This window comes from Phasianus colchicus, chromosome 1 (genome assembly GCF_987193195.1).
Source record: "Phasianus colchicus chromosome 1, bPhaCol1.hap1.1, whole genome shotgun sequence".
NCBI classification, from domain to species: Eukaryota; Metazoa; Chordata; class Aves; order Galliformes; family Phasianidae; genus Phasianus; species Phasianus colchicus.
This window is the reverse complement of record NC_143436.1, coordinates 115868555-115940643: the sequence shown is the minus strand read 5'-3', so window position 1 is coordinate 115940643 and position 72089 is coordinate 115868555. Positions and strand designations below refer to the sequence as shown.

At 39.9% G+C, this 72089-nt stretch overlaps 1 protein-coding gene and 1 long non-coding RNA gene across 4 annotated transcripts; one reads left to right on the top strand and one right to left on the bottom strand.

Moving 5' to 3' along the window:
• The first annotated feature begins 29806 nt into the window (after positions 1–29806).
• Positions 29807–40509, top strand: LOC116232767 (maestro heat-like repeat-containing protein family member 2B). Of its 3 annotated transcripts, none has more exons than XM_090123991.1 (31): positions 29808–29956; positions 30189–30310; positions 30462–30584; positions 30724–30889; positions 31043–31141; positions 31292–31425; positions 31771–31812; positions 31858–31914; positions 32442–32534; positions 32813–32882; positions 32998–33111; positions 33197–33270; positions 33603–33722; positions 33866–33973; positions 34163–34322; positions 34450–34490; positions 34667–34808; positions 35208–35260; positions 35582–35689; positions 35962–36081; positions 36277–36399; positions 36529–36684; positions 36908–37030; positions 37340–37419; positions 37804–37939; positions 38056–38148; positions 38533–38628; positions 38803–38926; positions 39120–39229; positions 39569–39721; positions 39962–40509. In XM_090123991.1, exons 1-31 carry the CDS (start codon positions 29809–29811, stop codon positions 40289–40291), a joined length of 3618 nt encoding a protein of 1205 aa, XP_089980117.1. In that variant the 5' UTR covers position 29808; the 3' UTR covers positions 40292–40509. The 3 variants fall into 3 exon arrangements, with proteins under 3 accessions (XP_089980112.1, XP_089980117.1, XP_089980124.1); XM_090123998.1 differs by having other exon boundaries at positions 29811–29956; positions 31771–31914; positions 39962–40116; positions 40272–40509; XM_090123986.1 differs by having other exon boundaries at positions 29807–29956; positions 31771–31914.
• Positions 40510–50651: 10142 nt separating this feature from the next.
• Positions 50652–67688, bottom strand: LOC149919977 (uncharacterized). The gene is made up of 3 exons (XR_016458666.1): positions 67580–67688; positions 59926–60023; positions 50652–50782 (listed from the first exon to the last, which is right to left on the bottom strand). It is a non-coding gene; the product is annotated as an uncharacterized LOC149919977 (long non-coding RNA).
• Positions 67689–72089: the final 4401 nt, after the last annotated feature.

Genomic DNA, 72089 nt, shown 5'->3' with positions numbered 1-72089 from the left:
AATACCACAAAAAAAGCTGTCATTTCACTTTCCAGTCTTTCTCTAGATCATTTATGTACATATTGAAAAACACAGGGTCCAACACCAATTTTTACAGGACTCTAAGAGTGATTTCAGTGTATTGATAGAACTGGCTATTTATACTTAGCCTTTCTTTCCTTTTTTTTTTTTTTTTTTTTTTTTTTTTTTTTTTTTTGAGTATTTATTTGCTCATCTGTGAGTCTTAGAAAGAAACAATGTTTGGAATACTTTGATGAGCTGTTGAAAGATTTTTTGAGACACAAATGTACAGTAGCAGCTGATGATTGAGTCTTTAAAGGAATCCTAACAGATGAGCAAGGCCAAATTTATTTCTACAAAATTCACATTGATTTTTCTCAGCGATACCGTATTTTTTCCACGTTCTTACTGATTGCTTTCTACATTATACATTTTACTAATTTGTCTCATTGGTAATCCCTAGATCACCGTGGGAACCTTGTCAAAAATTTGGTGTTGTATTTTCCACCTTTTCCTTTGGTACCCAGGCCTTTTAAAGAGGAATTTTAGAAACCACTGTTAGTAGGATGCTATTTTAAAATGTTCAATGCCTGTAGAACTCTGAAAGTTACTATAATATTAGTTTTTCCTGCTTTTATCCTATAAGATATATCCTCCAAAATGTCTCTCATTAAGTTTGTATCATGTTCTCCTCAAAGAGCAACAATGTAAAGAACTGATTTTATTTCACTCAGCTTTTACATGGTTTCTTTCACCAATATCTCTCAAATACTTCTCAAAAGAGATAAGCACCATCCGTATTTATACAAAAGAAGAGGGAAAAACACATTGAGAGATGAAGGACTAGACTCCATAAAGGACTGGCAGCGGGACCAGTTGGATAAATACCTAATTTCCCCTGCTCTTCTTCAGAGGTGGCTTAGCACAAGCCAGCTTTGATATGTAACTCCTATAACTGTTTAGCATGTCATTGAACCTGACAAGCTGCACAACCCCTCACTGCACTAGAAATAGGATACTTCTCCTGACTCACTGCCTATACCAGGTTGGTCAAACCCCCTTCCAGCCAGGCCTTGAATGCTTCCAGAGAGGGGGCACCTACAACCTCACTGGGCAACCTATTCCAGTGTCTCCCCGTCCTCACAGTAATGAATTTCTTCCTAATATCTAGTCTAAATCTACCCTCTTCCAGTTTAAAACCTTTCCCACTTGTCCTGTTGCTACATATGCTTGTAAAAAGTCTCTCCCCAGCTTTTCTGTAGACTTCCTTCAAGTACTAGAAGGCCAGTATAAGATCTCCTCAGAGCCTTCTCTTCTCCAGAGTGGAGAGCCCCGGCTCTCTCAGCCTATTCTCTTAGGGGAGGTGCTCCAGTCCTCTGAACATCTTCATGGCCCTCCTCTGGACCTGCTATACTGCCTCCACATTTAAGGCTATTTTAAAGGGTCCTTTTAGAATAATTAAAAATTCAGGGTTTACTTGTGCCTGCCACCAACCAAAAAAGATAGCTGGAAAAAAAAAAAGGAATCCAAGATACGAGCAATTACATTATATGCAGCTATTATTTCACAAATACTTACAATCCCAAATTGGTCCGTGCATATGATGAGACTTAGGCATGTTTCATGACCCTTGAAATAACTATTCAACTCACATAACAAATGAAAACATGAACCTGGGGGCAACTGCAGAGCATCTTTTGTCATATCTTCCTGACGTTTATGCCTTGTGCTTCATGTTTGTACACTAACTAATGAAAACACAACATAAATTATTGCTTCCTTGTCTTGTATAAACAGACTCCAGTAATTCTGTAACTGGCAAACAAGGAGAGCAAGAGAGGCTAAACAGGATTAGCAAAGTACCAAAGCATCGTTTTTAATTACCTTCTACTTCATGCCTGATTGATCACATAACGAGGGGACTGGGAGGTAGGACACACTATTCATTGTTTTAAAGGTTATTATAGCCAGTGATCTTATTAATCAGTTTTTCAACAGGAGAGATGTAAGTTCAGCTCCTGCCGTTCAGGAAGAGTGTTCAAGAAGACCACCTTAGGCAAGTGCAACTTGCACTGCAAGATCAGCTTATCTAACTGATGATAGTCCTGTTAACTTGGAAGTGAATATTAACAGCCTACAGCCCTGGATTATCTTCATGGCTTTCTTATTATACAGAGATTTCATTCATTTGGGAGGGTAACCACTATGTAGCATTAATACCAGAATTACATGAAAGTATATAAGTTGGAAAGCAATATTTATTATTAATTTATTTTAGTTCCAGTGATTATTTAACAAAAACTGCATATAAGCACCTGAAAAACTTAATTGAATGCAAAGTAATGATTTAGAATTTGAAATTAAGGGTTAGTATTTCTGGTTGCTCTTCAACCATTGCTCTATATCATTTTTCATTTGGAGTCATTGAATACTCTCTGCTATTCTGTATGTTAAATATATATGTGTTTATAAAAATGTTAAACAAGACAGTTGTATCCAATATGGAGCATCAGGAAATAAAAGAGAAACTATATACTGATGCTCTTCTGTCCTGTTTCCCTTTTGCACTGCTGACATCGGCCGTGAGTGAGGTCTGTAACATGAAAGAACCTGTGGTCAAGGGAGCTGGTGTTTATTTATTTACTTTGTGGGTTAATGATTCTGGTATGATGCATCGAGAGTAGTTTTTACACATTTTTGAACAGATGGGTATGATTTGTCACATCTGGGTAAATACTACTGATTGTGCAACTTAGAAAAATTCTGTCTGGGTTGGGGTAATATGAGTCATAGTTTCTCAAAATGATTTGTCACTGTTGTAAAACTAAGGGACAATTGCTTCTGATTGGCAATTTCTGCTCAAAAAAGACATGAGTTTTGAAGAAGCAAGACTGCTGCAGATAAAAACTTTAGGATCCATGTAAGAATTGCTTTAGTTGAAGAAGCTAGGTCTACATTTTAGTAAATGCCTATTACATTATAAATCTCTGCCTATTACATAAAACTAAAATCACTGTCTTCAGGTGATCCTGTTGGAACTATTTCAGTGCCAGATAATAAACATGCAAAGAAATATTTAAGAGGCAACTTTTTTACAGTAATACTGGGATTTGGCCAAAATATCCTCTTTGTCTTCATGAACAAAATAGTACAGCAACAAAAAATAGTTGAGGAGAAGGAAGGAAACACCTCTGTATGTCTAGATTTACATTTAAAATTCATGTTTTGTGCAAGACTTACTTGATACCATCCTACTGGTACTGGACTATTTCTACTCTCAGATCATTGCCTTGGAGTTACAGGTGAAACATGCAACTAAACCAAGTCCAGGTAAATTAGCATGGGAGAGCTTGCCATGCTTAGGACTAGTCACAGTGGAGTTACATATCCATGGGCCCTGCTGTTTCTTCAGAGAGAGAGTCAGGTTTCCATCAAGACTAAACAGAAAGCAAACTGCTCTTACATCAATTGCCATCTTTAGAAAGCTCCTGCTCTACAGAAGTTGCTGCTTGTAATGCATGTTTCTGCTTCTCAATCCAGAACACATAGCTGCATTTCTTCTGCAGTTATCCAGTCTTTCTCCTTAACAAACTAGAGCCAAAGTTCATAACCCTTATAAATTAAAAATATGTTTTTACATTAAACAAAAACAAGCAAGCAAGCAAACAAACAAACAAAAAAAAAAACTGGTAATGATTTGTTATCAGCTTTTCTGTCAAATAACAAATGACACTTATGGTCCCTGTCTTCCACTCTGAAGGATTGGCCACCCACGTCTTTTCCGGGGATGATCCTAATGGAGTGAGATGCAACTCTCATGAACATCATTCTGAGATAAGTGTATTAACATAACTACCTTCAAGGCCCTCTACTTTGCCTGGAAGAAAAGTATCATTGCTGTGTATTGCTCTGTTTTAAATACTTTGGTAAATTCTTGCTCAGTGTATTTGACTGCTTTCAAACATAATAAACAATGCCACTTAACATATTTCAAGTTAGGTAATACATGAGCTAATTGCTGAAATGAAGATTTATTATTTGAACAAGAATCTATAGAAACAAGCATTTTATATGCATAAATTCATGATATCTTCTCAGCTGTAGCACAGCAGCATTTGCACATCAAAAGCTGAACCATGCTGCGCTTCTCACGAAAGGGAAAGAAAGAGACTACTAATATGTTTATGCAACAAGTTCACATCTTTCCTTTGCTATCTTGATTAATAGAGTACCTGTAATTTAGGCTTAATTTAATCTTTTGTCTTACGGTTTCTGGTCAGTGATGTTATTCTAGATCATTCCACTGAGTAAACTGTGATCAAATCAAAACAAAGAGAAGAATTTCTGTGGTTTTCTGAAACTAATGGCTTGTTTGTTTCTTTGATTTTTCTCCATTAAACTAGTGATTCTACATTCATATAAGACCACATAGTCCACATGAGGTTTAGGGCCCTCTTAAAAGTATTTTGGCAGAACACAGCAGAACAACCCCATCCCACTCCATCCCCTTAAGGCATCCAAGGCAAGCATTTATCCTCAGATCAAGGCCATTCTGGAGTTGTATTGCTGAGGTCATTTTAAAACTGTAGTTGCTTATTATAGCCTTAGTCATATGGGATCTATTCAAATAATAATTCAGGCCTTAACCATATCATTTTTTTCCATATAATATTAGGATAATTTACAGCTGGGAAACAAAAGAGATTTAATGCTCTCAGATCCCCATCAAATTACACACCCTTGCTCTCACATGGATCTCAATTTTCACAGAATGTAAAATGTGTTACAGAAAAGTCACAGAATTTTTCTTATGTATGTATTTTGGGTCTGATATAGGCCATTATTATGATTTATTTGTTATTTGTTGTGCAGTGACAGTATGTTTGACTTTTTCTGAACAAGATGGATGACGTTACCATTGTGTGACCTTGCAGCCTACACTAGTGAGTTGATACAAGGAACAAGGGACCCCATAATGATATGCTTGCAGACTTGAGATACCACTGAATTATTTGTGTTATGTCTCAAAGACACTTACAAGGTAGTTTTGTGATTACTACCAATCAATTTCCAATTAGTACCAATTAGTACCTCAGCTAAATTGGAGGTGGTGCTGTCAAACTGCCAAAATACTTCTCACAATTGCTTCCTCAGAAAAACTCCCATTTGGGAAGGAATTAGATTTTTGAAAGCTTTTCTATCAGTAAGTCAAGAAACAACTGCTAAGCTAGCTGACATGTTACTTCAACTGTATTGTAAAAAATCTTCATTTTTATCATATAATTTTGTTCAATTTTCTTTTTTTTCTGTGGGTTGTAAACATAGGTAGCTCATCGACACGCAGGGTTCAGTGTGCTGCAAAAAAAAGAACAATCCCAACTGGTATTCACTTCCTCTGCAACAGACTTGTGACACTCAAATTGGAGATGAAATTACTGGGCCTCCTAAAGAAGCCTCTGTCTTTGTGGATGGTACGACACAGTAAAGACCACTGAGATGAAATATCCTGATATACTCTTATATTGTTATATGTTTTCTTATAGTACGGAAGACTCATTTATAAAGTCTTAGGTACAACCCTAAAGTGAAACATTAAGAAGCTCTTCCATGCATCTGAAATACATAAATGAATGTAAAAGTGTTTAAAATAACTCTTTGTTATTTGATATATGATTGATTACTGAAACTATGGTCACCATTTCTCGCTGTCCTTAGAAAAGCAAGCCTATTACTTCTCATTCAGTACAGAAATTGCTAAGTAAAATAAGATCTTTCTATAGTGATTTTTATGTCCTGGTACTCAAGGAACAATACAAGATACTATTCAAACTGTCTTTGCGCTCATGTAGCCAACTGAAATTAATGATTGTGCCAGAGAGCGATTGAGGTCAAATTGCAATCAATAGATAATAAAAATCCCTGTATTCTACTATAAGCACTATTTCTTAACTAGTTTTTTTTCTTTTTAAAGTTGAACACAGTTTCTTCTTTTACAGCTACATTGCAGAGATTGCAGAGAACAAATACAGTTATGATTGAGTATTGTTTTTATGTTTTCTTTCCTTGTTTGATAGAACTTTGTACATCTTCATAACACATACCTTAAGTGGTTTCATTTTCCAAAAAACAACTCTCCAAGTACCTATTTAACTAGAATAGCAACTCATCAGGAACCAGAGCTCCAAGTTCCCTATGTGAAGACTCAAGACTTTCCATTTAGAAGCTTGGTATTCCAGTACTGATTTGTTTAATAATTGCTTCTTGATATTAAAACTCAGCAGTCTGCTTCCTATATTATCAATATAAAATAGATAGCTTTATAGTTTCAGAATTTTCACTAGTTTAATAAAATTAAAAAGGAGTCATTAGATGAAGACAATGAGATGCATAGTGGAGCACCTTAATCTGCATAAACGTGTGCCTTTCCAGCTTATCAACTGCATGGTCATTCTTCCTTTTTTTCTTCTTTTTTTTTTTTTTCAATCTGACTGTTAATGACTGCTGTATTAAATAAAGTCTTAAATAGTTTGCTAGGATGCTCACTGGTCTCTAGCAGGCAGACTGAGTGTCTGCCAACTCCTTTGCTATTACATCTTAAGGTCTTTAGCTGTCTGAACAGCTGGATGATTGCATATAACACTGGCAAGCAGCCACACTCCCCTCCAAACCCCAATTAAAACTGCTATCACAGAGCTAAGAAAGCATAGGCTGCAGTTTTATTTTATGCAAAGATCAATGGTAGTCATTTTTTTTAAAATGATATAGAACTATAGTTTGTTATATGGCTGAACAAATATTTTTCTGTCCGTGACTGGTTAACAAACAGCCAGCAGTCCTCCTCAAGAAATCTGTGGCACATTGTTGACATAAATACTTTTCAGTCCATAGATCATGTGCAGCAGTTTTTTGCACATAACTAATGCTTGAGATTTCAGTTATGGTTATTAGCTGGAACTGGAAACAGAGTACACATGGTTGTTTTTTTGTTTCTTCATAGGAAAAGCATAGTTCTCAGGAAGTAAAGAGGCATCTTTAGGGTATGATTCACCCAGTCTATATTAGTAGGGGATGAATCACTCTCTAAAATGTGTCAATGAAAGGAGCCCAAATGATTGACTAATCTAGACATCTAAATTTCAGACAGAGTAAGGTGATTCCCACTCTTAAATACTTCTGACAGAGAGTATACTGTTGTTAATGGTAGAACTCTTAATGGTTACTACAGATACATTAAGACATAATGTACCACTGTACTATGTCTGATTATTATTCAGCTAATCTTTTATTAGGGCCCAAATCAGATTAAAAAAAAAAAAAAAGACAGCAATGGTCTTAATCCTGTCTCAAGATTAAGATTATTATATCAATAAAGCTAAGACATAGAATCATATACAAATTTACTCATATTTAGATATATTCTTTTATCATCTATATTTTTATAAGCTCTTCTTTCATATCTGTCCTTGATACTGTATGAGTCATATCCTAACCCAAGTTAACAAAGTTTTATTCAGTGCAAAAATGCTACAGTCTGCAGTGTCACTCTTCTTTTGATTATATTATAGTATTGCATATGTGTCTAAGCCCAAATTACTTTCCTCATCTCTGCTGCTGGCAAAACTTTAAAGGACCTTGAGATTGTTTAATCCAAAGTATCTTTCCTTTACCTGTAAAATTAAACAGTCATCCGTCAAAAGAATTCAACTAATTTAAAGATTATTTTTTGCAGAATGCATTTTCTTTTGTGAGTAGGCAGATGTGTCTCAGATGTGTCTACTTATGCAACTTAAAATCCTTCCCATTGCCTCTTATGAGTGCAGATACATTCATGTATGACACACTACTTAACAGGAGTTCTTTAAAATCTTCAAACGCGGTGCTCCCTAGTAATGATATGAGTAACTACTGACACATAAGTAATTGCTGCACTGTGCTGATATCCATATTAGGATCTGCCATTTTGAGTCTATTGTAACTCAGCATAAGCAGAATCAAGCAAGTGGTAGTGGGAGTTCTTTTCTACAAAGGCACTAGTGTTTTATCACAGTCCATGTGAAGTGACTGTCTCATCACTGGGACAAGGGACAGTAGTAGCCATTTTGTGGGCATTCCAGTATCCCATAGTAACTCAGAATTACCTTCTATAATTTTTTCCAATATCTCACAGTAACATAAATTACCTTGAGCAGAAACATACACATAAAATTGTAAAAAGGAAGGAATACATATGTTTTTAATTCTGCTTCATTGTATTGCCTTATTGCTACTTTGACATATAAAGAACTAGAATAAGACATAAAACATGTCTAGAAAATAAAATAAAACTTAACAAAAAACCAGACATGCCTCTTTCTTTTATATGAACTGTGAATATGGCACTGTATCTGCTTCTCAATAGTAGGCCAGTCTGAATCACTGAATGCTGGTTTTTTTTTTACCCCTTGGAGAGACTTCATCTTGATTGTCTGCTGTTACTTGTTCAGGAAAAGCTCCCCTAATGGTTTCCAGTGCCAAACTGACCTTTATATTGTGTTTATTATCATGTCTGTCTGGTATAGTACTTTCATCTGCTGTGTCCTTTATACTTGTCTGTTTCTTGTGAGAAAGGTATGGTTGCTTGCCCTTGATTTTTCTTTTTCTTTTAATGCTTTTGAGAAACATAACCTATGAATAAAGTAATCAATGATGTAGACTTCTGAGATTAGTTATAAAACCTTCCTATAAAAATGCATTCTCATACAGTTAGTTTTGTGACCAAACCTTCTCCCAAAAATGCCTCAAAGCAATTTTTCATGCTTCATGTGTGACAAGAGAATGACCTTTTGGAAATGAAAACTTTGGCCAAGAACATGTTATCAATATTAACATTTTAGAAGATAATTAATTACAGTGATGAAAGGAAAAAAAAAAAAAAAAAGAAGAAGAAGAAGAAGAAGAAAGAAAGAAGAGAAAGCCAGACTGTCATGTGAACAGACTTCAGACTTCAGTGAAGTACCTCTTCATTCAAAAAAATAGTTTGAATTACTGGTAAGAAAGAAGATAATTCACCTTTTTTCATTCAATTGAGAAATTTTATCTTTGTGAGTGTCCTCAAATGGTAATTCAGACATTGTTCTATTTTATTCTATCTTATCAATTTAAATAGAAGTATATAATGATCTATGGAAAAAGAATATACTTTAATCCATTGGATAACACTAAGATTATGAGTCTATTTCCATGCTAAAACATGCCTATTTGTCTTTGTTTAGTACTGATATTGCTTCTGTGCAGAATGGTATTTCACAAGCTAGGATCTTACTGTATAGAAATGTGGGAAGGAAATTCCACAAGAGCAGGGTGTTAGAAAAAATTCTGTTGCTCTTGTTTCTATTCAGACTAAAACAAATAGTAGGTGAAACAGGAGGGGTAATAAAGAAAGACTATCATTACCAGGTAAAAAAATGGGGGAGTTGGGAAGATGAGAGACAAAATGAAAAAAGTATGCAAATTCTTTCAAATCTTAAGAGATGGACAAATTTTGGATAAATGTTTCAAGAGTGGGTGTGGGATGCAAAGCTGAAATGCTTTCTGTTAATCATCTCTAATTTCATTCCGTACCTCACATTGTGATCCAGGAAGTCTGTTCTTCAGCATGAGTCATTTTGTCACATTCCAGATCTGAAATGAATAAAGCTATTAACATTTATTGTATGTTGTAGTTTTGCCATATCTTGCTAATGTCTATTTTTTGTATCTGTTGTCATTGACAGGAGTAACAGCTGACAGGGGAAGAATATATGCCAGTTCACAATATAGAGAAAAACAATAGTACTCTTTACTCACTTCATAATAAGAGCTCGCTCCAGTTTAGGATTGCTTAAAATGTAGTATAATCTGAGCAGCAGCACAGGAAGAGTCTTTTATCGCTGACTTTTGCAGTGGAGATGAGCTGTGGAGACATTCTATAAAGGTTTATGAATGAAAATTACTTTATGTGGTCTTGGCTGAATCTGAGCATCAGAATCTCCCATATTTTTCTGGATAATACCCATAGGAAAGCCTGGTCCAAGAAGGCATTATAGTTGATACAAAAAAAAAAAAAAAAGAACTAAACTTAGGTAACTTCTCAGAAGAAATTATCTTGGGAGGATGCGTTCTTAGAAGAAGGCTACGTTAAAAAACAACAACAAACCTAGTCATTTATGATTAAACCTTATCTCCCCAAATATTCCTTACTTTTATATATATATATATATATATAAATAACATTGACTTGTATATATATATACACACATATGCAGTTATCTTTTTAACAGTATTACTTTTTAACAGTATTATCATCACAGAAAGGTCAGACCTCTGTTTGTTGTTTTTTGTTGATATTGTTGTTTTTTCCTTGGGGAAGGAGATCGCCTAAACAAAATAGGTCTTGTTAGATAAAAGATAAAAGATGTGATTGTCGAACTGGAGAATTTATTGCATAAGAAAATGAAGGTAATAGCAGTTCACAGAAGTCAAGAGTCCAATAGTTCATACAACATTTAAGCTAAATACAGCTTCTGCTCTCAGATCAAAGAAAAGGTAGATCAAGTTATTAAGGGTTTTTTCAATGCTAATGGAGTAATTGATGTTTTTTGGGGGGAAAAAAAAAATGAGGCAAATTTTGCAGGGCTTCCTTTATGGATGAGAGAAGATGAAGTTAAGATCTTGAGTAGATGAGAGCTTGTTAACCATAGAAAATGGAAAAATTACTAAAAGAAGAAAGAATGATTAGCTTAAGAAGAAAGTTAGTTAAGTTTTAATGTAATAAGATTGAGAGGAATTGAAAATACTGAAGGAGAAATTCTGTTCTTATGTCAAAGTGCAGATGGTCTGTCCAAACCTAATTGGAAAAGAAGAGGAATTTGCTGCCTTGATGGGTGACACGTAACCTTACCACAAGTATACCACCTGCAGAAGGAAGGTGGAAACAAAGCGTGGTGTTCTATACTTTTAATGAAAAGTCTTGTTATTCCTGGGAACTCCTTTATTCCGTATCTACACATTCTGAGTCTCACTCTACCCTGTAGTCTCTTTTAGTATTGAAATCAACCAAATTGATTTCAGTGGTGCAGATTTTTCTTTAACATTTGAAAGATCACCTTACCTGAAGGCACTACTGCACATCCTTCAGATATTGCTATAAAACACTAGTTCTTATTTGTCCAATAAATATAGTAGCCCAAGCTGTAAATACCTGCATCAGCAATGTTAGTATTAGAATATTCTGTTTATACTTTGAAATCTAATTTCTTTATTTTTGGACTTAACAATAGCTTTGAACTAAGGAGAATATGTCTGCCAAGGAAGCCTAATGAACTGCAATGTAATGAGAGTACAATAAACATAATACATACCAGAAGTGCACTATATTACAATGCCACAAATTGTCATAGAAAATGCAATTTATCTGAACATCCAGATTGCACTATTATGAATTAATGAGAGGTTTTGTTTACATGGTCAATGGGTTACTAGTTTTCTTCAGAAATTTAATATTCTGTAAAGATCAATACAAAACATTGTTTCTTTACTTGCCGCTTTGTAGGTAACCACATAAAATACTGCCATTAAGAAATGATTTTAATGAATTACGATTAAGTTGATTACTTACTACACTTTAAGTTCATATAGATACCCTACCTCAATGAGCTTTGTGGAGACACCTGAAGAGAGAGAATTCAACTGACAGAGAGCAACCAGAGTTAGTTCTGTCCCAGGGTGTCACTCTGTGTTGTACCTTCTTGTCAATCACACTGCTGTGTAAACATCTTATAGTTTCTCTGTTGATTTGCCTCATATGGGTCTCATGTTGAATAGCCTTGTCATCCAAACTGAACAAGTGGGATCTCTTCATCACTGGTGACCTCTCCTTGGTGGTCTGTCTGTTCCTAGAAGTCTTTTACAACCAGTGTCTTATTAAAATAGATTAAGCCCTCTCCAACTTTACCCTAGTGCTACCAGACTATAAATCTCTAGTCGTAACTACTTTTTTTCTGCTGTCCTCTGTGCTCTGCTAAATAAAAAACTTCGTAAAATGCAAAGCTAATAAGATGGATGAAAACCCTCCTGGGGACTTTAGTGATCTGTCAGAATTCAGCATATGCAGAGGACAGATGATAAATATAAATCTATAAAAGTGTTTGAAGAAGAAAAAGAGGTCTATTTATTTAGCAAAGATTTGGAAATGTTAATGAATTTTGTTGCATGAGAGCATTATCTACCATGGCTGGTTAGAGCTCAGGATTGCACAACTAAGAGTGATAAATGAGACTCAGCTACAAAATAATTGTTAGGTTATGAATGTCCCAAGAATCCATGTATGGGTTTGATAATATTAAATCTATCTCAATTTCTTACAAAATATATAAATACCTGAGAAGAGAGAGATCAAGCCCTCACAAAATTACCTAAATAAAAGCTATTTTTATTTGTAATCAACGACAATGAACTCACAGCTTTAACAGAAGGAATATTCTTAAACTTCACTACAAGTGTTTCATTCGGACAAAACTTCTCTAATTCATTCTAAACCTAGGATTTTCTGCACTTGTAGGATAAAGATTAGGTTCCTTAATAATCCTTCAGTTGAAGTGGAAGCAGCTATCCACGTTGTAAGGCCACAAGTGGATTTTTATTGGTATTTTTCCCAGATCTACAGCCACCAGTTACCAGGAGGGATTAACCAAATACTACTAAATACCAGCTGCTATTAAATAGATATAATGGGAGAGCTTTAGATATCTGGCAAGGCTGTGCTAGTTAATTAATACTGTAGTAATTGAATATTCATTCAGTAGATCTGTTTATATTGCTGGAGTTTTGATATCTACGTTTTCTTTAAACAATTCATATGTGATATTGGAAATGTCCTGATTCATATTTAAAAAAACCCAAAAACGACTCACCCTTCCCCAACACTTTTAGGCATCCTTAAAGCAATGCTATTTTACTATTCATCTGGTTTTGAAAGAAATGTTTAAACTGTGCATTTCAACTCACAGGTGAATGTGAGCATTGGTAAGGGTATTATTTTTCCAGTTTAAGTGTAAAGCTTTTTCAGTTGCAACTTGCACTAGTTTTAAAATATTGTGCCTTTTCCTATGCTCTCTTACAGCTTCTTGTTAGTACTGCTAGAGTTGGAGAAGCCCTCATCCTTGGCATGTTGAACTGGCAGGGAGCATAATGCCTGCTAATGTTGCCTCTGAGGCTGTAATTTATAATTTTTATGTTTGAATTAACTTACTAGACTATGAGAAGGATCCAAGTCAAGTGGTAAATGTCAGTTGGAGAGCCAAGACAGCCTGGATCTCTTTAGAAACACGACAGTATTTCCTGGCTTCAAGATACACTGGAAAATTTGAAGATATGGCATCTATAAAAAGCTTTCTGAGATTTAAATGTATGCAGTTCATCCTGCAAAGGGTGATCTATTTTGTGGTTAATGAGAGTCCATTGGCGGAGAATTCTACTCTGTTTGCTATAGTGTCTCTTTTCACAGGACAGTCTCCTACTTAGCCAATCCCATTTTAGAAATTAATTACTTAATCATCTCTCCCAACTACCGATTACTAAGATTAAGTCTTGCAACTACTTTTTTTGTGACAACTATTATAGCTTATACAAATAGCTTTTGTATGCATTTGACACCTTTAGCCTCAATCCATTGTGCTAATAAAGTGAAATTAATCGTTTGTTATTTAACAGCTCTGCTATGGTTATCTCAGGATTCTTTAAGTGAAAGTTCATTTATTAATCAGAACGGAGACTGAGTAAATTAAAAGAGAAAACATAAAGAGCAACTGAGATCAGAAGAGCTTCAGTCTTTTCTACTCTTTTTGCATGAAATAGTGATAGCACGGTCTTTGTTACAGACTCCAAATGTGTTTCATCTTCACCTTTCTGTCTCCATGACTTAGAGACAATGGAAATCAGCACCTTGACCTCTCTATTTAAAATTCCTAGCACATGCTGGAAAGGAACACTTTTATTTTCCCGGTTAATTAACAATTGGACAGAAAAACTGGGAGATTGTAAGCATTATGAATAATAATAAATATTACAGAAATATGTATATTTTTATATATACATATATAAAAACCTAAGAAAACAATATATTTTCTATAAATTTTGCAGCTGAATTTTGATCCAGTCCACTGAATAATACATTGATTTAAATCATTATCCACTTGGGAGAATGTAATGAAAATACACCACTAGTAAACTTACAGAAAGGAAAGTGTTACAAATTATAAACTGAGAAACATCCTAGTGGGAGCAATTATTTCAGTATTATGAGATCTTATGGTGGCCTTAAACTCCCTAAAGAAGCACTACAATAAAGCTGAAGAGGGGCTCTCAGGGACATTAGTGATAGGACAAGGGATAATGGTTTTAAATGAAAGAAAATAGATTTAGATTAGACATAAGGAAGAAATTATTTGCTGTGATAGTGGTCCAGCACTGGCTCAAACTGCCCAGAGAAGCTGTGGATGCCCTTTCCTGGGGGAAATTCTTCCATGTTCAAGGCCAGATTGTATGGGATCCTAGGCAACTTGGTCTAGTGGAAGGTATCCCTGCTTATGACATGGGAGCGAAACTGTGGTTTTTAAGGTCCCTTCCAACCGAAACCATTCTGTGATTCTGCAGTTCTGTGCAAGACAGGAGATTACAAAAAACAATATTACCTGTCTTCATTAGAAAACTCTTGCTCACTAAGTCTTGCCTGAGAAATGGGTGGTAACAGTGATTGATATATCAAGCTGCAAACACCATAATTAATGTGAGTGACATATCTCTAGACTGCAGGGAATCGGCTCCTGATAAAGGTGTTTTGTCCTGTAGGAGATGATAACTGAGACTGGGGCTTTGAATGAATACTTTGCTCAAGGCATTCAGTATCGCTGTGCTAAGTACAATTCCCTTGCCATACAGCCTTTCACATAACTTCTTTTGTGCTTCCAATCATAGTCATCAGAAACTACTAGTGGTACTGAGGGGAATATATCATATAAATTCAGAAGCTCATCACCTAATATATCACTATACATTTAAATGGGTTTGTGATCTTCAGCAATATAGCTTTGCTAATCTGAATATATTTTCACGTTTGTTTTGTAAATGGTTAAAGAGAATTTTAAAAAGAAGAAAACATCATAGGCAGTGACATTACTAATCTACTTGGATTAGTGTTCCTACAAAACTACCATATCAAAAGCCAAGCTTTACTGCATACAGTACTGTCATTTTCTTTCCTGTACTATGTCCTTCTGTTGAGTGATAATGTACCTTAGATTGCCTCAGTAGGTGTATTCCAGCAAAATTAAATAGATATCTGAGTAGCAAGTCTATCTGTATTCTTTCTCATCTTTTTTGATAACCACTACTGTGACATAGCCTGAATAAGGACTGATTCTTTCCTAAGTATATTACATAAAATGAATGTACACCTGAGGAAACACTGCTGGAAATTAATGTTTAAAAAAGGAAAAGAAAAAATTAATCAAGAGGAAAAAATTACTCTCTCTGATTCAAGGATAAAAATCTCAAATAACTGGAATCTTAAGCAGTATTTTGTATGCAGTGCTTCTTTCAAGTCCTGCCAGATAATGATTTTGAACCTTAGTTAAAAGTCCAATCTACCTGTTTTTTGTCTTTCCCTAAAAGCATAAATATCAAAATACACATAGGTTGTTCCAAAAGTAATTCCTCCTATTTATTTCAGTGGAAACTACAACAGATACAAAGAGCATGATAACACTTCTTGATAGAGCAAAATCTCTGCTACAAAACACTAATTTTCATCATATTCACCATCAGTAGCTATGTATTTTCGCCAGTGGTGAACAAGAGCCTGCATACTGTGCTTGTAACAATCTGTGCCAGTGAAGATGATGTTGTGCATGGCTACCCAAAGCTTTGCTTGTCACTGCTGAAACACACCACCCACCACGTCACTGTGCTCACACCCCTCTTTGGTCTCCATAAATGTTCAGCAAGAGTCAATAAATGTCAGTGAGTTCAATTATTTCATGTAGAGGAATTCAGTTCCATACCTTTGCTTCATATGCACTTCCATGTCAGGTGCCATTGTATCAGTCTGACTCTCTGCTGTCATCTGTTGCACAGCAACAAAACATAACGGGTTATTGGTGGAGAAGTTCAACCTCTACTTCTATACCATCAACGTTAGTATCTGACATCACGGACTGACATACTAAAATAGAAAACATTAGTTTCGGAGCAGTCCTTGTAGTTTGTTTGTGGATAGCCATTCATGTCAAGTATCACCTATCTTGATACAGGAAATAATTTCCTGGCTAAAAATGCACTTTATTTCAAACACAGACCAACATAAAATACTTCCAGTTCTTCAAAGAATCTCAGAAAGCTCACAATGATGACACTACTTTATGTATTTGCATGTGTGAGAAATAGTCTAGTGATATAAGCAAGCGACCAAGTGAAAGTTGATCTATGGGCTGTTTCATCCTGAGAATGTCTAAAGCAAAAATTCCCATGCCTCAGAAAGTGGTACTAAACACAGTTCAATAGGTAGATGCTATCTGACCATGCTTTTCAATCTGCATGGTTTGCGTTGTCCAGTAATGACTCATGAGATAACAAGTGGAACGTACAATATGTATACAGAATATGTGACTGGGACTGATGTAAGATTTTCATACAGAAAATACAAAATTAGTTATACTTTTTAATACCTTTCTCAGAATTTTTTGACTGCTGCTGCTACCAGAGCAGAGATTTCAGCATAATTTTTTTACAGTGTTGTGCCTTTAATTCCTACTCATTTGTCCAGCCTTTTCTCATCACGACCTACTTGTAGCCATTTCCAAGAAAGTGTATATAAAATGCCAGTTAAGCTTCAAGGGATGAAATTAGGAAGGGATTTTCTATGTACAGACGGTTGGACTAGATGATCTTAGAGGTCTTTTCCAACATTAGTGATTCTGTGATTTCATTTTCAAATGACAAGTTAACATTAAGAATTTAAGAAACACAAGAAATAACGATTACCAAAAGCTTTTAAAATAAAATACAGAATTTGATGCTGAGATATAGGAAACCCAATTTACACGTAGCAGACTTTTCATGTAATTTCTCCTTCCAGGATAGTTTGTTTATCCAGTATCTGCTTTCACGTATTGGGTCATAGAATTTGGAATCCAGCTCTTCAGTGAAATTCAGGATTCCTCCTATTAATTTGCCATCTGTTCTATTAAACTTGTCATAAAAGTGACAGCCTAGACTTCAGTGTAGAATGTGTCCTCCTCTTTCAAGTGATGTCTCAATATGCGTGTTTAAACCTTGGGTGAAGAGTAACTACAACTTCCAGAGTAAGAAACTGTTCTTCCATAGCTTTACAAGAGGCTGCCCCGTATCCGTTTGTTGCTTTTCTTTGGAAGTCAAAGAAGCAGACTAGACCTGGCTAACATTCCTTGTGAGTTTCCTGAATACTAGGGACAGGATACTGGCTAACAAGAGTAGCATGGACCATGGATCACTGCATGTTGTCCCATGGTATTGAACCTATTTTGCTCCTTATATCAAATGCAGCACCCACTAGATTGGAGTTAGGGGAGGAAGGTGAATGAGAGGAGGAGTAGGAACTGGCAGAAGAAGTGAAACAGTAGCTTGGAGTAGTCCTTTACATGTTGTTTTCTGTGGTAGAGTTGCTCTTCATATTTGAGGTGTGAAAGAATATATTTTTGCTTTACTTCTCAAGGAAAAAAAGTAGATGTTAAACCTGCTTTGTTGATTCCTTTCTTTTTTATTAATTCATTTCATCCCATTGGAAGAAGTATGAAAGAAAGAAAGATCTGGGACCACGCGTCCATTTCTATCCTGTGTTTTGGCATGGCAGATTTCAGATTTTGTGAGTGCTTTTGGCAATCACAAGCTTAATCTCTGAAGCCCAGAACAAAATCTGCGATGACTTTCAACTTCAATTTATGAAGGTGTGCTCAGGCACACATTAAGGGTGTCCTCAGCTGGTTCAACCTACACAGGGAGAGTAGAGTAGTACTGTGGAAGGAAAAGGGGGGCAAATTAATGAATAGAAAAGAGGGAAGAAAATATCTAAAAATAGTTCAGTGCAACTCAGGGTTGAACAGATTTATAGCACGAGTACACTGAATCTCTCTCAGCTACTCAGAGCTTTGTATTTGGCTCCACTATCTATAATGTTTACTCTAGAGAGGTTGGGTTATTTCTTGTGTTTCCTAACAATTTGATGCTTAACATATATTTCAATGAAGATAAACACGCCAGATCCAACTCTTTTTTATTAGTAACTAATATGAATTCTGTAAATCTTATTCATGTTTACACCATGCCAATGAACAAATTATGACAACAGTGACCGCAGGTTAACTAACTTGTGTGCTCCAAATGACTGAGTACAGTAGGTTATAGAAGCTGCTGGAGGTGACTAAAATTTCTCTTTTAATGCGAAGAATAAAATTTCTGTTTCCTGCCAACAGATATGACACTGGTTCACTGTATTTTTAATCCTGTTACCTGAAGGTGAATGTCTGAAAGAGGCAATGTTTGCTTTTTCTTGTTGCAGAGACCAGCCACAGAGCTGCTTCATAATAATACACGAAGAGTCTCTAAATCACTTACAGTAATCTTGCAAGCATTAAAAGCAGCAATTTTTCCACTGGTCTAACATTGTTTTGTTGTTTCCAGAAATTCTTAATACTGGAAATCAGAGGCCAGATGGAATCTAATGGCAGAACTGGCTATGGTAGAACAGGGAAGCACTGAATTCCCACCACTGCACTGGGTGAAATTGATTACCCATAATCTGTTCATGCCAGGCACCACTGACACAAGACAACATTATAGGAAGATAGGAGCTGAGGGAAGGAAATCACTTCCCTGAAGTTGTATGAATCTTAATGAGCAGCTATATACTTAAAGTTAAGTCTGTCTGGTGGGCATGGAAGTATCAAAGGCAACATTATCCTAACATAGTCTTCATTATTTTGTGAGAGGCTCCTGCATGCTTGCAGCTAGGTAATGTGTCTGCTTGGATCTGTACTTCAGTGAGGAAACTTGAGTTTCTCTTGGGTAATCACAGAGAAGATATTATAGATGCTGTGATAATATGTGTACACTTCAGTGAGTTAAAAACTGCTGAATTACTATCTCTCCATTTTCAAACCAGGCTATAGAACAGACTTGGAACTGAATGGAAAGAGCACTTCAGGGGGAAAAAGAGAGAGACAGGGAGAGAGTGAGAGAGATTAGGATAATAATGATTGTGGAAATGAACCTGAATAGCAGAACCCTCAAGTAGCACACACTGAAAATAATGTCAGTGGCAATGAAACGAAGAGTAGAAATGCCAGCAAGGAAAATGAGCAAAAAAGAAAGGTAAGAAAGCAAGAAGGCTGAAAAAAACGTGTGGAAATTGTTGCGAAGTCATTGATTGGTAAATTAACTATCTATTGGACAGTAGTGGGTACAGAAATTACTAATGAAATTACTGGTTTGTTTATGCATACTGAACTGAATTACAGTCACAAAGACTTTTTCACTTTTCTTAATGCAGGTGCAGAAATTCCCTTTCTTGTTAACTCCACAAAGATCAGCAGACATCCAAATCAAGTAAAAGAAAGTAAAAAAGGATTAATGATCTTCACTCAAAATGTTGCTTATGTGATTTTTTTCCTCTCTGAGCAAAAATATAACCTATTCTAGATGTCACAGGTTTTCATATGTTCATGTTAATTGTTCTACATTCTGCATTGGAAAAAGTTGCTGGAAAACCTCATCCAAGATGCATTTTTTCAGTAAGTAAGACTTAGATAAGCTCTATCTTAGAAAATCCCCCAAATCAGAAAGTAATCCAGAGAACTTGAAAGATTTATGCAGAAATAATTTGCTCATTGTTTTTTTTTTTTTTTCCTATAAATCCCTGAGATGATATAGTCTAGGGAGCTGGACTATAAACTAGAAGAAAAGACTGCCAGCAAAAGCCAAGTCAATAATGCAAGAGGGAAAGAAAGCATATCTGATTTTTTGCAGTTCTAAATTAATCTTAATATACGGTTACTGAGATGTGAAATCACTCTGCTGGTATCTCTCTATACATCCCCCTGGTTTGGCTCATATCCATCCCTGATAGCTCTTTCTGAAAGGACTTGTGTTTTCATTTAGAGTTTATAAAGGATTCTCAAGTGACTTTCAGATCGTGAGCGTGGGCTCCTACAGGATGCTGAGAATTTGAATGAAAAACTTTTAGTAATAATAATTCTTAGTAATAATACTAATAATGACATAAGCAAATAATGTTCCAGTGTTAGAAAACTTAAAGAAATAATCAGGCTATATTTAAAAGGTAAAAAAACTAATTTTCTTTAGATCTGTCTTCTTAGAAGGTCAGCATCTCTATAGGAGAGCTGTAGAGAAGATCAGGCTAGACTGTTACATGAATATACACTGTTTTATCACTCTAGAAACTTCTAAACAAAAAATAAAATTCCAAACTCTATAAACACTATACTTAAGCCTTATATTTATAAGGCAACTCTTAAATATGAGGACTGCTCCAAAAGTAATGCTTCCATTTTATTATGTTGACTCAGAATATCAGAGATGGATGGTGGTGGTATGACAGTAGAGGATGAACATTCATGCCAATATTCTGTTACATGTTTTTGTCATGTGACAGATGGCAGCAGAGGGGCAGTCTGACAAACTGGCATCTGATGTAGAAGTGAGTACGAAGCAAAGGTGAGTAGTTGATGGTCCACCGTTGCAGTCACCACTGCTGAAATGCACCACCAACTGCCTCACTGTGCTCACATTCACTCTTCGGTCTCCAGAAACATTCACCAAGTGTCAGTGAATGTAAATAGGCGCCATTTTTTCCACATGGATGAACTCAGTGACACAGCTTTGCTTCATAATGATGGAAAGGTTCATCCTGTCATAACGCCAACTTTGACATTTGATAACATAGTAAAATAGGAGGCATTACTTTCGGAGCAGCACTCATGTATACCAAGTTATTGCTACAGCAGTATCTCCACCATTTCATACAGTCAAGTTTTCCAAGGGTCTTTAGTGTGTTTTACTGAAATAGAAACTAGTGAATACAGTCAACATAGAATAGCAAAAGCTATTTGACCAGTGCTACTTGATGCCTGAGAACTCGCATATAAGTTGCGTAGAAAGATAGTCATCCAGTAACTAGAAAATATATAAATTTATCAGTGAAAAGCACTGTGAAGACCATTCCCTGAGAATGTTAAAAGTGCTTTCAATTTAGAGATAATGAAGTTGCAACCAGGCGACATTACCTGGAGGAATTAAGGTCTCCACATTATTTTAGAGTATAAATCCAGACAATGTCAGCCCCTAGGTTGTTTCAAGACTAATACAAAATCAATTTTTCAAGGAAAATTCTATTGTTTGTTTTCTCTGTGTCAGTCTTTTGATTTTCTTGTTGGTAGATAAATCCTTTGGTCAGTAGTATTGACCCATGCATCACAGAAACACATTAACAGTATACAGTACCTTCCAGCTCTTCAATCTGGGCACCAGTGAAGTCTGTGATATATAGTATTTAAAGGCAGACACAAAAAATTAAAGAAAGAGAGATGGCCAATCTTTCTTATGACTGAGATTTTATAGCTTCTATTTCATTTCTCTGCTTGACCTGTGATCTCTCTTTTAAATTTTCTATCTCTAGACCAAACAAAACCATAATTCATAAACTGTATGAGAGACAGTGTCTTGACATCACATGCTTAAAAGCCCACTTACGTGTCTCATATCAGTAAAGATGGATTTTTAAAGTATATTTATTGAAGTCCTAGACCTTATTTTTAATTAATCTATTTAAATATCCTACCAGATTCACATACACTACGCAGTTACAGTATGCAAACGTTACAGTGGAGATTTTTATAAAGATTGAGTTGTAGGATCTCAACAAACACTTCCTATTATGGTTTTGATTTTATCTAACACAATTCCTGGATATTTTCATTGGGCATACAAATTAAAACTGAACAAACAGTTTCGTTTCTTTTTTTTTGCGATGCTATTTTCTTCTGAAGGCCAGAAAGCCAGCCAGACTTCACAACACGCTGTAAAAATTGCCAGCAAAATTAGATATCAAAGACTAACATATTCAGACCGAAATATAGTCCCACACAGAGCAGAAGGCTGTAAGTTCCAGCATCTCTGGTCTGATACAATCACCATAGAGGAACTTCCCTTCCAAATCATATGATTTGAAAAGATCTGTATTTGATTTTCAAATGTTTTTCAGAGCTTTAACTACAGTAGATATTCCTGGCATCTTACAAAATTATCATTAGGGCATTAACATTTTTCTTTGGTACTCCAATCCAGCATAACTCTGGATTAGACTGATCTGTTTGTTCCTCTTACCTTCCAGGGTTTTTTTGTTTGTTTATTTGTGTTCATCATGCAGGTTTGAGCAGAGCAGACTATCAAAACATCAACTATTTCTTCCCTCTTCTCACATGAGAATAAACAAGATTCAGATTTCCTTCTGTGTGTTTTTTTTTTTTTTTTTTTTTTTTTTTGGAACTTGTTCCTCTTTTATTTATTTTTTTTACCACTTTTGAGAAATTCCTTCAGTGAAGAAGTATAAGAACAATTCTATGAGCACCAACTGTTACTAAGCTGGGTTTCTCAAGACACTCATCTTTTGAAGTCTCTGTTTAGTAGCCCATATTACAGGTTTTCCATATGTGAGTAACATAAATATGTAATCTCTTCCTTATCTGGTGACCCATTTTCACAAAACTTTTAAAACTTAGCACATCTGAGACCATCAGATTTGGAAGGAACTGGCTGTTGAATCCAACTTGTAAGATGAAGCTAATACAGTGACTATGCAAGCTTCTTTCCTTGGGAAATACATTATCAAATACAAACATAAGTTGACCTCAAGTCTAAGTTACTCTCACTTTCCAAGTATCAGAGTAAAAATAGCCAGAACATGCACATACATGTATACACAAAAGAAATTCTGTGTATTGCCTTCCCTTACCTGGCACAGCTAGATCTTTGCAGCTCAATGTTATTTCACTTTGTATTACATTAGCTGAACCCTCTGGAGCTTAACACCAGTCAAAGGACCTCCACCTGGAAGCAGCAGGAGGTTCACAGCTCAGATACTGTGCTCACCTTGCTGACATCTGACTGGTTGGCTTAGTTGCTGAAGAAATTGATTATTCTTTTTATTCTGTGAAAAGACTGTGGGTAACCTTAAGTTTGGGCCATTCTATTATTTTTAGCCTGGTTTCCTAAGAAAACAAATACCACAGTGTCTTTCAGCACTCTGATAATGGCCTGCACAGTCCATCTTCAGGGTCGTGGTAGTATAGGGACCTGGTTCTCTCAGCGGCTTGTATTAATCAACCACTATGAACATAAAGCTGGCTTTAACTCCCATTTTTATAACTTTTCCCCCCACTGTGCTCTGATTGCTTCAGCTTTTCGGCATAACTCAGCATGACCTGCCAGATGGCTTATTCACAAAGAGTATTTCCTCTATATCTTCAGTCAGCTTTTGAGATTTTTCCAAGAACTATGTTTTAGTTCTGGATATTTCTGGGTCCTTCCTGTTCACTTTTTGTATTTTCCAAAAACCTCACTGCTAAAATACACATCTATTCTTCATTAGTTCTATCCCTCTCCCATCCCTCCCGAACAAAATGCAATGCAATATTTTACACCATTCAGCTTACATAAGCAAATTGAACTGTGGTCTCTTTTGCAGTCAGTCAATATGTATTTCTTTTTGAAAGGCATTAGTAATTAAGAGTTGTGAAAACTTTGATACATTTAAACTTGTTTCTTCAGAGAAAATTAACTCTTTTTTTTTTTTTTTTTTTGGAAAATTTAAGAAATGTTTATACTTCTGTTAGAATTTCTGCCTGCATTTCCTTAGATCTCACAAGAGTCATAAATACTCTTTCTCATTTATTTTTTTAAAAGCCCCACCTGTCCTGTAGGTTTTGCAGATGTTTTTCAAGATTGGAAAGGGATATTTGTAGTTATTTGTTAATAGTCACAGGGGTTGCTACTGTTGTTTTGAGGTCAGTATCAAAATATGGATTTTGAAGGTTTTTTTTTTTCTTTTTTTGATATTACTGAAGATACCTTATACATGTAGACTTATCATTTTTTTCTCAGATTCAATTGTCAAACATGTACGCATGATGAATGTAGAAGAGGGAGAAAGTTAATAAGAAGACAACTGGAAGAGGATCTTAAAATTTGTGTGTTTCCATGGTTTAGTTCACAGGTAATCCCAATCTTTTGTATTCCTTGGGCTTCCATTCAAAGCTGCACTATTTTTAATTTTCCTAGGGAGGAGAAGGGAGTGGAAATGTAGAATGAATCATAAAATCACAGAATCATGGAATGGTTTGAGCAAGGGGATCTTAAAGACCAGACATTTCCCAACCTCCCTGCTGTGGGCTGGGTTGCTATGCACTCGATCAGGCTGCCCAGGACCCCATCCAGCCTGGCCTTGAATGCCTCCACTCATTACCCAGACTGAATTTATGCTTGTCTTTCCCTGACATAGTTTTGGGACCTTGCACTTGGCCTAGTTGAACTTATATGAAGTTCACATCGGCCCATCTCTCAAGCATATCAAGATCCATCCAGACAACTTTCCTTCCCTCCAGAATGTCAACAGCATCACACAGCTTATTGTCATCCACAAACTTGCTGAGAGTGTACTCAGTCCCACAGTCTACAGTACCAACAGAGAGGTTAAATAATAGCAGTCTCCATACTGACCCCAGAGGGAAACTGCTCATCACTAGTTTCCTCTTGCACATTGAACCATTGACTCCAATGCTTGTAATGCAGCCACCCAGCCAATTTCTTATCCACTGAATGTTCTGTCCATTAGACCCATGTCTCTCTGGTTTAGATGAGGATGTTATGTGGGACAGTGTCACTGATGCTTTACAATAGATCTCATTGGTCTTTCAGAATATTCACATTTAATTTTGTTAGGCACTCCTTTTTTTTAGAAGACAGGCATCATGAAATAATTGGTATAAGAGAGGAACTGAAAATGTAATTTATACTTAGGTTGAAGTTCTGCAGCTCAACAGGGCTGTCTGAATTATCTCCATTTTAAATAATAATAACAATCACAGTCTAGTAAGCAAAAATCGATGTGGAAATTACTCTTTCAAATAAGTATTAATAGTAGTTTCTGATAGTAATAAAGGAGGCACAAAATCACAAAAGTTGGAGTGAATTCTTAGTCTTTAACTACTGATGGGTTATTATATGATTCCATATAATATTTATTCACATATGTTCATTTTTTACTTCATCAAACTATCATTTTACTTAAAGGAACCTTTCCTTAAGGGAGAAAATTAATATTACTTCCGAAACTGAAAATGCATCTTACAGCCTACAAATTACAACTACAGATATTCCATCAAAAAATGGAATGCTGTTTTGCCAATGTCTTGCTTGATCCCTGAGGACACAAACAGATGTCATAAAGACTTCTAAATATAGACTGTATGCTGCAGAGCCCATTGTACCCTTGTTCTAACTGTTGGGGTCTCATCCACTGGGTTTCTTATTTCAAAAAAATGCCTAGAGGCAGAAGTAAATAATATGAAACTTTCCTTGCCTCAGAAAGTCCACTGGGAATGTAAACCTCTTGCTTCAGGAGCCATGAATGGTTTCAGTGTGGTAAGGGGTAATCTTTTTTCTCTAATGCAGGTACAAAAACTACTTCTTGGTCATGTCTAGGCCTGGTACGTCCCCAAAAAAACATTAAGGCTTTGTCACATTTTGCAGTCTATCTATGAGTTTTCAATAGGAAAACTGGTAAATGTTTGCTTTAGTCTAAGCAGTCATAAATTAGAGTAAAACTTTAAGATAACTCTGTCTGCCCAATTTAGAATGTTCTGGTTTGGGGTTGTTGTTTTTTTTTTTTTTTTCTCTAAAGCCTTCATTTTAGAAACTCATTTTTTTAGAACAAAGAAAAACAACAGCTGAAAACAGTAAATATACCTAGAAGAAACACAATTAGGAAAATGTAAGAAAGGCTGAATAGGAAAGTAGTGTTTCTTTTCCATACCTAAAATATGCATTGTGAAGATTTGTTCCCTTTTCCAAACATACAGCTATTCTCACCATTTGTATAGCTTGTATACACCAATACCTGAATACATATTCACAGACAATTCATTTACAATATTGGTATTAAAGAAAAAAAAAGTCAATTTTGAAAATTCTGTGTATCTTCTGTACAAAATTATATGATTAAACAAGTTAATAATGTTAAATAAGATCTGAGGTGATGAGAAAGAATTTGAACTGAAAAGGAGCATGCAGAAATGGTTATTTCTGCTTAAATTTGAGAAACATCTTTGCTTTTTCTGATCTAAAGAAACTCCATACATTAAAATGTGATCCTTCACAGATGTACAGGAAGCAATTATACATATGGCTGCTGTCTGTGTGAATATCCATATTTACACGCACAAAAGAACAGTCATCTGCTAACAAGAATGCTTGTCATTTGTCATTAACCAGCCTAAAAAGCTTGTACACCTCTAGCATGAGGAACAAAACTGACCTTGTAAATTCAAGGAACCAGCTCTAGATTAAGAATAAATTTGGTTCAGAACTAGTTATGAGCCTGACCTGCTTGAACTCCAAATTGGGCAAAAGCTGGGTAGCCTGTTTCTGCAACACCCACCTTGAAACAGTATGTTCTGCTTCTCAGACTTAACAAACTCCAAACGTTAATCTTGACCCTGAGCTTGTCTGAAGGATATGCAAGCTGACCTCCCATCCTCCTGCAAAAGACCTGGAAATGATGTCAGATTGTCTGGTCTAGACATGATGCTAACTGCTCTTTTTTGGATATTTTTCATTGAATCTGATTTAACATTAGACTTTTTTTTTGTGTTTAGTATGCCAAATAAAGTTCACCAACACATTAAGTCATAGCATCAGAATTGCCACATGTCTTTGATATGTACCCAAGATTATGTTTGTTCTCCTAATGGCAATATGACAGATTTCAACTGGCATATTGGGCTAATTTATGAAACATGTCCTCCATTTTTCATATATACCTAGCATGCTTATGGAAAGATTTGTGGACATTATTAATCAATCCAATGTATGACCTCGATTTTATCTGGAACACTTCAATTTCTGTTACTCCAGTATGCAAAGTATTCTAGATAAGATCATTTAATTTTCTAGCTTTGCACTGTATTGTCCTTGCTTTCATATTTTGCATCATTAGAATGTTTAATAACTAAAAAATATTTTTTGCCTTTATTAATCAAAAGATGAGATCAATAATGGCCACTTAAAAAGTTTCATTAGTGATCATTTTCCATACTAATAATTTTTTCTAACATAACTCTTTGTTTCTACAAAAACAGTAGATTTCATTAACACTGTGTCAAATGCATTTTTTTCCCCGAGAAATAATCTTTTCCTGTAGATAAAGAGAAGCCTTTTCTCCATTATTTGGAAATACTCGTACACACTGTTGCATCTGGTTAACACTGTCCCAAGAGTAGCAAACATATTTGCATGATCAGTGTCGGGAGGTGGTGGTAGTGATGGTGGCCTTAGTTAATGTTTGGATCACAAACAAACATAATCAGTAAAACAAAAACAGCACCACAAAACCCCTTCCAATCCATGTAAGAGTGTGAGGAATAGAGGCCATATGAATGAACGCTCTAAACATTCCAATTTTATTTTTGCAGTACCTCATAAATTTGAATCATGATGGTTAATTTGTTACCTGTGCAGTCACAAATGAGACAAGATAAAAAAAAGTCTTTTTGGAAAAAAATCAGTATTTTCCTATATTCTTTATTCAAATATGACATGTCATACTCTGACTCCTTGCAAAAATTCACAAATCATTATTATTGCTCCTACAGTAATAAATCCCAAGAAAGCAGCACTGGGGGGAAAGAAAAGCAAAAAGAAAAAGAAAAAAGAAAGAGAGTCTTAGCTATAGCAGGAACAAGGGCTAGTAAGGTTTCCCCTGTTACTGTATTTTACCTTTAATCATGTCTCATATTATTCTTCTTCCTGGCTTCTCTCAAATTCAGAGAGACAAATCACCACAGACCTAAATTGGAGGCCCTCTAATAGATTTTTCTTGTGCTTTCTTGAAAATATGGAGTTCAGTCATTAAAGAAAAATAACGTTAATCTATTTTGCTGGAAAGTCCAACTACAGACCTAAACTTGTGTCAGTGTTGAATATGTCACTCAGAATGTACATGGCTGATCTATTAATGTAATATATTGCCAGTTCGGGAAAGAAACATGGTAACTGACTCAGACATCAATCTGTATAGCATATAAATGCAAATGTTTTGCTCTTCCATCTTATACCAGCTCTAGTTGTTCTGTGATTTCATAAATGTAAGCTGATTCTTCTTACAGCTTAATCCTCTCTTGGACTCACTTCACTGACCTTTTCCAGAAATTGATCATCTTTCACGGTAGTATGGCATTAATTATTATACCCCTTTCTGCCCACTATATCCAGAAAACAAAACACTATAGAAGCACTAATTACTGCTTTCTAATTAAGACTGAACTGAGGATTTGGCCTCATTGTTATGTATAAAAAAACAGCACGTGTGTTGCTGAGTGCAGAATGAACTTTCTGATCATTTCTATGTAAATCTATTAGTTTAGGAGTAAAAATAATTTAAAATATTGCTTTAAAGAAATTTAACACCTGCTGTCCTTCTCCTCTTATCATAGTATCACAGAAGAGATTTTTCAGGATTTCCCTCTTATTAAGTCTCTCTAAAATCATATAAAAACCCTTAAAAATCTGTCCTGGAGTTAACTAGATCAATCTATGTCTGTGACAGGAGGGCAGTGGGCCCCTGTGCCCACCCGGCCCCACAAAACGGGTAGGCAAAGGAAAAAGGGATAGAGAAATGGGAGCTGGGCTCAAGGAAGGAAAAAAAAACAACAGCAGCAATGGTCTATGGAGGAAAACTTATTTTATTAACTATGATAGCAGAATGCAAGATAATACGATATCATATAATCTAATTGAAATTGATAGTAATACATCAAATAAAATAGAAGAGAGAGAGTTCCTGAGACCGAGTCAAACCTGAAAAGCTTGGTACGGCTAGGAAAGCACCTTCCAGCACCCACTGCAAGGCAGTAAGAGACCGCCTCACCTGGAAGGGCCAGATCCCATGACTTCCGTAATGTATAGGAACAAATATCCAGAATTGGAGCATTAACACTTTGACTCCCAGTGCGTTACATGATGTTATGATATGGAATACTGAAAACCAAAAATCACAAAACCACGACACTCGTGGCAGCCTCCCTACTTGAATGACAACAAGTGGATAGTGGTCTTTTTGTTTGCTCTGATGCGGTGGAGTCTCCTTATTGTCTCTGACACGTGCTCCTGGAAGACAGCAAAGCTCTCTAGCTAGGTTGTTTGGGTAGCTGATGGGGGCCTCTGTCCTCCTGGCATGGAGTCCCCAATCACTAAGACAGTACCAAGCAACGGTGCCCGGCAGCTGCTCACTGGCCAGGACACTTCCTCATCTGCTGAGGTGATTCCCTGCTTCAGTACGGAACCAGAACCCCAGAGATGAGTGCATCACAAAACCATGCTGCGTTTTGGGGCCAGCAAAGTTGCCATGGATGTTGCCTGGTCCCCAGCCCTGGGCATATCATTCTCTGTGAGGTGGCACTCCTTGCTGTGATGTCACAGTTGTTGCTTTCACCCCTGTGGCAGCAGTGGGAGCGGTGGCTCAGTCCGCTTGTGGGACGCGCAGGAAGTGAACCCAGAGAGAGCTTTGTGTCTATCTGGAAACATCCTGCTGTGATGGAGCGGCTGAGAGCCCTTCGAGGTGAGGTCCCTCCACCTCTCTGGACACCGTGACGCTGCCCGAGCACGTGTGTGCCACCAGTGTCTCTTTAGGATGTGCCAGCAGCACTGTCCTTGCTCTGCTAACCACACATGTGCCAGCACAGCCCACCCCACACCATGGGGCTGGAGGAGCGTTCCTCCCAGAGCTGGCTGGATGCTCAGCCCTGACTCCAAGCAACACCAGTGACAGCTGCTCTGCTCTTTCCTTCCAGGTCTCTTTGCCTGTGTGGGCTGCATGCCCAGACCTACACGTCGCAGGGAGAGAGGCAGGGTGGAAAGCCCTGTCCCCACCTGTGCCGTGACTTTACTGCTGCAGCGCCTGCAAGACCAGGAGGTGAGCTGGGGACGTCCAACCATCAATCCTTGCCCTGGTTCTTGTCCCGTGAGTGCCAGGCCCCGGCAGCTCATCGGCATAGCGATGGGTGGCAGCGGGCGGCTCCCCGGGAACAAGGGCAAAGCAAAACGTGACCTATCCCTGTCCCCAGGGTGACCGAGCGCAGGCGTACTGCGAGCTGGAGCACGTCCTGTGGGAAGGTGACAGCCGCCCGCCGTGCGGAGTGGTGAACCGGCTGCTGGCAGAGGTGTCCCAGGACCTGACAGCAGCCCAGGTGAGGGGTCACTCCCGAAGGCAAAGGGAGCCGCCTGCCCGCGCTGGTGTTCTGCTGGCGGACGGCGGTGGCTGAGCCCTTCCAAGGGAAGGCGTCGGGCAGTCTCCTGTGCCGTGTGTCACCAGTGACTCTTTTTCAGGGCGTGACGGACAGCTTGAGGACGGCTGCCAGCAATGTCCTGGTGGCTCTGGCCCGGACACACTTCAGCTTGGTGATGGCCGAGCTCCAGAGCCACCTGAAGGCCACACGGGAGATGTCTAAGGACTTTGTGCTCGTGACCCTGGGCAAACTCTTCAGCACCTATGGTAGAGTGCCCTCAGCCTCCTGATGCCTATGATAACCAGGCAAAGGGGTCTCTCCCCTTGGCATGATCTCCACAGAGCTGGGGGTGCAGGGCTGCAGCCTCTCCTCCCTCCCTGCTTAGGCTCTGACCGTGCCCCTCTCCTTCCTCTCTGCAGCTCCACAGTGCATCTCCTTTGTGTGGCTGACGCTGGCTGGCCTGCGCAGTCTGGTGGGCCAGGTGAGGAGCGGCCAAACCCTGCGCATCGCTTGTGCTGGTGAGTGCTGGCCCCAGAGCAGGGGGGCTTGGGACAGCCCTTGCACCTCAGCCTGCTGCAGACTCACAGGCTCCCTTTTCTCTCTTTTTTTAAAAAAAATTAATAATTCCTTTTTTGTTGTTGTCACTTTTTTTTTTTTTTTTTTTCCAGTTGTGAAGCAGTGGATGGAGGGAGTCAAGATTCACCGCCCCTGGCCTGCCACAGAGAAAGAACAAATCTATGAGAATCTTCACCAGCTCTTCTTCTCTGTGGTGAGGAACTGGCAGGACTGCCAGGAGGAAGAGGTGAGCACTTCTGCATTCCCAGCCCAGCATGGCATCGGAGACATCCATGCTGGAAGCTCTGTCTGTGCCCAGAGGGCTGAGAGCAGAGGGGTTACAAGAGGGAGTGGGCTGGCTCTGCAAAGGGCTCGGGGCTGGATCTCCCTGCCAGGGAGCAGCCGCATGTCACAGCATTGTGGCAGGGAGAGCTGGGGATGAAGGTGTGGGGAAAACCTGCCTGCTCTCCAGAGAGAGCCCATCTCCTGCTGGGCACAAGGGTATGGGGAAAGGAAAGGGAAAGAGAAAGCCCTCTCTGTAGGAAGGACAGACCTTCAGTCTTTGATTCTGAGACTCTGCCATCCTCTCCAGGACAAACAGGCCGTCCTCGGGGCTGTGGCTGCCATGTTGGCTGTCCTCCTGCAAGAGGAGCTGCCCCGAGAGCATGTCTGGGAGCAGCTCCTCTGGCTCGTGCACCCATGTCAGGACGTGCAAGACACCTGCAGGATGGCCAAGGTGAGATGTTGCACAAGGTTCAGCATGGATGTGGGGCCTGTAAAGTGCCATGTGGGGTCAGGGGGACATAGGGAGAAGGCAGAGAGCCCTTGGAGAAAGGAGGAACAGGTGTTAAAGGGAGGTCTGGGCTCCCTGAGCTCTTCACTCAAAGAAGAAACAATCTGGACAGAAGCCATGAGGGAGCCAAGAGTCACTGGGGCTCATCTCCTGGGGATGGGAGGCTTCACCACCACCACCGTGGAGCTCTGAGTGCCTGAGGAGCTGTGTGCTAACAGCCAGGGGGACCATGTCCAGTTTCATCTGATGGGGAGAAGAGGGCTGCTGGGTGGGAAATGCCTGCAAACGATGCCCAAACAGGGCTCAGTTGAGAGCAGAGAGACTCTCATGGTGCTGCTGGGAGGGGGGGACAAACAAGAACACCTGTGTGGGAGCTTCTGCCAGCAGACAAACTACTGGGAAGCAGTTTTTCCTCTCCCAAGTGGCTAGGTGTGGTTTCAGCCCTTTCTTCCTCTGCTGCTCTCTTGCAGAGCCTTCGTATGTTCCTTGAGGCCTTAGAGGAAGTTCAATCTGTCATCCCTAAGGACAAGTTTCTGGACGTCACCAGTGCTGTATTCTACCAGGTAAGGGGAGCCTATCCTTGTGCACACAGCAGTTTCCCTCTTGGCTAAATCTCAGAAGGACTGCAAAGCTCTGAGCCCCTGACAGGTTGCTTAGCCTGCTGCATGCCCGAGGTTGCTCTGAAGTTGTGCATGTGGCTCTGGGGATGCTGTGGGGCAGTCTGGGTTTTGTCTGTCTGTCCTCTTCCCAGGAGTGCCAAGGGAGACAAGAGCTGGCAGCACAGTGTCTTTTCCATTCTCAGTGCTGACTTGATTTTATCAAATGGACTTTGTTCCCACAGCTATATGACGATGCCAAGCAGCACAGCGAGGCTGACAGAGCAGAGCTGACCCACTGCATCATGCTGCAGGGTAAGGAGAGGAGACTTGGCGATACTTGGCAGTGCCCAGACCAAAACATCTCTCGCAAACCTCAGGAGTGGGCATGAGTTGCTTGCTAACACAGTGTGGAATTTCTTCCCCACAGCCCAAATCTGCCCAGAGGAAACAGTCCTGTTTCTCCAGGCGCAGCTGGGTGATGAGTGGGAGGCTGGATGCGTGGCAGCCCTGGGTCTGCTTGGTGCTCTGGCTCGCTCTGATGGTCAGTATCACGGGTCAGGACTTCCAGGGGTCCCTTTTGCCATCTGGATTGTGCCTCCACTCATACTTCTATGCATTTCTTACAGAGCCCATAATGACAGAGAAGCTGCCCCAGGTTGTGGAGGTTGTACAGCATTTGAGCAGCGACACCAGGCCCCAGGTGAGCTGATTTGGGAAAGGAGAGCGCTGTCAGGGTGGTGATGCTGCTGCCAATACAGGCAGAGCTGGGGTGACTAGAGAGGTTCTGGGGCATTGACAACATGGTCACGTTGGCTCCTGTGGGGAGAGCAGGCAGAGTGGAGCAATCAGGTCCCTGTGCTGTGTATGGAAAGCATACACCCTGGTGCTAAGGTCTGTCCCTCACCTCAGGAGCCAAGGCTTCTTCTCTGCTCTTGTTGTCTATGCTCATGCCCAAAGGGCTGCCCCAGTGAGCAGGTGGCTTCCCTTTGCCTTCTGAGCAGGAAAATCACACCCACAATTGATCTCTGGCAGGTGAGGAGGGCCACTCTGCATTTCGTCAGTGACCTGCTCAGTGCTAACGCCCGGAACTGCTCAGCCTGGGATGTGGTGGGGCACATCTTCAGTGAGTTCAGCCGCGCCACGGGAAGAAGGGTAAGGACAGTGGGTAGCATCTTCCTGTGGAAGACCCGCTGCTGCTCAGAGGCTGGCACAGAAGCACCGGTGGGGCCACACCTGAGCCTCCCCAGAGGCTCCTGAAAACGGAGCGTAACCAGTGTTTCAACACTGTTGTGCAGGCAGTCGGAAACCTTTCTGCCCAGGAAGCCCAAGAAGAAGGAGCAATCCAAGAGCTGTGCATGGACATCCTGGCGTCACTGGACGTCTCTCAGAGAGGGATGTCCAAAGTAAGTCACACTCTGCTCTGTTGCTGCTCCTTGTCTTCACACCACATGTTCCTCGTCCCACTCCAGCACCCCAGGTCCCTCCTCCAACGTGCTTTGAAACACACAAGACTCAGGGAAATTCAGAGAGTCCTCTTCATCTCTGTGTGGAGTCAGGAATGCTAACATGCTCACTTGCCTCACTCCCTACAGCTCCTGTGGCCACGGCTGCTGCTGTACGTGGTGCCAGCCCAGTACACCGGCATGCTGATCCCAATCTCCCACCGCATTCGAGCCCTGGCTGAGAGAGGGGACCTGACAGGGCAAGAGATACAAGATCTGGATCCCCATTTCCTCAGTTCCTTGTTTCAAGGTAGGAGCAGAAACTCCACCAGTGAGCTCTGCTGACCCATGTTAGCACCCAGAAGGGACAGCGGAAGTGTGTGTGGCAGAGTATGGAGTGTCTTGGAGTCTTACTCAGCACAACTTTCTCCTTTCAGGCCCACTGCTGACTCCCCAGATGCTGCTGGCACGCCTGTTGGTGAGTAGATGCTCCAGAGGCTGGTGCCTTGAGCCCCGAGGAGAAAGCAGCATGGCCATGGGCAAAGCTGTTGGCTGCTCCTTGCCTGCCAGGGCAGAGCCAAGCTGCTTCCCTCCTAGAGGGAAGCTGTTGCTCTTGCTGCAGAAGTGACCCTGCTTCTCCTTGCTCTCGCTCAGGTGGTGGCAGGGAGCCCTTTTGCAGGCAGCGAACTCCAAGCTGCTGCCTTGCTGCTGATGCAAAACCTCCATAGCAGAATCCACAGAGCTGTGGGGGCCATGTGGGCTGTTGAGATCCCCCTGCTGCTGCAGTGCCTCAAAGGTAAAGTGCTGGTGGGATGAGGGAGGCAGAGGCAGGGAGCGGGGAGAGTAAAAATGCAGCTCTGCAGCATGGCAGAGGGGAAGCGTTTCCTGCAGCCCAGTGCTTGTTCTGCTGCTGTTCCCATTCCAGGGAGACAGCACTGAGGCTGGGGGACCTTTCCCCCTTGGGATCTGCTCATTCCAGGACACGGATGGGCCCTTCATGTCTCCTAAGACAGCAGTCTTGGAGCAGTTCTGTGTTCCTACAGGGACAGTGTTTGTGGAGAGGGACAGGTCATTGTGTAGGGGGTGTGGGTCCCAGCTTGGCAGTGCCGAGTGCCCAGGCCAAGCTAGGTTTGCAGCAGCTCTTCTTTTGGCCTTGATCCCAAGTAAGGGTCTTTTGCTTCCTATTGCTGTGCAGGGAAAGATGAGAGCTTCCCGGATGCTGCAGAGTGGGATCACCGTCTGCTAAAGGTACAGCATTGTGGGGACACAGTGCAGAGAAGTGCTTGCCTGCCACAAGGAGTCCCGCTCCCATTTGAGCCACCACGGGATAGGAACAGCCTCTCAAAAGCTGCTGTGGAATGGCTGCATGCCTTTGTGGCGCTGCCTCTTCCTCTTTGTCCCAAGCCCAAGGGGGGTCTTAGGAGAGGAGTGGCAGGAGGCTTTAAGGGAGGGGATGCTGGGAGGAGTTGGGAGAGGGACTGTTTTTCCAGGCACCTCTCCCCAGAAGGCTGCAGAGTAAGGGAAGAGGTAAAGGGCAAAAGAACATTGGTTTCTCCTGCTCTCCAACAGTTCCTGAGGGCATCACTGGACACCATGGAGGATGAGGCCTGGACCAAGGCCCTGAGCTGTGAGCTGAGCCGGAGGCTGAGCAGCTCCCCCAGCAGCTCTGGAGAAAAGGTGAGTTCCCCCAGCTCTACCCAGCGGTGCAGCTGCAGGTGCACAACTGGGGCTGGGGTTGCGGCTGGTGCTTTGCCCACATGGGCTGCTCACGCTGCTTCCACAGCCTGTGCCCCCCAGAGAGCCTTTCCCTGCAAACTGCCCTGGGGTGGCTACAGCTCGGCCCTGCAGCAGTTCCCAGCTGCAGGGAGTGTGGGTCCTTCCCACCTGGCCCTCCCTCCGCAGGTCAGGCTGCTGCCACATCTCAACTTCCTCCTTCCCTTCCCACACAGTCTTTCCTGTACAAGGCTCTGGGGACAGTTCTGGGAGCTTGTAAGGAAGTCCTCCATGTCCAAGAGAAGCTGCTGCAGCACCTGGAGGAAGCAAATGCAGAGGAAACATCTGAGGCCCAGGTGAGCTCTCCTCCCAGCGAGCTTCTGCGAGCATCCCTGATCTGTCCCTGGGACAGAGGACTTCTGGCCATGCTCCAGGCCTTTCAATCTCCTCAGTGCTGCTGCTTCCCTCAAGTGAGGATCAGCCCAGCCACTGTGGCTGGCTGCGCCAGTAGGTTCAGGCCTGCGCCAACTGCCCCTTGTTCTTTTGTGCAGGGGATGATCTCTCTTCTTAGCCATGCTGCTGAGAGTAACTTCCACACAGTCCTGGACACACTCACTATGTTTGCGTCCAGGCTGTGCAAAGGCTGTAATGGGAGGATTTCCAGGCTCAAGAAGGTAAAGCGTTGTGGGTTTCCATCTTCTTCTGTCTTACTGTCAAAGCAGCTCCTGCCCTGGGAGCCCAGGTGCATCGCGGGGCACTGGGGGCCGTTGAGCGAGTGTCTCAAGGCATTCCTCCTCACACAGACGGAGCTGGACAGCAAGAGAGCTCAGGCGACACGCAGTGCTCTCATCCTCGCCCATGGCAGCTTGGCACTGCAAGCCTCCAAGGAACAGCTGCTTGCCCGCCTGGAGGGGGACATCGTGGGCAACATCCTGCTGCTGTACAGCTGCAGCTGCCAGGTGAGAGCTCGAAGTGTGCCTGGGTGTCTGAGTGCCCAGCTGCAGCCCCTCCACCTGTGGGGCGATGCTGAGATGGGCTTTCTCTTTCCAAAGATCCCTCGGGGAACGGTTTGTGCCCAGATTAAGAAACAAGCCCTTCCCTTAGGATTGCCCCCACGTGTCCCCCCTTCAGCCCTTGGCCCTTCCCGCAGTTCAAATAATGTTCTTCTCTCTTGGGCCTCAGGACTTGCAGAGCAAGCTTGCGCTGGTGCAGAGCATCACTGACTTCAGCTCTGCTTTCCATGCTGTGGGTGGCTCTGCCTGCTTTAACACCTCTTTGAAGAGCAAGCTGCTGGAGATTCTGATGGTGAGTGCCTAGAGCCAGGGCTCTCTGCAGAGGAGTACTGGGCTGTGCCACTAGGCTCGCTTCCCTGGAGCCATGCAGGTCTCCCTCAGCCACACTCTCCAGCTGGTGGGGACCTTGGGAGCTGGCAGGGAGTGGCTGGCAGCAGGCTAGGTCTACCAGCTGTGGAGCTGCTGCATCCTGCAGTGCCTTTGTGGGAAATATGAGAATGATGGGGCTGGTGTGTGGCAGTTCTGTCTGTCTATGGGTCAGGCGGAAGAACACTGGCATGCCCCTTTGCCTGCTTTGACAGTGTCTCTCTGATACTTGCAGGACTTGCTGAAGAAGTATTACTTGGGCACCCCTGTATCCCCAGTGCCCCTGAAGGTGGTTCTGGCCCTGGAGCAGTTGAGGTAAGGGTGGGAGCCTCTGGGGTTGCAAGACAGGATGGTAGTCCCCCTCTGGTAGCTCCCGAAGGCCTGGAGGGGACAGGGGGTGAGGAGCCATATCTACAGGAGAGAGAGTTGTTGTGCCCAGTGAAGCAGAGGTTCTGGGCAGGGAGAAAAGTACTCCTGTCCCCTGGCAGGGAAGAGAAGGGAGACCTGGGGTCTCCTCCCCCTCGGAGCAGAAGGTGATTCACTGCTGCTGGAGAGGAGAACTGAAGACAGTGCTCAGCAGCACAGGCTGGGGGTGTTGGCTTTGCAGCTGTCAATTAGGAGAAACTCAGATGTTGTCTGAACCATTCTGGAGAGCGCTGGTAAAAGCTTTTTGCTCTCTTCTTTTTTTCCTCCTATCAGCAAGCTGAAGCCCTCTTTAGGAAGCAAGGATGTACGTGAAATGTTGACTCTTTGCTTCAAGAACATTGTGTCACACCCTTCAGCGGAGATGATGCTGAAGATCAGGGAGTCACATCAAGCAGCACGGTACCTGCAGGTAACTTGCCATAACTTTCCTGGCCATCTCTCTGTCGGAACCCTACCTCAGCACACACGACCAATGCTCCAGCAACAGCCGTGATGCCACACCTCAATCCCCTCTCCTGCTTTCAGCTTCTGCAAACATCGTTGAAAGCTCTGGGCCGGCTCATGGTGGTCCTGCTCGAGACAGAGACCACTCGTGGCTTCTTTCAGAACATAGTCCATGTGAGTATGTGTGGGGCAAGGGAGAAAGCATGATCCCGTTGATAGCAGGGACAGAGATCTGGGGACTGAGAGGATGATCAAAGGGGGAATAATCTCCTGCTAATGGGCCAACTCACTGTGAGCTGAGAAATGGGCAGAGAAATGGGCCCTGCAGGAGGAAAGGCAGGAGCCAGCCCCTGGCAGGCCACAGCTGAGGAAAAGCTCCTGGGTTAGGGGGCAGGAGTGTTTGCAGAGAATGAGAGCAGCAGTGTCAGTGCTCAGTGAGGCGGGGGTCCATGTGGAGCCACAGGGCAGCCCTGAGGGAAACTGTTGGGAAAAGAGGAACAGGGAGAGGGATGGCAGGAAGGGAAAGAGGTCCACGGTGAGACAGATGCTCTGCTCCAGGTTCTGCAGAGATCAGTGACCTCAAACAACGTGTGGGAGCGCAAGAGGGCCCTGCAGACCTGCTCCCAGCTGCTGGCTGCTTGTGAAGAGCTTCCGGTGAGTAAAGAGCCCCACTGCATGCTCCCTGCCCCCTCCCCAGTGCCCCTGAGCTGGAAGGCGAGCTCCGCCCAGCTGTGCATGCTGTGTCATGGCATGGGGAAGGCACAGGCAGAAGAAGCTAGGGAGAGCTGGGGCTGCCTACAGCTTTGTTCCTGCCTCTTGCCACTGCAGAGAGGAGATGCCTGCGAGAACTTTGGCTCCTTGGTGGGATTGCTGGCTCCGCTGACGTGTGACCCCATGCCTACATCCCGCCAGTTGGCCGCCACCTGCCTAAGCTCCCTTCTCCGAATCCAAGGTGAGTAGAGCGGGGTGCACCAGCCCTGTGCTCTCCTCTGCAGCACTACCAGAGCCCCATGGACTGGGCCCTGTTTACAGGAGAGAGATGCACTGTGCACAGCTCTCTTCTTGTCCCCACCCTGTCTTTCCCCCATGGAAAGCAGTTCTGTTTCCAGAAGCATGACTTCCCTTTTCTCCCCATGTCTTTCCAGCCAAGGCGGCCAACAGAGTCACTGAGATGGGAGACATTGGGAGCCTGTGTGAGGGACTGAGTGACTGCAGCACCATCTCTCAGCTCCAGATCTCATCCAAACTGGCAAGGGTAGGTGGACCCAAAAAGGGGCGGTGGGATCTGAGTGCACAGGCTTCTGCATGACCCTATGCTGCCCCCAGCCTCTCACACTGTTTCCAGAATGAGCTCTCACCTTGAGACTGCTTTTCTCAGCAAGTAGCAGGAGGCTCTGAGCTATGGCGCCCCGTGCAAGGAGCTGATTCCATGATGTGTGTGTGTGTGTGTGACTGCATGCGTTTGTGTGCATGTGTGACTGTGGCTGCTGAGAGGTAGGCTTTGCATGTAAGCAAACACCATGGGTGGAGAAGCTGAGAGAAAACTCAACCGCCTTCTGTATAAATATCTCTCCTGCTTCTCATTTCTCTGCAGATCATGTGCAGAAACTTCCCTCTGGAACGCACCGTTGACTTCCTGATGGCTATCAAGGAGACGCTGCGGAAAGGCAAAGGAATGCGTGTGCGTGCAGCTGGGAAGTGGATGACCACCTTTCTGCAGATGTACAGGAAGGACATCTGTCGGGATGTAAGAGACTTTCTTTCACGTGTCTTGGACTTCCTCTGGCTGTTGCACTATGCCTTGTGCCATTTGCCTCTTGTGCTAAAGAAGCACAGCCTGAGTGCAGAGCCAGGGTAGCTGGCATGCACTTTAGGCTTAGGCCTTGGCAGCATGTTAAGGGAGCAGGCTCATGTGCTGAATGTCCGTGGCTAGGCCCTGCAGAATCAAGGATGCAGCAAGTCGTTCTTTCTCCCCTTCTTCTTTCAGGTGCTACCAATCCTCCACATCCTGCGCAGCTGCACATCATCCATGCAGCACAGCACATTCATGCCCTTCCTGTGCCAGGCGGTGGTCATCCTCATCCGCTGTCATCAAGAGGTCGTAATTGACAACTTCTCCCGGCTGCTTGGGCCCACAGACAGGTACCAGCACTCCTGCCCTTGCTTTTGCTGCGGTCCCAGTTGTAGCTTGCCTCTGTCAGAGGGATCTTGGGAGGAAGCAGATTTTCCTTTTTCCTCTCAAGCTGTGTTTGAGGCAAAAATTACTCAGTCACAACTTGTGACTCTCCTTTTTCTAGCGAGATGTGGAGGAGAATAAGGGAGTTTTGTCTACAACGGTGGAGCCGATAGAAGAAAAAAGAGAAGAGCAGAGAAGAGCAGAGAAGGGAAGGGAAGAGTGAATAAAGGAAGAGAAAAAAGGAAAAGAAGAAACAGAAAGGAAAAGAAAAAAGGAAAAGAAGAAACAGAAAGGAAGAGAAAAAAGGAAAAGAAACAGAAAGGAGAGGAGAGGAGAGGAGAGGAGAGGAGAGGAGAGGAGAGGAGAGGAGAGGAGAGGAGAGGAGAGGAGAGGAGAGGAGAGGAGAGGAGAGGAGAGGAGAGGGGAAAGGGAAGGGGGGAGGGGGGAGGGGGGAGGGGGGGGGAGGGAAAGGAGAAGGGAAGGAGAAAAGGAAGGAAAAGGGAAAAAAGATGAAAGAAGAGAGTAGAGGAGAGAAGAGGAGGAGAGGGGAGGGGAGGGGTGGGGAGAGGGAAACGCGAAGGGGAGGAAAATGGGAAGGACAAGGGAAAGAAAAGGGGAAGGAGAGGAAAGGAGAAGGGAAGGGAAGGGAAGAGAAGGGACGAGAAGGGAAGGGACGAGAAGGGAAGAGAAGGGAAGAGAAGAGAAGAGAAGAGAAGAGAAGAGAAGAGAAGAGAAGAGAAGAGAAGAGAAGAGAAGAGAAGAGAAGAGAAGAGAAGAGAAGAGAAGAGAAGAGAAGAGAAGAGAAGAGAAGAGAAGAGAAGGGAAGAGAAGGAAAGAGAAGAGAAGGAAAGAGAAGAGATGGAGAGGAGGGGAGGGGAGGGGAAGGAAAGGAAATGGCGGAGGAGGGGAGAGGGAAAGGAGAAGGGAAGGAAAAAGGGAAGGAAAAGGGAAAGAAGAGGAGAAGAGAGGAGAGAAGAGGAGGGGAGGGGAAGGGAAGGGAGGGGAGAGGGAAATACGCACGGGAGGAAAATGGGAAGGAGAAGGGAATGAAAAGGAGAAGGAGAGGAAAGGAGAAGAGGAGAGGAGAGGAGAGGAAAGGAGGAGAGGAGAGGAAAGGAGAAGAGGAGAGGAGAGGAAAGGAGAAGAGGAGAGGAGAGGAAAGGGGAAGAAAAGGAGGAGAGGAGAGAAGAGGAGAGAAGAGGAGAGGAGAGAAGAGGAGAGAAGAGGAGAGGAGAGAAGAGGAGAGGAGAGGAGAGAAGAGGAGAGGAGAGAAGAGGAGAGGAGAGAAGAGGAGAGGAGAGAAGAGGAGAGGAGAGAAGAGGAGAGAAGAGGAGAGAAGAGGAGAGAAGAGGAGAGAAGAGGAGAGAAGAGGAGAGGAGAGAAGAGAAGAGGAGAGGAGAGAAGAGAAGAGAAGAGAAGAGAAGAGAAGAGAAGAGAAGAGAAGAGAAGAGAAGAGAAGAGAAGAGAAGAGAAGAGAAGAGAAGAGAAGAGAAGAGAAGAGAAGAGAAGAGAAGAGAGAAGAGCTTAATAATGTATTATTTATTTTAAAAAATTAAATGCCAGAATCCTGGCTAAGAATTGAAGAGTATTTTTTTTCCATGTCTTCATTTTAATAGCTGCTGTCTCTTCTCCATACTGGTTACAGAATCACAGAATCACCAAACATCAGGGTTTGGAAGGAACCTTGAAAGATCATCTAGTCCAATCCCCCTGCCTTAGCAGGAACGCCTTGCTTAGGTAACACAGGAATGCGCCCAAACAGGATTTGAATGTCTCCAGACAAGAAGACCCCACAACCTCTCTGGGCAGCCCATTCCAGTGTTCTGTTACCTCACCACGAAGAAGTTTTTCCTCATATTTTTGTGGAACATCCTGTGTTCCAGCTTGTACCCATTACCCCTTGTCCTATCACTGGATGCCACTGAGAAGAGCCTGGCTCCATCCTCTTGCTGCACACCCTTTGCATATTTATAAATGTTAATGAGGCTACCTCTCAGTCTCCTTCAAGCTAAAGAGACCCAGCTCCTTCAGCCTTTCCTCGTAAGGGAGATGCTCCAGTCCATCATCTTTGTGGCTCTGCGCTGGATTCTCTCAAGCAGTTTCCTGCCCTTGAACGGAGGGGCCCAGAACTGGATACAATACTCCAGATGCGGTCTCACCAGGGCAGAGTGGGAGAGGAGAACCTCTTTCAACCTACTAAACATGCCCCTTCTAGTATGCCCCAGGATGCCATTGGCCTTCTTGCAGTACTGGCTCATGGTCACCCTGCTGTCTGGCAGGACCCCCAGGTCCCTTTCCCCTACATTGCTCTCCAACAGGTCAGTCCCCAACCTATACTGGGACCTGGCATTGTTCTTGCCCAGATACAAGTCTCTATGCTTGCCCTTGTGGTATTTCATTACATTTCTCCCCACGCAACTCTCCAGCCTGTCTAGGTCTTGCTGGGTGGCAGCACAGCCTACTGGTGTGTCAGCCACTCCTCCCAGTTTTGTGTCATCAGCAAGCTTGCTAGCAGCACACTCTACTCCCTTATCCAAGTCACTGATGAATATAGTGAATAGCACTGGTCCCAGTACCGATCCTTGAGGAATTCCACTAGAATAGTTGGAGGCACTACAGGCCTCCAACTAGACTCACTCTGTCCCACTGACCACAAATCTCTGGCTTCTTTCCTTCAGCTGGTTCACAGCCCACCTAACTACTTGATCATCCAGATCATGTTTCCTCAGTTTAGCTGCGAGGATGCTGTGGAACACAGTGTCAAATGCTCTATTAAAATCAAGATAGACCACATCCACTGCTTTACCATCATCTATTTACCTGGTTATGTATTCATAAAAAGATATCAGGTTGGTCAAGCATGATTTCCTCTTGTTAAAGCCACGTTGACTGCCCCTAATGACCCATTTATCCTTGATATGCCTAGAGGCAATGCCAAGGATAAGCTTTTCCATCACCTTTCCAGGTGAGGCTGATCAGCCTATAGTTACCTTGGTCCTCTTTCTTGCCCATTCTGAAGACTGGAGTGACGTTTGTTTTCTTCCAGTCCTCAGGCACCCCTCTCATTCCCCACAACTTACCAAAGATAATGGAAAGCAGCCTACAATGACTTCCTCCATCTCCCTCAGCACCCATGGGTGCATCCCATCAGGACCCATGGATTTATGGATGTCCAGATTGTTTAATTGCTCCTTAACTCAGTCCTCATCAACTGAGGCAAACTCCTCCTTGATCCTGACTTCCTCTGGGGCCTCAGGGGTACAGGGCTCCTCAGGACAGCCTCCAATAGCATAGGCAGATCCAAGGAAGACACTCAGTATCACTGCCTTCTCTGTATCTTCTGTCACCAGGGCAGTCGTGTGTGTGTGTGTGTGTCTGCACGCATACACATGTGCATGCATGTTTGTGTGAGTGCACGTGCCCAGTGGCAGCAAGACTCAGACTGCTCCCAGCTGCCCAGGGCCATGCAGCTCCTTAATGCCAGCATCTATGCCATCCAGATACAGGCTGTCAGACTTCTGGAAAGAAATCCTGCTTCAACTCACTTTGAAAACAGTTCCACACAGTAGAGCTGTAATCCCTCTTGAAACCTCTTCACGTTCTCAGCTACAAAACTGTCACCACCATGAGCTATGCCTTTTCACCAGCGATGAACAAGAACCTGCATGCCATGCTTCTAACAATCTGCACCAGTGGAGCTGACCTACTGTTGCTGCTGCAGCTGCCCATCACCTCACTGTGCTCACATCCACTGCTTGGTCTTTTTCTGTGTTCCTTGTGCATCAATGAATGTCAGTGGGTGACATTTTTTCCACATGGAGGAGTTCTTTGACACATCCCTCCTTCATCTGCACTTCCACGTCAGACCCATTGTGTCAGAATGCCCATCTGCTGCCATCTGTTGCACAGCAGTAACACACTATGGGATATTGGTGGGAAGCTTCAACCCCTACTGCCACATCACCTACATCTGCCTCTGATGTCATGGGCCAACACCATTTTCTCTGACCCAATCCCCCTCGACCAAGGGGAAGCCTTCCCATCCCCAAACTCTCTCTTACCTACAGGGTCGGAGGTTCCTGAGGGCTAGTCTTAGCATTAAAGACTGAAGCAAAGAATTCAAAATCTCTGCCTTCTCAGCATACCAAGGCACCCACCTCATTTAGTGGGTCTATTTCCCTCATCTTCCTTTTACTGTTGACATACTTTTAAAAAGCCCTTTTGTGTTATTGTTTACTTCCTTTGCAAGGTTTAATTCTGGGAGGGCCTTAGCATTCCTTGTTGCACCCCTACGAGCACTGATAGTGTTCCTATATTCTTCCCAGGTGCACAGGCCCTTCTTCCTCTGTTCATGGACATTCTTCTTTCTATTTAGTTTATCTCTGAGTACCTTGCTCATCCCCGCAGACCTCTTGCCACCTTTCCCCAATTACTTACTCTGAGGGATACAGTGATCTTAAGCTCAGAAGAAGTGGAGTTTAAGAGCCAACCAGCTCTCATGGGCTCCCTTACCTTCTAACTCTCTAGCTCATGGAATACCTCCAATTAAGTCTCTGAAGTGATCAAAGTTGGCTCTCCTGAAGTCCAGGGTAGCACTCCTACTGATTGCTTTGATTTTTCCTTGCATGCAAGATCTTGAATTCCACCACTTCATGATCGCTGCATCCCAAGCTGCCCCCAGCCTTCACATCCCCTACCAGTCCTTCCTTGTTAGTAAAAACAAGGTCAAGTAGCACACCCCTCCACATTAGTTCCTCTGCCATCTGCATCAGAAAGTAATCAACGCATTGCAGGAACCACCTGGACTTTGTGTGCCTGGCTGTGTTACTTTGCCAACAAATATCAGGATGTTTTAAGTCCCCCATAAGAACGATATCGCAAGGCTACTTTCAGCTGTTTGTAGAAGGCCTCGTCCACTTCCTCACCCTGATCAGGTGGCCTGTAGCACCCACAACAGTGTCGCCTATGCTAGCCCACCACTTAATTCTTACCCACAAGCTGTATCCACTTGTTCATCATCTCCCTGCAGTGGATCTCGATACATTCTAGCTGCGCTCTCACATAAAGAGCAACTCTACCACCTTGCCTTGTCTTGCCATCCACAACGGCATGCCAGTCATGTGAGCTGTCCCACCATGTCTCCATGATTGCAATGAGATCACACCCCTGTAAGCATGCACAGATCTCTAGCTCTTCCTGTTTATACCCCATGCAGCATGCATTGCTATACAGGCACCGTAGGGAAGCAGAGGGTGCAAGTATCTCTGGAGGGATGCAGGAAGATTTAAGCCGGTTCTTGGCAACATTGTCTTCTCTGAGGAGTCCTCACAAGATCCTACTGGACAATTGGGAAGTTTCTCTCCACAATTTACTAAGGCAGCATTCCCAGGCTCTTCTCTGTCACAAGTGACATGTGGAATCATACTCTATAACCACAGAGCAGTCATAAAGCAGGTATATTTACTCAGTGTTGCACACCTATGCTGGATGCAGGGGGGTATTCTCTCCTAGCCTGCATACCAGAGGTCAAGAAAGGCACATGCTTAAAGAGCAAGCTGCTTACAAATGCATTAGATGTCCAAGAAGAGGTTGTTTTATTACAGTGAGTCCCCAGAATGATTGACATTTTTCCCTGCCCTGAGTCTCAATTCTTCTACACATGCGTGACATTTCTTGCTGGTCATCTGGTGGTCTTTCTGATGAAGGCCATCATCTTCCTCACTGTGTACTTTTTGACATGGGTCAAGTTGGAGGATGCTTGACTGGCTCTGGCCAGTCCTTTTATCAGCATCAACTCCATCCACCAGTCCGCTGCTCCTTTGTTAATTTGTGGTTTACTGTCCCAGCCTGCTGCCTTGCATTCCAGAGATAGGGTAGCTAATGATGTTATTTGGAGAAACAGGAGACTCGCTGTCTGAACAACTCTCTAGGTCTGTAGAAAAGCATCTGTTATCGGCAGTGAAAACCTGGCTTAGAAATGTCAGAACTGTAGCTGCCAATTTAGCACCTCATGAAGGCATATAATTTTTAACCTAACTTATTTTCCTCATTTCACAAGGAACTCCATGCCCTTCCTCCATCAAATCTGGTTTAACGCTCTGGTAATCAGTCCAGCCTGCTTACTCCCCAGAACACTTTGGTCCCAACTGTTCAGTCGAGTTTCATTTCACACCCACACCTGCTCTCTCAAATGTGTGTCCAAGATGTCCAAGACCAAGGTACATGAAACCTTGATCCGGACAGCATCCCAGTAATTAGTCAGTAATTTACCACCTCTATTTGCCTCCTTCCTTCTGGGACCCAGCTGCCAGTCAGAAGGACAGAGGACAACACTCCTGGAGCTCCCGATACCTTTCACGTCTTTTCAAGGGATGCAAAGTCCCTTTCTGGTGTTCTGCCATTTCCTCGTCACGTGTCATGGAATTAACTAGATCAATCTATGCCTGTAACAGGGAGGAAGTAGACCCCTGTCCTCCCCCCATTCCCACCCCCCCAGCCCTGCCCCACAAAATGGGAAGGAAAAGGGAAATGGGATAGGGAGACAGGAGCTGGGCTCAAGGAAGGAAAAAAAAAAAAAACAAACAGTGGCAACGATCTATGGAGGAAAACTTATTTTATTAACTATGATATCAGAATGCAAGATAACAAAATATAATACAATGTAATTGAAATTGAGACTAATACATCAAATAAAATAGGAGAGAAAGAGTTCCTGAGACCAAGTCTAACCTGAAAAGTTTGGTACGGCTAGGAAAGCACCCTCCAGCATCCACTGCAAGGCAGTAAGAGACCGCCCCACCTGAAAGGGCCAGATCCCATGACTTCCACGATGTATAGGGACAGGTACCTGGGATTGGAGCATTAACACTTTAACTCCCAGTGCACTATATGATGTTATGATATGGAATACCGAAAACCAAAAAACTCAAAACCATGGCAAAATCAAATATATTTTTTTCCTTTCCTTTAATCCCCTTTCACTGTTGACTTATTTTATCTAGTAGCTGCACAAGACATGTTCACCACTGCTCCTTGTATCACAGTGACATTCTTTCCCTCTTTCAAAGACCAGAGAGTGCTGTCTTCCCTGAAGGCCACTGAGCACCACCACTCTGTGGACAATCACCAGGTCTTGCTGCAAACCTAGGACACCTGGGGACATATGGCTCCAAGTGTGGTGCAGGTGATCCAGGGCCAGGGTTAGGCCCAGAGGAAGTCCTGGAATCTCTTTAGGCACTCGTCCTGGCCTTGGTCAAAGGCCCTAGGATAGCTTCCTATGCTCTTCCTTCCCATGCTGTATTTTTCCATGTCGTCAGACCCCAGTTCTTGGCATTACAGATTTGGCCCTAGCACAATTTTCCACCTCTTCAAGAGTGTAAAAGATTATTTAGCATACGGATGATTTTGCTCACCATATTCTTGAGCTGGTCTAATCACCTCTACTGAGGTGAGAACTGTACGAAAGCAGATGGTCGGCAGTTATCTGGGTGAGGAAAAGGCAAATAATCGAGGAAAGTTTTGAAAAAGAAGAATCTCAAGGTATTTACTGCTACATAGTATTGACGAAGACCTACTGGGAAGCTATATCTGCCAATCAAACTAATTGGATTTAGCAGCAAATGATGGATTGAAGATGTATGAAAATAACCATCAATGTGACTGAAAAAATGAAATGCCAAGGAAATTTACAATAGCAATCTTATCTAGTACATCAGCCTTCTGTCTGCCTAACTTGTGGCAGAGAGCTTCAATTATAAATTTTGGGCTCTATGACAAGATGGAAGTATCAACCACACATAGTCTGCAAGTCCTATTTTGAATAAATATAACAGCTGACGTAATTTTGGGTAAAAGCTGCAAAATTATATATGTCAGAATTAGGTTTGTAACCAGTGTTTGTTCTTGTCACAGGAAGTATATCACATACAATTACACGAAAGTACTCTGTCAATGAGATAACCTGTTTCCTCAATGGCTCAGAATTTTCTGAGTTTTCCTTTTACTTTTTTACCATGTCACTGCATATTTGAATGTGTTCTGAGGAAAGGAATATATTAGTATCACTATGAAACTAATTTTATTTTTAAAATAGTAATTATCATTTTTAATGTGGCAACTATTACACTTTTTTACATTGAGTTTCTTAGAGGTTCATTAGAGCAACTCTAATTGTTACGCTCTCTTTTAATCAGAAAATGGAAATGAGAGGTATCATTGTTTCTCTCAGAGAAAAATCATAGCTCAGTGATTGTTGAAGTGTTAGATTGAGACAAGTCGTTTGGTTAATTCTCTCTGTATACGGGCCAGTAGGCCTTATTTCTATGGTCTATGATTTCTTAGTAACAATTCTAGATCAGTACAGATTCTAATTTACTTTTACTGAGCTTCTAGCTCAGTATTATTTTCAATGTGCCTTCTATATTATGACTAATCTAGCTTTTACTTCCTATTTTTCTTGTCAACATTGATTGATTTTTGACAGCACAAGAAGAATTTTTACAGTTTCACTTAATTACCTCTGTATAAGTAAAAGTTCAAGCAAGTATTTCAAGTATATATTTGTTAGAAAAACTCCCAAAGTCCCAATTCTTATTATATCAGTTTTATTTCTTTATGTATTTGCTTATTTTTCCAGTGTCTTTTCTCTTCCAATGCAAAAGAAACTTCCCAAATGACTAGAGGTACAGCGAGCTGTTCACTGAACTGTCATCACACAAAACATTTCTGAATAAACATGTTGTTTCTTGCTGGAGAAGACTTAAAAAATTGATTTTCATATTTTGCTGAGAACTTAACATGTTTGTTTTCATTGAATTTAATAATTTTACAGAGGTTACATGCCAGTTCACAAATCGAAGTTGCAGGTGTTATTATTTTTTTAAATATATTTTCCTTAGCAATATGTTCAAGAAACTATTATTTTATATACTTATATTTAATGTTTCTCCATGGAAATACAGTCATGTATACTATCATGTAGTCAAAGAGAATACTGTATGAATACTATATGATATCTATATACTATGCATATTATATGCATATGTTTATATACTGTACTAGACACATATTCATGTATTATATATTTTATAGTTTATTCATATTATTTATAGTATACATACATTGGTGTGGTCACTCCAAAAGTGATACCTTCTATTTATTTCCATGGAAATGACATCAACTACAAAGAGCACAGTAGTACTATCTTATAGACTAACTTCTCATTTACAAAACACTATTTTTCACTATTTTAGTCATCACCATTAGCTATGCTTCAGTTCCAGTCTCCAATTTGGAATTTTGTGTGTGGCTTTGCACTCTTAAAGCAACAGCACCAAAGATGATACATACTGATTTTGACTGGTATAGTTTTCTATGTAATATCTTGTATGGTGCCATGGTTTGGATATGTAATGAAAACAGCGTTGACAATACACCAGTATTTTAGTTGCTGCTGAGCTGTGCTTGCATAGAGCCAAGGGCTTTATTTGCTTTTCATGCTTCCCAGCCAGTGAGGAGGCTGAGGGTACACAAGAAGCTGGGAGGGGCCAAAACCAGGGCAGCTGACCCAAACAGATCAAAATGTTATTCAATACCATATGACTCCCAGCTCAGCGATTAAAACAGAAGGGAAAGGAGGGGCATTTGTTATGGCATTTGTTATTTGTTACAGCATTTGTTTTCCCAAGAAAACATTTATTGGGAAGTGGTTATAGCACCAAGCCTGCTGGACTTCGAGAAGAATTTGGACAACGCAGTCAGAAATGTGGCTTGATTTTGGGGTATTTCTATATGGAAGCAAGAGATGGACTTTATGTTTCTTACGGGTCTCTTTCATCTCAGGATGTTCTTTTATTTTCTGATTATCTGTGATGAAGCCTTGCTTTCCTGGAAATAACTAAACAACTTCCTGCTGATGGGAGGTAGTGAATCAATTATTGGTTGTGTACACAGCTTTTGCTTTCCCTGTTAAACCGTATTTTTCCAAGCCCACGTTTTCTCATTTTTACCTCTCAGATTCTCTCCTTCTCTCTCAAGGTGGGGAGGGAGGGGGCATGAATGAGCTGCTGTGTGGTGTTTAGGTGCCTACCAGTGTTAAACCACAACGAAATAACATTGTGCAGGTGGTAATATATTTATTGATTATAATATGTACATAGTATTTGAATGTCACAATTTATATAGTCATTGCTGACCAAATCACCAACTGGCAGCAATGAAGTGCTACAAGGAGGAGAAAAATTGTAAAGACTGGAAGGGTGCTGTATCAACTGAAATGACACTCTAATGGCACCTGAATGGTGAGCTGTGATTGCCTGTGTCAGACTCACAGTTCAGTTAATGGATATGAATGCTGAAATATCAGTAGTGAATGCTTCAAGAAGATAATTCTAGGCCATGGGCTACGTTGTCACCAAAATTACTGCCAGGTCAGCTGTTGCTGTGTAACGTGTCAGGATAGTCAAATGTCAAAGGCAGACATAAATGAGCAGCTATTCTTGCAGTTGTCTCTGCTCTTTTGCTTCTCCACGTGCTCTGAAGGAATTTAAGAACATGTTCTACTCAACTTGGAATGAGTTCATCTAAATTTTTCTCGTCATGCATCAGACAATTTTTCCTGATCAGATTTTGGATCTGCAATGAGATCAGAAAGAGAGAGTAAATCACAGGCAAATGTGCTTTATATTTAGTGAGATAGATGGTCTCAATTACCATATCTTGTTTCTTATTCACTATATTTTCTACTTACCCTGCTAGACACCTCATATATTTCTAGGGAAAAAAAATTGAATTTTTTAATTTTTATTTTTTAGATCTTTATTTCAATAAAGAACTTTAAACAGTTTTTATAGGAAGAAAGCCGGTATGGTTCAAAAGCATTTTCCAAGAAAAGAATTGGAAAAAATGGGACTGAATTGAAAAAATATGCTACTGTTTTAAACATGAGTTCAAACAGATTCTCCTGATTCAGTGGTCATACTACTTAAGATTTTGACTAACATCTTGATGTAGCAGAGTTTGATCATGGTAAGAATGCTTTGTTGCTTTTTTTCTCCACAAGACAGTTTGAAGTTTTGCATGGATTTGTAAACTAATAGATTGTAGAACAGTAACTTCACTAGTTGTTTCAGGAAAGGAATTTCCAGGCTTCATCTGTCTGTATGTGTCTGTATTTTCTATAACATTGTTTTTGCCAAAGCATTTTGACTAAGTCTAGCCCACAAAAAATAATATTAGAATTGTATTTATTAGCATCAGTTTGTAAGTCTTCAGTGGTAAACATTAAAAAAACAGTATAAGTTTCTAGATATGAGAAGGCTCTACTCTAGTGACAACTGAAGCTGGTTGTGATTTGCAAATACTCTGTAGTGTCTTGGTTCTTCTAGTTATAATTAACTCATTGTTGGCTGATGTAAGAAAAAAAAAAACAAACGGAGAGCAAACAAACAAAAAAAACCCCAAACATTTTATTTATTCATTTAAATATATAAATTTTAAAAGATATATAATTTTCAAATAATAAGAAATATAATAACACTTTCAATAGAATCTAGCTAGTCTATTATGAGAAAAAGAACTGTGCAATAGCCATTAAAAACCTGTTTTAAGCAAATTCATAGATAACTTGCAAAGGAGATGTATTTCTGACTATGGTTTTAATTTTGGCCTCTTTTTTTCATCAAAACTAATGATATATATATTTTTTCTTTGAACTAAATTTAATGAATGCGAAATTAGATAACTCCTGGTTTTTTGTTTCCTTGTTTTGTGGTAATATTTGATGGTTTACCTTTCCATTTGCTTCTTGTATTTTTGTATTCAACTATAAGCAACGATGTGCCTTATTTCATCAGAGTGAACAAAGAGTAAAATATTTCTACTTCTTAGCTTTAAAATAGCAAAATTTATGCTAGCTGTGAAAGGGATCTCTGAAAAGTAAATATTTCAGAAGTCTTCAATGCCAGAAACTCACATCAAATATTGATTAAAATATTTGCAGTGTTCCATCAGGAATCTTCATGCCTAATTTTTCAAGTCTTGAAATTTCTTTTCTTATTTACATCAATAGGAGTTGAATGCTGTGGTATTTCCCAGTGTGCCACATGACTGCAGAAATGAAGATATCACCTCTCCTAAAATTTGCTTTAAAAATGAATGCATAAACTGAAATTAGAATCAAAGGAAAAAAAAAAAACAAACCCCAAACCAAAAAACGCAACGAGCTTGATGAACATGGAAAAGGGAGAAATGAAAGAAGTGATGAAAAGAAACAGCAAGTCATGTAAAGAAAGCTGTAAAAAGTCTCCTACAATTTAGATTAGGACAGTTCAGGAATTTTCTATTCTTATTTGAGTTTCTGTGAATTTTACTGTCCTTTGCAGATGTGCAGAACAGAGCTTGAGATAGATATGGGTATATTCCTGAGATACAGTCCTTCAGGTAAAAAAAAAATTAAGGAAACAGATATTCTGAGGCTTTTCCTTCTGTTTTTTATTAATTAATTATTAACATATGGTTGTGACCTTCCCCACATTTATTGTAACATGTTTTACATAACTCATCTTCATTTTGAATTAGTTTAACAGAATAATTTGGAAGGACCAGAGCTCCAACCAGGACTCTGCTCTATTACAGTTTAGTTGTATTCAATATTTCATAACTTTTGCTTTTCAGAAATTTTCTTCAGAGGATGAAGATGAGAGCTCAGGGAATCAAATAGAATATAGAAGCTCAGCTTCAAGTCAGTCAGAAAAATCCACTAACTATAATCACTGTAGTTGTTATTTTTGAGCATTGGAGGACTCTTCATTATATTAACAAAATAATAATGAGGCAAAACCTGAGAAAATACTCATTGTTACTGCTCTTACTACATAGTTAAACACAGAAGGTTTGGCTGCTCAGAATCTGGAAAACACACTTTGAAGCCAATTAACTTTTTCTAAATTCTTGGCATTTTACTGATGATCAAATATAATATAGCTTCTGAACTCGCTGTCTGAACTGAGAATATCAGGATTCTTTCTGTATCTGATAATTTTTTGTTTGTGGCACCCACTGTGTCACAATGACTTGGCTCTAAAGCAGATCTAGCAGGTTTCAGCCTTTCACCTCAGTATTAGAGACAGTTTTTATGCCACTATGGAGTTATATGGTGAAGTAAGTTGTTCTGTACTGTATTTTACACATGCATAAAATGAGAAACCTGCAACTTCCAGTCAATTAATGTTGAACATAGCAGTAATATTTTGAAAATTTAGTTTAATCGCTGCAGTCACTTGAAAAATAGCATTTTTGTTTCACAGTGTAGAAAGTTGTTGAGCAACTGTCGAGGACAGTGAAAAAATACCTGTATTTAATTATAAATCTTCAACTTTGATAAATCCATACTTTAGTTTTGATTGATTGATTTATTCTATCCATAGACAACACATTGTAAATTCACTCGGTAATTCTAGATCTGACACTTTTTCATTACACAGCTGTTCTACTACTGTGTATTTTGCAATTGCTTGTGCTCAGCCTTGGAAATGGGAGACACTGGGAGAGAGCAAATAAAAATAAGCTAGGAAATTAAGGTTGTCTTTTATGACTTTTAAAATACATGTAATAGAATTTCTATCTTCCAGATAGACAACTAGACAGCTGACATTTCATTCAGAGGAAAAATTCACCCAAATGCTACATTTGAAGCATCATCTAATGGAATTAGAAATTGGACGTAGAGCAGTTAACTGAACAGTGGCTCACCAAATCTAAATTTGACTCTTAGAGAGGCTAGTGAATATGTTTTAGAAGAAGGCCTTATGGTAGGAGTGCTGAAGGGCATTATTTTCATGAACTTGTAGTCCTTTTTCGCTTCTTTCTGAGATGAATTTGTACCCAAAACCTTGATCTGTATTTTCTTTCAAATTTAAGGTCACTGGCTGATAAAAGAGATTATTTTCTAGTTATAAAAACATCTAATATATGTTTTCCATATAAACCAATGATCTATAATATTTCTTGAGAATGAACGGATATCATATAGTAAAGGATTATGCTTTATTATTTCTATAAGTATTCTTTTTATTATCATTAAATCTTCCTGACCTATTTTTCTCAGGAAGTAAAAAGTGAAATTTGGATATTAAGACTCCTCATTTACTAATGAGCATAATATATTCAAATCAGGATCTCCAGAAACACTACTGTCCAACTTTGAGATGCTGAAGATAATAATTTCTCCTGGAATCTTTCTAAGTTGAAAGGAAAAAGTAATGGAATTTGAAAAGAAGTCTGTCATAACACCCTGGTAACTTTTATGAAGGATGCACCTTTCCAACAGTAGTCCCTGGAGACTATACTTCAGATATCCAAGCAGTAGCAGCTGCGTGGATCAGGGCAATATGGTGTTGCCTGAGAACATCCAGTGCATCCATGAGACGCTATAGAAATATTTGCAACCCTTTGATTTGGAGTTTCTTGACATCTCAAACAAGACCTTTGTCTCAGTGGTGCAGTTAACAGCTACAAAAGGTGATTTAACCAAAGAATATCTATTATAGACCAGTTAATCCCAGATATATTGTTCTCATCACACCTGCAGCTCCTGACATGAACCATAAGGGAAGACTTAGAGCCATAGTCCATCAGACTTATCCAAGTCTGTTATAGTCTTTCTTCCTATCATTTTTCCTATATGTTAGAATTAGCTTAATCTTCTGTTGGTATCTCTCTTCAAACGGTTGAATACAATTTTATTGATTAGTTAGGTCAATTCAGTTATTGCTCAATTTGTCTTTAAAACAAAATTCTAGTTTTGAATTCTTTGATTGATCTCGTGCTCTTGATTTTTTTCTTTCCTGCTGGCTTTACCATATGAAATTTCTGAAAGTTATTCCACAATTTTTGAAGAGGCAAAAGTTAAGGAATTAGATATGTTTGACTGGTGAGTTCAAATGCTAAATCTTCTTCTATCAATGGTAAGCAGTTAGGCTCACAAGTAACTCAAGAGTGCAGCAAAATAAGATTCTAAGTCAGGTGAATGGAATTGCTTATTGAAGTAGTTACTCAGATAGAAGAATAAGGATCAAACACTGTCCCATAATGAAGCATACCAGGATACATTTCTGACTAGATAATAAGCTTTCAGAAGTGATTTATGCTTTTTCAGTGGACTTTTTTATATTCTACTGCCTGGGCTGATGTGTATGAGACAGCTTTAATAAAAAAGAAAAAGAAAGGATATGATCTCAGTTGCTTTTGATCACTCCTTAAAGGGTACTGAAATACATATTCATAATGAGGGAGTTGGTAATTCGTCTTGCAACTGTACAATGCCTATCTTTGCTCTTAAAAATAAGTATGTTACAGTAGCTGGTATAATCAGGAACACCATGAAAACTAAGTTGATAGACATAAATTATCCATGCTTCAGTGAGTTTCCTTATATCTAATATTGATAAAACTCAGGACAGCAGCATATTAGAAGAAAATCCAGATTAACAGCTCGAACTTTCTTCTTCATCTTTTCTGTCACCTTTTTACTTTCTGAAGTACATTTGTTTTGAAACATTCTCAACCAAATAGTCTTTTTACTCCTTGAGATGATCTGTGCTCCTGTAATCATTTCTTTTCTTGTCTATGCTTCAAACCCTAATTTTATTCTGTTTTAAAACTTTTCCTAATAATTTGTTTTTTCTTCCTCTGCCTCTTAATATACTGCTTTTTTTCCATATTCAACTAATTATTATGCAATTACCTTTAATTTGCCTTATTCTTCATACCTTATTTCATCGTGAACTATATTCAATACATTGATAGTCTGCTCTCCTGAACTTGCTGTTCTGGAGGTTTGCAAATTTAGTTTTCACAGTTTTTGCCTCCCCATCCCCAGTTAACATTATTCACATAACGGGCTATTAATTCTCTTCTTTCTTTGCTGTCTTTGATTATTCTTCTACCTTATCTGGATCTTCTCTTGGATAATTTTCTAATATGGCTCATATGATCCTTCACTTGTTTGCTGTTATTTGGTAGCTATAATCATAATTTCATTGTATCACTTGCCAGTAGTTTTTCAGAGTTTCTCTTCCCACAGGCATGCCATAGTTTTACTTCTGTTGACCCAAATTTGATTTCCTCTCTTAAATGCAAGTAAATTACCTACAAGGTGCTGATTATCTGGGGAGTAAATGGCATCCACTTCATTTGTTTCCACTGAAAAACTCACCTTCAACAAGGACTTACATACAGATTTTTCTGAAATTTGAAGGAAAAAAAAAAAAAGGAACCTTTAGAGCGAGGCCAATCAACAGAAAATTTCAGGTAATATTACTACGCTGGGTCTGGTTGGCATGGAGTTAATTTTCTTCCTAACAGCTTGTATGTTGCTGTATTTTAGATCTGTGACCAAAACAGTGTTGATAATACACCAGTATTTCAGCTGTTCCTGAATAGTTCTTGTACAATGCCAAGGACTCCTTTGTTTCTCACTCCGTGTCCCCCAGGAAGTGGAAAAGAGGTTGGAAGGGGACATAGCAGGAACAGCTGACCTGAACAGACCAAAGACACAGCATATAGCATCATATTTGTCAGTAAAACTGAGAGAGAAGTGGGGGGAGTTTTTCCAATGTAGCAGTTGCCTGGAGACTGGCTGGGCATCTGTCTGCTGGTAGGCGGCAAGTGATTGCCTTTGCATCACTTCTTTTTTATTTTTCTTTTTGTTTTTGTTTTCCCTTTGACTTACTAACCTGACTTTGAGCTTTTTCTAGCTTTTGCTCTTCTGATTGTTTTCCCCAGCCAGGAGTGTACAAATGACTGGATGAGCAAAGGTCAGTCTACCACGGTCCTTGTATGCACCAACAGAGGGGCATGGGGAGTTCAAGATAACAACAGATTTCATCAGGCTATGCTAGACTGAATGTAATGCTGTTATACTTGTTCAGCTGTTGCTTTGCAAGCTTGTGCTGTTGCTAGTTGCAATGCTGAATTGTTCACTCTTGACAGTGGTTTATTTGTTATGTTGTCTGCTCTGTGGTGCTCCCTCTCTTGCTGTACATGAAACTTCATGGCTTGTGAATGGCTGCTTTTGGATTTTTCACTTTGGATTTCTTGTTTTTTTTATGTTGGATTTTTTATTATTATTATTATTATTATTTTTTTTTTTTTCCTGGAAGAGCTATGATGACAGCACTGGCCGTCTGCTTAATCTGGTATTTGGACCCTGCCTTGTTAATGTCCCAGTACTCCAGAAATCATCCTGTGAAGACAGTTAACAATTAGACTTTTCTTCTCTTTTTCTCCAGGAGCCACTCTGTGGGGGAAATTAGGAATGACATCCTCCCCTTCTCCAGAATATGTTTTCTGCCTTGTTACAGTAGCTATTCAGTTTCCTGAACATCACCCCAAGGTGCTCACATTGGTGTGCATCATTAATTTGATTTTGACATTTCCTAATGTTAACTCCCTTGTTGGGAATGCCAGAGGCAATGCTCCCTTAGGCAGCTGAGTCATGAGTGACAAAATGTGTGGCAGACTTTGAGCAGGTATCCAGAGCAATGTCTTGTTGGCATGGAGCTGAACTTCTTCATAGCAGCCTGTGTTGTTATTTTTTAAATGTGAGACTGAAACAATGCAGATAACGGACCAGTATTTAGCTATTGTTGAACAGTGCTTGCACAGCATCAAGGCCTTTTCTAGATGGGGGAATTTTCCCCAGGTAGCTGTTGATAAGAAACTCCACCACAATTATAAACATCTGGAAACCAAAATCTAGAAGGAAAGCTGTTGGCTAGCACCTTTATAATACTGTGTCATCATCACATGTCATGACGTAGCAGTGGTTTTATTTAATTTCTATATAGTTCATCGCGAAGTCTTATTCCTACGTTAATTGTTGAACAATCTGGGACCAAACCCAAACATTAGTTTTGCTTGTAGATTAGTATATAAATACATTTTGTCAATCTCATGGTTTTGTGATTTTTGGTTTTCGGTATTCCACATCATAACATCATGTGGGGCAGTGGGAGTTTAACTGTTAATGCTCAAGTTCTGGGTACCTGCCTGGAAGAAAAGAAGAACTACATTCCCCAGGGGGCTTCGTGGTCACAGAGAGTCTCGAGATATAACTCCTGGCATGGTCATCTGATGGCTCTTCTTTTTCGCCTGCTCTTCGTTGGCTCTCCTCCCTTTTCTCCCTGCTGCTCAACTGAACTGCGCATCTCTCCTCAGCGTTGTGGTGAGGCCTATCCACCTTTTGGACATTCTCTCTCTCATTATGTTTGATTTATTAGGTCATCAGGTGACCTTGCCAGGTCATGTTATGATGTGGAATACCAAAAACCAAAAATCACAAAACCATAACAGTCATATATAAAGTAATAATTTCCTAGTAAACTAACTTTATCTTCTTAGGTCTAGTGAGGTGTTACAAAATTCAGCATATTATCCATATTATACACACTTTCCCAGAGATGCCAGTCCAAAGTACCCATATTGAAACTCATCAGAGGAAAAGTCATAAGAAAGGTGATTAATGTATTTTTAAAGCAATTAGAAGTTTTTTAAGAAATAAAAATGTTTTGAATAAGATTCAATTAATGTGATACAACATTTTTTCTTATTTTCCTGATAGAGCTTCTTTAAATCGGTAGAATTGAATTTTAAAAGACTTCTAATTGCCTGGAATTATATTTTCTATAAGAAGGTATTACCAATGGAAAACTATGGAAATCTTTATTCAGATCCTTGACCAGGTTCACAAACTTTAATCCTTCAGATAATCAAACACTTTGTATTTTAGATATGAAAATAACAGGCTCATGTTGCTAAATTAAGTGACACTTCTATGATTTTCAATAATACTTCACACTCCTGTATAATTTTCTCTATATAAATAATTTTTTTTAGATTGGAATGAAGTTTTGGAATAGTCACGTTCACTAATTAAAACCACTTCATATTAGGTGATGTTATTGCTTATATAATAAAATTTTTATGTCAGAACAAAACTGTTAGCAAATACTTAATTACAGAATTCCCACTTCTGCAATGGCTGTTAGGCACACCAAAATTTCACTGGGTTCCATTAGGTTTTGTGGGCAGAATATGAAAGCTTTTGCAATACTCTTGTATCAATTTCTTCAATTTCTGCACCTACACTAACAGCTAACAATAAAACAGGAGAGTGTTTCTTTCTTGTTCTCATTTTGCCTCTATTCTGTATTTGAATTCATTGGGGTACTCTTTGATCAGTCGTTTGAGCTTTTTGTAATAGTAGCATCTGGGCTTCTTTGATCTCGCCAAATTGTTTTTATTCTTTATAGTACTCTTTAAAGATATAATTAAAAAACAGAAGCAGACTCTACAGCTTTAAAAAGCATTATCCTCAAACAATTATAGTGAGAGTTGCTCATGACTTCCTACTCAATATTCACTGATAGGGTTTTATATAAGATTTCTTACCTCATCTCGTGAAGAAAGGTAGCTCTGCTTTCCCCATTTTACAAAAAGATTCACAATCACATCCAAAATATTGCTGCTTCCAAGTTCCCTTTTGTAGAAAGTTTGTGTTTTAAAGAGTATTATTGTTATTACAAGCTATTCAGAGTCATTAAACTCTTTTTAACACATAAATAACCATAGTTTGCTATTTGGAAATCCCATGAAAATCCTTTTCACCTTGGAACAGGACAGTCATAGAAAATGGGGATTAGAGTATCATGCTAAAAGGTCGTTGATGGAAGAACAACAGCTGTACTTAAGGTGCTGCTATACTAATATATCCTTACCTGTAATATTGGCAGATTTGGCAATTTTGAATTGCTTTTTCTCTGAATTCCTACTGCAGACAGGGAAGTTGGTCCCATGTTAACACTGGGAGCATAATCTGTAACCAAAGAGAACATTTTCAATTACAGGCAACATCTCAAATTTTATAGGCAAAACAGAGTTATTTTCAGATTTGCTTCACAGAGAGAATACGTAGTTATTTATCTGACTTATTCTTTCAGAAGATTCAGAAATATATTTTACACAGTATATTTTACACTGTCATTCTCTTACAATTCCCTGCCTACACGTTATACACACATAACTGCTATACAATTTGTGTTTTCATTTGCTCCAGCTAAATAATGTCTGCTCAACTTTTTTCCCTCTCTTTGGCAATGATGGACTTCACAGCTAAGAAGGAAATTAGCAGCAGCTGCAAGATTACTTAGAACTATGTGCAAGCCAATTTTTCCCTCAACTTAGTAGCAAGAACATTTTCTTCCTCAATACTCTTTCATTATTCTGCTAACATAGTTTGAAATACTTGCTCCTCTTAAACAGTTTAATCTTGGCTTGCTCAGCATCCTATCATGCAAAAAAGCTGTTCTTAACTATTTTTTCCAAAACTTACGAGAAAAGCAAATTGGGAAGCAGTCTTGAGGCTTACATTATAGATAACAGGCTTAATTTATACTGCAGTCTGGACTAAAGGAAGGATTTAAAGTTCTCTGAGCAAAAAAAAAAAAAAATAGGATGATACTAATCAGAAGACAAATTCTATCTTTTTTTTTTTTTTTTAAAAAAAAAAAAGGGGGGGGGGGGGGACACACAACTCCCAAAGCTTGCATGACTTGAAATTCTGATTTCCAAAAATACAGAATCTATTCGTTTGATTTTAAATGTGCTTTTGAAATAGTAGTTTCCTCAAACTAAATACAGTATCAGAGCATGCCTGAGCAATTCCAGTTACTTATTAAAAAAAGAAATGTAATAATTATCAAGAAATCTGTTGTTCTTATTTATCTGCAGCATTTAGGATGTGGCCAGTGACACGAAGAAGAAAACTTTAACTAGAATGCAGGGGAAAAATAAGTCATGTCTGAAAGCTGCAAAGAAGCCTGTTGCAAGAATCTAGAATGTACTAGAATTGATGGTGTTTTTTCTGCATCGTTATTTCCATAGTGCCCCTTCTAAAACACATTTTTAATTGTCACAGGTTTTGTACAAAAAGCAAGAGACCCTGAACAGGTTAAATATGTTCTCATTCAAATTGATAATAAATGCAGTAGAAAACACTATTTTGGTAAGTTCATAGAGCAGCAGAGCCTCTCTTCTCCATCTGCTTTACAGCTGCCCTACTTTTTCTAGGCATCACAGATCGTTATTTTGTTTAAGCATATATTCAATATTATTTATTTATTTATTTATTTATTTATTTATTTATTTATTAATTATTCGCCGAGATACCTGTGCCATCATCAGTATATGTTTTTTGGAAGAAGCATTGCCATTTCCTAAGCTGGCAAGACATAGCACAATTTGGTTTGTAAGAAGCAGTCGCAAATTCATTGACTTTGTTCTTCCTTGCTGTAAAACAGCTGAAAAGAGGAAGCATCAGAGGCCATGGTTTAATCCAAGATAACAAAGTAAAGCATCCTAGGCAATTCTCTTGTAAGAGGAAAACAGCTTCTGTTCTAGCACATCTCCAGCAAACAGAAATGGTTATGTCTTCAACCATAGGGTAAATCCAAGCAAAAGGGTTCTCAATCACTGAACATTTACAGTGCTCTTGTAGGTAGAATAAATGAAGGAAGGTGGCAAGAGATAGCAGCATCACCCACATCTTGGGTTTTCTATATTTGGCCTTCTGTGTCCCATGGAATAATTCCAAACAGAGGTATTTTCCTTCAGTGATAGCTTCTTCATATACTTGTGTGAAATAATAGTGTGTAGATGAATACTACCAATATCAGGACCTCCACTTTCAGCTAAGGATGAATAATAATTAATTGTGTACAGCTGTTAAATTAAAGGTTGTGTCATAAAGGTGAGTTAATCATAAGGGAGCAGAATCAAAGTTGCATAGACAGTCTTCTTTAAGACATATCAATAAAGAACAGTTTGCCATAACATTCAGCATAATTTACATTTTTGTTCAGTAATATATTGTATATTAATTAGTTCATTAGTCAAATTTTTGCTCAGTATTGCAGCAGGTGTTAGTCAAGGAATTGCAGCATCAAGTTCTCTTGTTAAAGCTGCTTATAAGATATGATTTATACTGAAAAAAATCATTTGCTTGATTCTTCAATTGCAAAATTTTTAAAATTACTTTCAATATTTTCCTTTCTCTTCTCTTCTCTTCTCTTCTCTTCTCTTCTCTTCTCTTCTCTTCTCTTCTCTTCTCTTCTCTTCTCTTCTCTTCTCTTCTCTTCTCTTCTCTTCTCTTCTCTTCTCTTCTCTTCTCTTCTCTTCTCTTCTCTTCTCTTCTCTTCTCCTTTCCCTTCCCTTCTCTTTTCCCTTCCCTTCCCTTTTCCCTTCCCTTCCCTTTTCCCTTCCCTTCCCTTTTCCCTTCCCTGCCCTTCCCTTCCCTTCTTTTCACCATGTAACTTCGTGGAATAAAGCACAACAGCTGGAAGATAATTACAAACTTTTACCATATGACAGCATATTTTGAATGTGACACTGTCAAAAATGTCACCATATTACGTTGCTAATAATAGGCAAATAGAAGTGCCCATGTTGCTGTTCAGTTTTATCTGATGAGCAGACACTTGTATTCACTTAAAAACCTGTACAGTGAGAGAGAAAATGTACAGTGTCTGAAATATATAATTCCGAAGTTGCTGTGGGCTAAACTAGTACTTCCTAAGTAACAAACCTATCTGTCTTGCAGTGTATATGCTGCACTTGAATTCAAGTCCATCTTCTCATACATTTTCCTCATGCATCACTTTTCCCCAGCTGACAAAATGATAGTGTTTGGATCTTTCTGTATCTCTGTTTCTCTATCGTTACATTTTCCAAAATTCTGAAATGGCACTTGGTGCAGCCTGCTGATTTCTTGTTCCTTGACATCAGCAATACAAAAATGAAACATTAGCAGTGGCAAGAATTTTAAATAATTATTCTCATGCAAACTTAAATTAAAATTTGTTTTTCATCTTATATTTAAAATTTGTTACTATTTACTGCCATTTTCTCCACTGACAGATGAGTGTAGATACTTTTATTACTACCCAGTTTGCTACCTTTCATTTTAGATCACGTTGGTTGGTAAAAAAGAAAGTTAATGAAAATCTTCAGAAATTAATAAACATTTAGCATAAAATCATGGTACCAACTGTGAATTTTCTTATAGTCAGTATAGCTCCTTTGCCCAGTCTGACTGTGGCAGTCCACAGAAATGCAATTTGTCTCTCATAAGCTTCAAACTATACATTATGGTAAGGCACATTCATTATCGATCAAGCATGAAGCAATTAAGGCTAAGGCAGAAGAAGCCAGGTTTCAGAGTCATGTCAGCAGGATAATTTAATTAGCAATGGAGCATAAATTAAGACAAAGGCACCTAAAAGCCAAAAATTCAGTACGTGCTAAAAGCAGTAAACTGATGTTTCCTGTTATACTAAAGTATCCTATTCTCCCTTGGTGTCTGATATCATTATTGGTGCACAGATGGTGAGAGCATGTAGTGTTCAAATTTACTCTGTTCATTCACAAGAGTGTAAGTTTAGAAAATGCTGTTAGTCTAAGCATTATAGCTTCATTCTCTGTTTCACTTTTTTCCCCCCATTTTTCTTTAGCAGGCTAAATAAATCTGGATTTGCAGTAATCAAAAAATTCCATGCACTTTTTAATGAAGGCAAGTGCATGACACCTGGTTAGCAGACATTACAGTCTTTTACAGAACAAGGTAATTAAAATTACAAACCTTAAAAACACATGCTATTTACTCAATGAGTCCTAATGCTCTCAGCAGCTATTGTGTAGGGACATTATTATAGGGTTATTAGATGTGATCCGTACTTGATCATCTCAGATTACTCTTCTCTGACACGTTGAGTTTGATGAAAACATTTGGTAGCTCACTGATATCACAGATGCTAAGAGCTACAACAGAGTCTTGTTGTCCAAGTAATCAGTAGGACTGCAGTATTTTTTTATCAGTCATTTAGGAGATGGATAAGTGATACAGTAATAAATATTGCAGGTGATATTAAATGACAGACCTAAGAAGACAAGCCAAAAGGAATAAAACTTTACTACATCTTCCTTTTGTAAAAGAAACTAGAAGAGTAGCTCAAAAATAGTCAAGTATTATCGTATAATAACAATGACCAAAGGTCCCTAAGAAAGACTTTTGAACTTGCATGTAGCATACCATGCTGCTGTGCTTTAAGCCCAGTATAAGCTAAGAGCCACATTACCAAAGCAGCGACACATAAAAAGATTGTCTGAAGTGCACAGTACTAACAAAAGGCATTCTTTGTATACAAATTTGAAATAGAAATTAATTGAAGGTACATATATTTAAAACCTTCATTACAATAGTCTTTTTCTACATCTATATTATGCTAGGTAGCAGGCAAAATTTCAACCCATGTTACATTCTGCTGAACTCAGTCTTTGATTTGCATGTGTTTATGTTTGTGCTTGTTTGTGTATCCTAATCAGCTTCTTCTTCTGCTTACTCCATATTTTCATCACCTGCAAACTGATATTTAATCGGGAAGCATTGGCTTAGGTTTGAATTCAGTTAGTCTACTTCTACACTAAATACTGACAAATACTTTAACACCAGTTTTTACTTCTGTCTTCTCTTTCAGAATTTTTACTTTTTTTTTTTTCCAAAAAGAATAATGTGATTTGTTTATCATACCTTGCCTGCTTTTACCTTTTACAATTTTATTATTGTATGCTGTCTAATTTTCATTCCTATTATTCTTTGTATTTACATCACACTTTCCTAGCATACTCTCCCAGTTTACATTTTGCACCTGAGCTAGCTGTGATATCTTTCTCTTTATGACAATTGCTCTTCTGAGAATTTTTTTCAAAGTTGCTTTTCATATACAAATCTTGTCAATATTCATAACATCCTCAGCAAGGTGTTCCACAATTTGCTTATGCACAATGCAGAAAACTCCTTTTGTCTTTAGCGAATCTTCAGCATCACTCAGTTTACTTCTCCAGTTTAAGGATTAAAAAAACAGTTTGCTTTAAATATGCATCAATTTCTTAGCTGCTTTCTTCCAGCCACTCCTGTTTTTATGAGTGTCCTTTGTATCTCCCTTAAACATTCTTTCTCTGAATTGTATACTTCTTCCCTATGAAGCTGTCTATTGATCCAACTCTTCATACACATTTTCTATTCTACTGTCTCTAGTTTCTTGTATAACAGATGTGGGTTTTTGCAACAGCTTGGTATTTTTATTTATTTACTCAGATCTTTTCTAAAAATCTTAGATGTTCTTTAGAGTACTGAAAAATGAAAACTCTAAATTTTACTCGCTGCATGTGTAAAGTTTGGATATTAGGAACAACTGCTTCTCAGAAAGAGTGATGAGGCAGTGGCACAGGCTGCCCAGGGAGATGGTAGAGTCACCGTCCCTGGAGGTGTTGAAGAACTGTGTGGATGTGGCACTGAGGGACACAGGCAGCGGGCATGGTGTGATGGGCTGCTGGTTGGACTAGATGGTCTTAGAGGTCCTTTCCAGCCATAATGAATCTATGTTTCTATGACAGTAAAGCATAACTTAGTTTTTATTATGTAACAATATATAATAAAATACATATTTTGGGAAATATCATTTTGAATTTCAGGCAAAAACAACAACTTTCTTGTTTCCCTTTTCTTAATTGAAAATATCCACTAACTTAGCTACTTCCATCTTTTTGACTACTTATATATTCTGGAAATGAAATGGCAAACCCAGGAAGTGCAGAGAGCTGTAACAAATAGATATTGATTAATGATGTGAAATGGGTCAATAAGGAGCTAGTATGCAGTCAGGGACATTTTTTACAGAAGGATTCAGATTTACTTGTGTTACTTGCCACAGCAGCTCAGTTTTGGCAAATATGAATAAATATGTATAAATAAATTCACTGCAGCAGAAACATTGACTCACGCATATTATACACCATATTATGGGTACACTATCAGCACCACATTTGCCATTATTTCCCTCATTCTTCTGTAGTGGGCATTCAATTCATTTGGAAGCGCAAGGAAGAGGAGCTGCCAAATTATAGTTGCAACTTCTATCACAGTTTATCAAAAAGGAAACCCTGGGATCATGCAAAGCTTCACACATTTTCTTTCAGATGCAACAGGCTTTGAAACTAGAATGCAGCTTTCTTGTTCCAATAACCCTGAGTACCAGTGGTTTTCATAAATGAGAGTTTTGTTCTGTATTGTTTGTGGCTTATGTTCTTCCTTCCTCAGTCTCACAAGTGGCTGAGAGAAAAGATGTCACTGAAGACCTTAATTACAGAGCCAGAACTACACAAAATTCGTACTTCCAAAAAAAAAAAAAAAAAAAAACAACTAAGGATTACATAAAAACATTAGCAGCACAAAATTACAGAATATTGGAAACAGTGAGCATTACAAAGACTCACTAAAGGTAAACAACAATTGCATTTAAACAACTTTACGTGTGCACAAAAGTTTAGAAGGTAGATAGTTACACAGTTATCAGCAAAAAAAATCCCTGTCCCAATGATATTGTTGCTCCAAAATTAAACCGTCTTCTTGGAAAAAAAAAAAATATGGATAGTTTTTAGTTGCATTGTTCTAGTGCTGTTCACTCGTACTGTACCAGAATGTTGCTCTGGGGAACTTCCCATCTCTCATGGAAACCCAGAGCAACACAATTCTTTGCTAAGTCAGACCTTAGCAATGTTGAACTTGAGAGAACTAAAGCCACAACAACAAAACCTTAAGAAAAAGTGAAAAAGTGTCTTTTTTTTTTAAACTTTGCTTTTGGATCAAAGGAGCATAAATCTTCACATCAGCCCTGTAGTACAACATCACATAAAATCAAAGAAAAACATGAAATTTCTTAATGTAATGTCACTGAACAAAAATTGAAATCAGTATCAGTTGGGTATATTTTTGAATATAAAATAAATACAAACTAACTGAGTGTTTCTTTTAAATTCTGAAATAAATGAAGTGAATCAAGCTTTGTCACATTTTAAGACTTTGCCACAAAGAGAACTTGGATGTTGAGGCACTTCATCCTAAAATTAACTTTTGAAACATCTGCCTTGGCATAGTTATAACAGGAACTGTTCAGCTGCAGTTGTTGCTGTTGTAAAAAAGCAAGTGGAGCTCATGGATACTGTAATGACTACAAATCCTATGGCACTTATTAAAAGTATAGGACCATTAACTTTGGAGACTCATTCAAATTCCCATTTGAATGACTGTCATTAGTTCAGTTTTGACCAGTTGCTGTTCTAGCTGACTGTCATATTCCTCTTTTAACCATCATAAGGACTAGCAGGATCATTTTTGTAGTGATTAGGTCCTTGTTTGGGTATTTCATACATAAAACTTGCAAACACCACTGGTACATCTTTGGTAGGAAAATTTTAGAATTCCTGTTTCCACATTTCCTGAGAGATTATGCTCTGGAAAGGCGAACTATGAACACTTACAGCCTTGCTGCTGTCTCATGGCTCTCAAATCCTGAACTGGTACTTCATGTGCCTGCAGAGCAGCAATGCAGCCTCCTTCTGTTCCTGAGAGCAGCTGATGAGGGGGGAGGCAGACACTCCTCAGCATCTAAACTGATGGCTTCCCATATATCCCATAACTTGATACAGCTGCCATCTTATATCAGATACACGCTTGGCATCTGACCGGCTGCACCCCAGCACGCAGAGTATGTGCAGTCTCCGTAGGGCTGTATGGTATCTCCCTGTCAGTGAGCTGCATGCCTGCCACTGCTGCAGCACTGAACCAGCTCAGCACAGGGTGTGCTTACAGTATCGGTTACAAGTTAAAGATAAGCATCCCAGGCATCCAAGCAAATAAACCCCACCCAGCTACTACTGTGTCTGGCTGAACATAGATAAGAGCTCCCTTTTCCTGGGCTGCCCTTTCCTGGGTTTCCAGTTCAGGAGCTGTAGGGACTGCAGAGGATACAGTCTGGTCCTACACATTGACTCACAGAAGTATTCAGGAACTTCTAAAAGTGAGATTAACAATAACAATAGAACCAGGCGAAATGGTTTCAAGATTTAGATTTATGTTGGATGTAAGGAAAAAGTCTTTCACAGTGAGAGTGGTGAGGCACTGGAACAAGTTGCCCAGAGAGGTGTTGGATGCCTCCCCGTCCCTTGAGATTTTCCAGACGAGGTTGGATCAGGCCTCAGGCAACCTGATCTAGCTGTGGATGTCCCAGTTCATTGCAGGGAGTTGGATTAGCTGACTTTTACAGGTTCCCTTCCAACTCTAAAGATTCTATGATTCTATGAATTAAAAAACAGTCTCACCACATAACAAAAGTTTACTGTTGATGTTTTATTCATGCACACACAAATCATCTCTGGGCTATTATTGTCTTGAATGCAAAAAGTGTGGCTAGTTGCTTTTTCAAGTTCTGAGAACTGCCAACTTCTGTCACCATCTCAAGGAAACAGTTTCTTTATTTTGTTGAAATACGAGAAGCTGAAGGAATTTTCCATCGTACAAAAAAGGTGCAATGTTGAGCATATTGCTTTGGGATAGCCTTCAAGTTACTGCAGATCTACTTCAACCTGAGCATGCCAAAATGAATGTGACTCATTGCAGAATATTGAGAAAAGACAAAATCATCAGTGCTGTATCTGTTTTTTTTCAGAGACAGACACCTGCTTTGGACAATCAGTTAAAAGTGGGGATTTATACAAGAAAACAATTTCATTCTCCCCCCAAAGCAGCAAGAAGCTCATCTCTCTTTTGCCTCAAGACAGTGGTTGTTTTTTCCCAAGGAGCGTCCTTCATCAGCAGCTGTTTTATCTGGTTATGGAAGAGCTTAACTTTGCTGTTTTACACTGAAGTAGGGAGATATGTGTCAAAACACATATAATATTCAATTTCTAGTAATGAAATCAAGATCCACATTTCCCCAGAAGCTGTATCCCTGATTGTCATTCTCAGATTATTAAATATTATTCCACACAGAACATATAAAATGTCAAAGGTGTGGAGAGGACACATTCGCTGACTAGAGCTAAAATAGCATTAGCTTGATTCTGTCTGGGGTATCTTTGAGAACACCAGTCAGTATTATCTTTCCAGAGGTTTATGAAGGTTTTATTTAAATGAGTAATTCTAGGTCTCTTGATGTGTTTAGGTGAATATATAATATCTTTTTGTAAGAAATACTTTATCAAATGCAAGTAATTATGTTTAATGGAGAAGAAAGTGAATCAACTGTAATAGTCTGTAATATAGAGGAAATGAGTCCACATCATCTCATATGCACTCCAATCCCTTAAACAAACAGTGAGTATCCACTGCTCAGTGTAATGTGTGCCATTACGTGAAGGATACAGTTCCACTTCTAACCAGCCCCAACACAATCAAACAACTTGGCTGCAGGAAGGAGACCATTGAAGTGTAACCCAGTGACAGAAATACGGTCCTGCACAAGGAGCAAGAAGGTGTAGGATCTTCCAGAACGGGCTCAGGGGAAGGAGACTGCAGAAGTGATAGGACACAACCTGATCTGAGACTGAGCCTACACAGAGCTTTATGGGTGTCAATAGAACGTTTGGGAGGGCTCCCCAGGTTAGAGCAGGATCCACCTTGTGCATTTACATCAGATGGTAGAGGACATCATTCTAACTCCTCTTAGATGATCAAGAGAAACTAGATCTGGATTCCTCCATTCCTCCCATCATTTGTAAATACGTAATCTTTTTATTTTTTTTTTTTTAACACATGTTACCGGTATAAAGGGGATGGGTATATCACTGCATCCTTTGGAAGTGGCATGGCTAGAAGTCTATATGATAGAAAAAAATTTTTGATAAATGCCACATTAAGAACTCTACCATATGGCTGATGGAGGGGCAAAGCAGTTTATTTTTGGAATCTCTAGCAGTTACGCTGTGCGGGTCTCTAGCTGTACTCCACACCCCACAGCACCAGATGATGAATATCAGGGATATATGACATGCATGCTATTTTTTAATTCCTGTAACTGAAACATAATGTGAGGAAATTGCTTTGGGAACAATCATTTACTTGAATTACATGTATTTGTAAAATTAGGTATTATATTATTTAAACACAGATACCTGTAGATTAAATGCATAAAGAAATAATCTTTCTACAACGCTGCAACTCTCTATAGTGTATTTTTGGATACTGCTTTGGCAATTAAAAACTTTATGAGCAGTTCATTACAGAATAGTAAAAATGTGTTAAAATCCATTAGCCCAGATTGAACATATTCATGAAATGGTTCTTTGGTACAATAATGAAACTCACTTCACTTTTTACCCCTTCTTTTAGAGAGAAATTATTCCACTGGAAAGACAAAATAAATTGAGTAAATTGTGAATAAAATTCAGAATAAATGAAAACAGTTGTTTTAAACCAATTCATGCAAGCTTTTTATTTATACAGAAACTTACTCTTAATAAAAATACTGTACAATTCTTCACTCTTAGGGATAAATCCCAGCAATATAGTAGATGCGAGTTGGATAAGCTTGCTCTTTCACAGAAGTATCTGGTAAGCAGCTACTGTATATGCTTATTCTGATAAAAAGCTCTAATTTGGAGAAATAAGAAATCTACATGATGGAATTTAATGACTTTTTTTCTATGCAGTTCATCTCTTTCACTGATGATTTCATACACATTTTATGTGTGAAATTCTTTTTCTCTAGCTTATGAGCAGTCCAGAACACAGATTAGAAAGTGTTCAATAGAGACTGATTGATAACAGACAATGTGTTGATTCCTAACAGAAACACAGAAATATAAACCTAAAAAGGAGGGAAGGTCACTGTGATGAATACATTTGCACTCCAAATGTTTGAAAAATGTCTTCAGATTTTAATAAGTAGCCATGGTCTTGTTAGAATCAATGCCACTTGCCGAATACATTTGAACTAAAAGACACATAAAATTAAGCTATGAAAGCCAATTAAGAAATCTTAAATGTCAACTGCTTTGTTTTCCTTGGAACTTGAGATTGTGTGTTGCACACTTGAAATTATGTTGACAAATTCCTTTGGAAATCTTTTCCAGCAACCTGTAAAGCCATATATATATATTTTTTTATATGTTCCATAGCCATTAAAATGAAAATTAGAGGCTCAAAGGGCAAACTAATCTTTCATGGAAATTTAGTATATGATATTTTAAACCAAATGAGTACAGATCAACAGTGCTATAAATATGTTTTTACTAAGGTCAGTCATAATTGATATGAAATCCAGGTGAATAAAGGAATAGTGGCCTTTCCCCCTATTGTGGGTATAGATAGTTTTTCTTTTTAAAATAGAACTGACTATTTATGTAATTTTGTTTTTATTCGTAGGCTGCTCTCTGTTTCCACTTTAATTCTGAAGGACTTCACACCTTTACAATACACATCAATGTTAGCCTTCTTTCTCAGTGTTTCAGAAAGGCTTCTTTCTTCCCTGTTGCTATATCTTTCCTAGTTGAGACAATGTGAATCTGGTTACAAGCTGCATCTTCTGGCAGAGCTCAGTAACCCATCAGTCTGCATACGATAAACAAAACTGGACATGGAAAGTGTGTGGAGATTTGCCACCTCAAGTCTAGCTGTTCTATATCCTTCTATGATGTCAAACATCTGGAAACAATCAGAGTTCACAGCTTCTATTTACTGATAGGTTGTAACTGATGGAACCTGATACTCCTGGAAGGACTATGCAATGCGCTTAATATTGGGTGGTGAAAATTAGAACAGTCAAAACCATTGGTGGCAACACTGGAATATTGCAATGTTTGTGCCACCTGAGTCCCACAGATGCTCACATAGGAACAGAAAGAACACTGTCTGCAAGTTTTGCAAGACTTATTAAACCAGTACAAGGCTGAAGGTGACAGTTCCTGCATCATATAATTACTGGTGAAAAGATATGCTGTGTTGTCACAACTATGAGCCAGAGTCAAAATGGCAGTCGGTAGAGTGGTGATG

Excerpts from the sequence above, each read along its gene's own strand:
- LOC116232767 (XM_090123986.1), top strand. The coding sequence starts at position 29,809 with ATGTCACAGTTGTTGCTTTCACCCCTGTGGCAGCAGTGGGAGCGGTGG. Across the intron at positions 37,031-37,339 it reads AGCTGCTGGAGATTCTGATG|GACTTGCTGAAGAAGTATTA; the intron begins GTGAGTGCCTAG and ends TGATACTTGCAG. Across the intron at positions 39,230-39,568 it reads TCTCATCCAAACTGGCAAGG|ATCATGTGCAGAAACTTCCC; the intron begins GTAGGTGGACCC and ends ATTTCTCTGCAG.